The sequence below is a fragment of the Hibiscus syriacus genome, unplaced genomic scaffold (genome assembly GCF_006381635.1).
Source record: "Hibiscus syriacus cultivar Baekdansim isolate YM2019G1 unplaced genomic scaffold, ASM638163v2 tig00110570_pilon, whole genome shotgun sequence".
NCBI classification, from domain to species: domain Eukaryota; kingdom Viridiplantae; phylum Streptophyta; class Magnoliopsida; order Malvales; family Malvaceae; genus Hibiscus; species Hibiscus syriacus.
In genome coordinates, this window is record NW_024062785.1 from 366,861 (window position 1) to 438,949 (window position 72,089).

At 35.1% G+C, this 72,089-nt stretch overlaps 4 protein-coding genes and 1 pseudogene across 5 annotated transcripts; 4 read left to right on the forward strand and 1 right to left on the reverse strand.

Annotated features, from left to right (window-relative positions):
- Positions 1-7,825: 7,825 nt before the first annotated feature.
- On the forward strand, positions 7,826-8,846 carry LOC120132829 (GATA transcription factor 4-like). Its single transcript, XM_039149516.1, has 2 exons — positions 7,826-8,040; positions 8,150-8,846. Exons 1-2 carry the CDS (start codon positions 7,861-7,863, stop codon positions 8,663-8,665), a joined length of 696 nt encoding a protein of 231 aa, XP_039005447.1. The 5' UTR covers positions 7,826-7,860; the 3' UTR covers positions 8,666-8,846.
- Positions 8,847-14,663: 5,817 nt separating this feature from the next.
- Positions 14,664-31,692, forward strand: LOC120132992 (CCR4-NOT transcription complex subunit 1-like). Its single transcript, XM_039149664.1, has 51 exons — positions 14,664-14,927; positions 15,613-15,907; positions 16,030-16,258; positions 16,400-16,739; positions 16,852-16,965; positions 17,046-17,174; positions 17,253-17,444; positions 17,542-17,736; positions 17,950-18,087; positions 18,179-18,301; positions 18,395-18,648; positions 18,938-19,041; positions 19,660-19,754; positions 19,878-20,093; positions 20,599-20,787; positions 20,866-20,947; positions 21,051-21,118; positions 21,894-22,039; positions 22,188-22,296; positions 22,381-22,527; positions 22,669-22,716; positions 22,797-22,925; positions 23,049-23,285; positions 23,378-23,518; positions 23,598-23,683; positions 23,771-23,876; positions 24,280-24,375; positions 24,461-24,613; positions 25,048-25,221; positions 25,318-25,532; positions 25,614-25,749; positions 25,831-25,956; positions 26,298-26,342; positions 26,458-26,535; positions 26,627-26,743; positions 27,078-27,204; positions 27,283-27,383; positions 27,473-27,610; positions 27,713-27,796; positions 28,198-28,344; positions 28,446-28,577; positions 28,680-28,727; positions 28,806-28,952; positions 29,025-29,086; positions 29,478-29,631; positions 29,726-29,917; positions 29,997-30,101; positions 30,686-30,823; positions 30,956-31,192; positions 31,275-31,376; positions 31,463-31,692. Exons 1-51 carry the CDS (start codon positions 14,829-14,831, stop codon positions 31,610-31,612), a joined length of 7,215 nt encoding a protein of 2,404 aa, XP_039005595.1. The 5' UTR covers positions 14,664-14,828; the 3' UTR covers positions 31,613-31,692.
- On the reverse strand, positions 27,945-38,098 carry LOC120132993 (protein transport protein Sec61 subunit beta-like). Of its 2 annotated transcripts, none has more exons than XM_039149666.1 (3): positions 38,094-38,098; positions 33,221-33,480; positions 27,945-27,955 (listed from the first exon to the last, which is right to left on the reverse strand). In XM_039149666.1, exon 2 carries the CDS (start codon positions 33,476-33,478, stop codon positions 33,233-33,235), a length of 246 nt encoding a protein of 81 aa, XP_039005597.1. In that variant the 5' UTR covers positions 33,479-33,480; positions 38,094-38,098; the 3' UTR covers positions 27,945-27,955; positions 33,221-33,232. The 2 variants fall into 2 exon arrangements, with proteins under 2 accessions (XP_039005597.1, XP_039005596.1); XM_039149665.1 differs by lacking the exon at positions 38,094-38,098 and adding an exon at positions 34,272-34,343.
- A 20,332-nt stretch (positions 38,099-58,430) lies between these two features.
- LOC120132815 (transcription factor UNE10-like) lies at positions 58,431-61,706 on the forward strand. The gene is made up of 6 exons (XM_039149502.1): positions 58,431-58,754; positions 58,833-59,487; positions 59,577-59,672; positions 59,746-59,811; positions 60,937-61,311; positions 61,402-61,706. Exons 1-6 carry the CDS (start codon positions 58,654-58,656, stop codon positions 61,483-61,485), a joined length of 1,377 nt encoding a protein of 458 aa, XP_039005433.1. The 5' UTR covers positions 58,431-58,653; the 3' UTR covers positions 61,486-61,706.
- A 2,841-nt stretch (positions 61,707-64,547) lies between these two features.
- On the forward strand, positions 64,548-65,939 carry LOC120132952 (annotated as a pseudogene).
- Positions 65,940-72,089: the final 6,150 nt, after the last annotated feature.

Below are 72,089 nucleotides of genomic sequence, written 5' to 3' on the forward strand. Positions count from 1 at the left end.
AGCACATGAATCTCGAATTAAAACATCAGTAGGATACCTAACATCACTAGAAGTATGCAAAGAATCAACATAACTTAGTAAGCATAATACTATTAGAGTCATCAACAACACAACCAGAAGCAATCTCACCATCCCTAGAACCAACAAGCTTATCTACACAACCAGCAGAGGACAACTCATACAAGCCCTAACTTTTCAAACCGTGAAGCATGACCTGTCGAGTTTCCAAATCCTTCAATTTTGAAACAGACAGTAAATTCTTTTTAATAGTAGAAACATGTAATAGATTATTTAAAACCAACGATCTAGACTGAGAATTCAAACTTCTTTCCCAATATTGGAGATGGGAACAACCATACCATTAGCCACAGAAACCTTACCTGCCCCAAGATAAGGAATAAAGCAAAGAAAGTTACCAGCATCAGGAGTAAGATGGGTAGTCGCTCTAGAATCTGGATGCTAGGTAGTATCCCCATAACCAAAGACACGAAAAACTCCATCTGCAATTGTCACAACGTTAACATCATGATAATCGGAGTTCGCACCAGGAACAAACTCATCATAGTGAGATTCATCATTAAACTCATCAGCAACATAAAAAAATTCAAAGAAGTATTTGACCCAGCAAAACCCTCAAACGGTTGATCAAATTAAAAATAACTCTGGCTCGCAAGATAACCAATCTTGTCGCAAATCTAACATTGGACCCGAGGTCGACTATAACCACGGCCTCCACGTCCACGAAAGACAACCCAACTACCTTGAAACGCTCATTGTTGCCTAAAACCATACCCCTAAAGCCTTTGATGATCCTGAAAAGGTTTCTGAGAGAACGTCGGATTTTCACCAGACAAAACCCCATAAACACTACCACCGTGACCTCCAAGAACATCATATGCGTCGTTTGACATTGCGGAAGCAAAATCAGCACCGTTTGACATCGCAGAAGCATAGTTAGGGTAACCCCCTTAAAAATATCAACCCACTACGAGCTGAATTCTGAACCAAATTAGCCGAAGCACTTTGGCTCAAAAACTTGAGATGTCTCGCCTCAGTATCAAGGAGCACATTATAAACACCATCAATCTTGTATGGTTGTTGGCTTGAGGTGATAACAGCCACCACCTATTCATATTCCGGTGACAAACCAGAAAGTATAACAGAAATATTCATGGTCTCTGTTAAAGGATTACCAAAAGCAGCAAGACTATCACAAATAGATTGAATTTGAGCAAGATATTCCTTTCATACTCTGATCCCTCTTGCGAAGTGTCTTCAAAGAACAATAAAGATGCATGATCTTAGTAGTAGAATAAAACAGGGTATCAAATAGCATTCACGGTCATGTTTTCGATCGCGTCGCGTTATCGCGATTGCGGACATAACGGATGCCATTGCGTTTAATGTTGGTGTCGCGGTCGTGAATTTTTTTAAATTTTGCACAACTTACCTTAAAGCATAATAAAAATAATTATAATTATGAGAAATCAATTTTAATGAATTTTAAAATATTTTCTAAGCGAAATTGACATATATATAATATAGTTTAACCAAATAGAAAACTTTAAAAATCCAATGATAAACCAGCATTAAAGAATGATAAATCAAATACAAGAGCTAGCTGTTGGAAACTTGGAATGTCTGGACAACTGGATCATTTAGAGGGGAATGTTAAATTATCTCTCAGCCAGGCTAAACCAACATTAAAGAATGATAAATACAAAATGAGTGTAATAAGATTACAAGGCCCACCCTACACTTACTTGGTCACTCCATCATATGTTTATTTTGCTGAAATGGGTATGAACAATTGCATTATTTAATAAGGTTGTTAGATTATCTTATTTTTTTAACATTAACTGACATAATTGCATGAAGTCTTTTAAAATCGTCATATAAAAAAGAGAGATAAAAACAAATGACAAATAATTGATTTCATAGTGCTAAAATTGTTTTTGTGACAATAATAAAATGCCACTTTTAGTGTCTTATAAAATACGACAAATTAAATTGTCTCGAATAAAATTTATTAATGACAAATGTGCAACGCCGCTAATTCAAATTCAAGCATCACTAATACCTATTTTTCTTTAGAGATGATTTTATAACGTCATTATTTTATCTAAATGTCATTAAAAGGTTTCCCACCAAAGAATTTGGTGTGAAGATTTCGGCGCCAAACTTATAGTGACAAAAATCAATGACCATTTTTAAAGTTGTCATAAAAGATATAACATTAATCAATAAATATGACGAAAATAAAATAAAAAACGTTACATTATAGTATGTTTTGTGACAATATATGTAACGTCATATAGAAATTTTGTCATAAATTGACAAATTTGTTGTAGTGGTCGCATCAAGACTTTTTGCATCTTATTCAAATAGGGTATTGTAGCTTTAGTGGACATGTATATTCATAGAACCTTATGTATTTGAGTTGAAAACTTTAAGCTCTAAATTGGTCTTCCAACTTGAATTAGTGAATATTTGAAAGGAAAATTATTTCTTCAATTTGAAGTGATGAAAGATAACTTGCTCAATTGTTGATAGTTTTATCATGCCTAAAAGTATCTAATAGTATGTCTCAAAATCCTATAAATAATTTAATGAAGTTATTATCATGCTTAAAAGATTTACTGATGACTCGAACATTTTACGGATGACCCAAAATACTTATTATCATGTTAGAATGATGGCTTTAAGATCTTGAAATTACGTAAAATATTCTTATAAACTATTCAAAGAATTTAACATCGTACTTGAAATTCTTAGCAATGACACAAAAGACTTAAAACCTATTTACAAGGATTAATATAAGAGGACTTTACCATGGGCTTTAACTCGCTGCTTTGACATATTATTAGACTTTTGAGTTGTTTCGATGCTATAATTAGCATTTAGAGCTCAACGTTGTTTTTCATTTGTTTAAATAATCATTGGAAGAAATCCAAGTATGAAAAATACAACTTCCCTTATTTCGAAATTTTAAGTGATTTACTTCGTTATCTACTATTTAATTAATTTGAATTGTTGAATTTTAGGCATATTGATTATAAATTTATAATAATACAAACATTGGATATACTTTTTTGTTATATAATTCAATACCATAAGTTCGTTCATCGTCATGTATGGATAAGAAATTAAAAATATTATTGTATAACGCATTGTTTATAGGCAAGGCACATGCCTAAGCACGTGGCATGCTGTTATATAGGGATCACCGCACTTTATCATGTCACGTGATTCCATTCCCGCATCTCTGCCACCGATGCCGAAGCTGAAACCTTAGCCCACTGCCTTAATTTAAAAATAACTACATAAAAATATACCTAAAGTATTATTTGGTTAAAACAAATATTTAAAGTTATTATCCGTAAACAATACATAAACAGCATGCCACGTGCAAGAAGGTAAATGATCCAAATCCCTGAATTTCAGATTAATGCAGAGAAAACAAAATGACGAATGGGCTGCCACGGTCAATTTTGTCAAAATATTGGTAATTTTTTTTAATCTTCTAGTTTAGAAAGAAAAGAAGAGGTGCAATGTACGGGAGCGTACTTGTTTTTCTCATTTGGAAAATTAAATATTTTTGTCAGCATCACCACCCAACTCCTTTTCCTTCCATAATTGCATGCATTTTTCCTTCTAAAAGACTAAAAAGCGAATCAAAGACAGAGATGGGAGACTGCCAGTTGTGAGTAGTTGTCGGTTATGGTGAGACTAAATTCAAATCTATTTTATTAATAAAATAGAAACAATATCTCGCAGCAGGACTCGATGTTCAATAATGGTCACTGGACTTTTGGTGTACCAGAGACGATTGCGTAGAATTGTATCCATTGACATGCTCTTAAATTGTGAATTATGTACATAGATGAACATTTTAACTTACATTATGATGTTTGGTGTACAAATTATTGCATGCCGATTGTGATATGTCACATTTTAGTGACGTTTTAATGCTTGTTGGTCTCACCGGCTACAGTGGGTGGTGGCTATATAGCAGTTTGATTTTTATTTCATTTTAGAATTTCAAATCAAGAATACGACCTATAGTGGTAGTAGTTAAAATGAATTATAATTTTGTGGTTATTTTGAGAATTTTAAAAGTTTTATGGTTAAAATATAAATACCTTAAAGTTTAATAACTATTTTTTTATAGTTTACTTTAATAATAATAAACTAATAATTAAAAAAGCTCATTTGACTGTAATCGTAAATTTTGGTTGGGGTAAATACTATAGTAGAAAGTCATTTTCTATTGGTTTCTTTAAACTTAAATAATAGGCCGCTAAAGTAGGAGGAAATGGCAGAACAATTCTGACAGGCCAATGTGATATGAAGTAAATGTTCCCCGAGCGGTTTGTATTGTATGTAAAAGGTAAAATTGGTAATTTATTATTATGATTATTCACTACCGACACTATTTTACTGTGTGAAGATGAACAATTAATGCTAGGTAAAGAGTAAAGATCATTTATCGTGAAGGAGTGCGCAGTTGGGATCAGTTGGAGAAAATACCTATTTCCCTTCCAGCTTTAGCTTCTCCGGAATTATCTCATTCACCAAATAATAAGATTTTTTTAATAAATTTATTATATATTATGATTTTAAATGAAGAATAATATTATTGTATAATATATTGTCACAGTTGATTGAATAAATAAAACGTTAAAAATAAAAAATAATGTTATGAACAAATTGCGATCTAAAAAGTAAATTTCTATTTAGAAGTGTAATTGTTGTCTTGAATATCGGCTATCAAAATTAACACAAATTTGTAAAAGTAGTATACCTAAATTTCAAAGTATAAGACAATCAATATTGTTCTTTTCATAAAAGAAAAAAATTTACTAAGAAATTTCAATATTGTTGTCTTGAATATCGGCTATCAATACTGTTGTGTCGGGTCAAGTTTAGACAAAGGGTGAAAAAATTTCGATCTGATCCGACCCGAAGATAATAATGTAATTTTCTTTAAAAAAATCATTATTTTAATTAAATCCTTATTTTATATTGGGTCGAGTCAGGTCGGATGTAGGATAAAAAGTATTTGGGTTGGGTTGTGTTGATCAAAAACCCGACCCTAATCCAACTCGTTGCTATCCCTAAGTATAGAACTCATGATCTAAAGAAATAAGAGAGAACAAAGATGAATAATTTGACCAAACAACCAAATGTACTTGCTCAACTATCCAAATAATATAAAAAAACTAACGATCTTTTTTGAATAATGGTAACTCAATTTCATTAATAATCGAATGAATCAAAATTACAACGTAACAAAATATAGAGAAAATTTTGGAGACAATAATCACCAAAATACTCATACAAAAGTAAAATATTAAACCTAAAGATACGAAGAAAATAAAACATTCTATTGAGAATGACGACCAAATTAAAAACAATAACCTTCATAAAAACTCTTTGTCTCTGTCGAATGAGACGTTTTACGAAATGACAAAAAGTGGAGAGCGAACCAAACAATCTAGTAGGTTGTTTCGCTACACAATTTTGATTACATCGACAAACAATCTTTTACCCAAAGAGGGATCTGAGTATACATGACAATCGACAAACCAATCAGAAAATAAATGTCGTGATGTTTTTGTGCAGGAACCAAAACAACCGGAAATGTATGCAAAAAAACGTACAAAAAATCATAAAGATCATGTCACAATAGCAGAAAAACGTGTCACAAGAATATATATTTTTATTTAAAATTAAAAAGACTTAAGGAAAAAAAATTAAAGATATAATATAAAAAAATAAGAGAACTAATAATCCCGACAGTCGACAGTCAATATTAAGATTAGTACCGTCGCCGGCTAAACAAAAAAAGAAGACGTAACAAAAATATTGAGATAAAATTAAGATAAAAAAGAGAGACGACTAGGGTTTTCGTGTGATTAAGGGGTAAATTAGCAAACTTTTTTAATTACGTGCCTAAACCCAAAAACTCCGAGTAAATAGTAAAGAAGTAAATTTAAAAAATATAAAGAAGAAATAATAATTTTTCTAAAAGAAAAAGCTATATGCCAAAAGACACGTTAATATAATAAAAAATTAAAGAGAGTAACAATGTGCGTATATATAAAGTCTTAACCCTACTATTCAATTAGGAAAAGAATAAAGATTCTATATAAACTTGTTTAGGGGACTTTTTTTGGTGAAATTTTATACAGCCTTTGTATGATCAAAATCGATCATTCGTTCAATCAATTCAAGTTATACATAACGATACCTAATATTCTTTCTGATGATTTTTTAAATTTTAAATATTTAGAATACGAGCTTGAGATTGAAACAAATTATAAGACAGTCTGAGAGTTTTGTTTGCTACATGCCTACATCCCCACTGAATCCAAAGTGTTTGCTTTCTCGGTTACCGATATTCATGGTTTTCATAATCGGACCGGTTAGCGAACCGGTCATGTTATTGGTTCACTGGTCGAATCGGTTCGATCGGTCGGAATAACCGAACGACATCATAATTATTTAAAAAATTAAATAAAAATACTAAAAATATATAATAAAAAATAATTTTTTATATCACAATTCATATTCAAAGCAAGTCATAACATATATATAAGTTAAAAACCATAAAATCAAGTGAAACAAAATGATTCAAATTAACTACAACTAAAAAAATTATAACAAAATGATATTGTTTGGTTTAATTTTTTTTTTTAAAAACAATCTTACATGGCTAAGAAACATAGAAGATCATCTCAACTAATTTCTATAAATAATAGAGGTAATTTGACATTTAAAATCATGGAGCCTTTTGGTAAGCATTGAGTGAACTATTCTTTCACTTCAATCAAGCTCGAATTTTAGGCTTCAATCGAGCTTCTAATTTTTTTTGAGTTCAAGCCTTTTCGAGTTCAAGTTTCAATATTATATTTCGAGTTCGAGTTAAACTTCATAATTTTTAGCTCGTGAGTTTGAATCGAGTTGAGCTTACTTTTAAATTTTTCAAGTTCGAGTCGAGCTCAGCAATACTTGAGTTTGACTTGGTTCGTTTAACAAACGACGTCGTTTGGTTTAATTTTTTTTTTTTAAAAAAAAAACAAAATTGGCGGTTTTTTTCGATTTTTTCCGATTTTCAGCCGGTTCGATTTGAACGGTTCAGTGGTTCTGGCCAGTTCACTAGTAACGGTTCAACCGGTCTATATTGAATCGGACTAGACAACGATTCTCAGTTGAACCGACTGATCCGGTCTGATTTTCAAAACAATGCCGATAATCCTTTACATGATCATCAACAAATGCACGGATTTCGAAGTTTTCAAACCTTGGAAGGTTTCTTTTAAGTATTGTTCATATGACATTACATTGTTGTTTTACTTAAGTTAAAAATTAAAAATGCAATAAAATCCATACATATTGTTATAACCAAACATCAGGTCAACAATACCTATAAACACCATTTAAAAATAATAGTAATAAGATAGGGGTTGAAAGTGAAAATAAGAAGGGTAAACCAAATTTTAATTACAAGGGCAAGTGAAAGAGGGTGGGGGAAAGAAGCAGGTATCGAATTATATATGCCAAAAAGAGCCCATAACAATAGCCAATAAGTACAGCATGTGGTGGAGCCACCCATTTTTATGCTCCATCCATCCATCCATGCATGCAGAACCGTTGTTTTTTTTTTCCTTACTGTAAACAGTGTATGATTATGGAAGCATTTATCAATTTTACTCCAAGTCTAGTAACTTCCCTTATAAAAAAAAGCCACTGCTCACTCCTTGCACGTTCCTCTGTCCCCCTTTCCCCCCATATATCATTCCTCCCTTCGTCCCTGATCTTCCCCTCCTATCTCTTTCTCTCTCTCTTTCTCTGGGTATGGAAGTGTTTCATATTGATGATCTTTTGGATTTGTCCAACGAAGAGCTTTTTTCATCCGCTTCTACTTCCACCAACAACGATACTCTCCCAAACACTGAAACCCCTTTCATTTACTCCTCCGCCGCCTTTCATCCCTCTTTCTCCAACAACGACTTCACCCATGACCTTTGTCTTCCTGTAATGACTGATGACTTTACTCCCCATTAGTTAGATTGATTTTTATGTTCTTTCTTCTTTTGTTTTTCTTTGCATGATTAAGCTTAAATAGTTGCCTGTTCATTTGTAGAGTGATGACGTGGCCGAGCTGGAATGGTTGTCGCGGTTCGTAGATGATTCTTTCAGCGACTTCCCATCGAACTCGCTCGCCGAAGCTCTTAACCCTAGAAATGACCACTCGTCGTATTCGAACAAAGCTTGGAGCAATCGTTCCAGAGCGCCGCCATCGAAGGCGAAAAGGGAATCCCAACGTCAAGCATCTCCGGCGGCGGAAGGAGGGTTTCGGCGGTGCACGCACTGCGGGTCGGAGAAGACGCCGCAGTGGAGGACGGGGCCATTAGGACCGAAGACGTTGTGCAACGCTTGTGGGGTTCGGTATAAGTCGGGGCGTCTCGTGCCTGAGTACCGGCCTGCGGCGAGTCCAACATTCGTGCTAACACAGCACTCGAACTCACACCGGAAGGTGTTGGAGCTTCGGAGGCAGAAAGAGCTGTCGAGACAGCAGCAAGAAGAAGAATACCGTCACCACCACAACCAGCAGCAGCGGCAACAACACCGCCAACAGCATGACTTTGAGGTTTGCTGACGTGCTAAAGTCTTAGTGTTATTGTTGTAATCACGTTCAATGAGACAGTACTATTTTGGACCCTTCGGCAATGTTCAGCATCACCATCAAACGTGTCGTTTCTTTGTTTTTCCATCATCGCCTCTTTTATTTATTTATTTTCCATTTTTCTATAATTTTGTAAAGAGAAAAAAAGGTCATTGAATATTTGCTTGGGTCGAGGAACTAAAGTTTTCAAAATTTCAACTACCCCTTAGCTGTTTACATTAACGATGGTTGAAAGTTAAGAGAGAGAATGGGTGATGCTCAAGTGTGATACTGATACTGGAGTGACCTTCCACGTGATGCACCGCCGCGTATGCGACGGGCCGAATATTCTCTCTCCTCCTAAAAAGGGTTTTGTTTTCACATGGAACTCGAAAGATAAATATAGAAGAAGCTTAGAGTGAACTCAACAAACATAAAACATAGACAATTGAAATATATAAGTAGCGTACATACTTTACGGTTAATTTTAAAAATTTTAAAAATATTTATTATATATTGGAGATAACTTTTGAAAATCATAAGCTCTTTATATGTGAGAGTTTCTAAACAAACTCTTTATCCATTTAAATTGTTACGGCTTTATCATTCAGAAATGGGAATGTTATTAACTTTTAGGGTGTTCACCAGTGGAAATATAATATTACCAAGAAATAAGATTACTGTGAATGTTATATTTTGTGTTTGGTTGGCATAGCAGGAATGTAAGATTACCATGTTTGGTTAAATGAATAAAGTATTATTAGAATGTATATTTGACCAAATTATCCTTATTATATATTTGTTTTTTTAACAAGTTGGAAAATATTTATATATTTTCTTTAAAAAATTTAAATTCATAAAATTTATATAATTTTTTTTACAAAATTGAAAATATAAAAAGATTTAATGAAATGGTACAATTTTATTTTAACCCTTGAACTCTATATAAAAATTTAATTATAGACTTTTTTTTGTAAATCTAAAATAGTTTAAGGATAAATTTGTAATTTAAACTTCGTATAATTTTTATTATTTAATGACAAAATAATGATATTTTTGAAAGAAAAAAAAATTAAGAGCATTTTAGTCCAAAACGCCGATAATCCAACACTACCTAAGGAAATGGAGGTCATGACATTCCCGGTAATATATCTAAAAAAATCTACTATTGGTAATCTTACATTACCGGGAATGAGATTCCCGGACTAACCAAACGGGAGAATGTGGATTTCATTCCCATGGGAATCCCGCATTCCCCCATCCAAACACCCCTTAAATAAATTACAAAATTTATGATAGATTTACATGATTCATTGTGATAAAATTTAAAATTTAGTTATCATATTTGTCTATAATGTTGAGGGATCAAATTTCTCACGACCATAATTTTTTATCCCCTCTCATTAATTCAAAAATATCGGTCAATGACTGTCCTTACGTCATTTGTGATTATCCACCTAAATCAAAAAGAATAAATCATCAACGATCGACGAATTAAACTTATTTTATTAATAATATTAAACTCAAATTCAATAAAGATAACTTATTATTATTATTATTAAAGTTGTCAATATAATTTATTGGTTGTAATTTCAAAACAAAAATATAATAAATAATCTTTAATTGGTCACTAGTGAAAGTAACCTTACTAAATTTTGGTGATTAGATGATGAGGGGCGATAAATGCATGTGCATCAGCACGCTGGCCGATATATTTTCCCAGTAGTGGCCACCATTCAGATTTCAAGCACGTTGAGCTATGTACTCCTTAGTTCCCAATCAAAAGCTCTCTTTTTCACCCCCCAGCGAATTGCTCAACTCAACTGGACATACCATGCTGACATTTTCAGAAAGCCGGGAATCGTTTTGATCTAAGCGTCGACATACACAGGGGCTTAGCTTTTAGGAAAATGAAAAGCCAGTATTATTATTAATTTTTGGGATAATAAAGCCAACCATCCATTATTCTGATCCCAACCCATAGTTTTTTTTTTATCGTTTTAGTATATGGTGTTAACGAATTTCTCAACACGGTAATGATTGATTCCAACTTGGTAAAAGCATCAGCCAATCAAAACATCACGTGGTTTAATCTTAGCAGGTGGCGTTTTCTGTGTTTTACCCCTCCCGAAGAGAGGTTGAAATACGAGCCAATGTTGACGTTACCCTGATTATAGAGGTGGGTATACGGGTTATCCGTCCGTTTAGTCTGCGGGTTTTGATGGTGTGGGCTTAAATGGTACGGGTTAAAAAGCCCGCATTCATAAACGGTTTTGAATTTTATGGCCCGTGGCCCGTTCATTTAACCCGCGGGCTAAACGGGCTTACCCACGGCCCGTTTAATAAAAATAATTTTAAATGTTTTAAATACAATAAAAAATAATATTTTAACTTACTACACCTTTAAAAATGATCGAACAACTTGAAAAGGAAGGTAGCACTGTCAAAATAATAAATAATATTTAAATTTTATTTTAAATAGCCGAAAATGATTATAAAATAATTTTTTTTTTAATTTTTAATCATTAATATATATATATATATATATATATATATATATATATATATATATATAATGATATAATTACTTAAACTCAAATTAAAAAAATAATATTCACTTATATCACCAAATTGAAAAACAAATAAAACAATAACCACATTATACTTTTATAAAACACAATTATTCAAGGCTATAATATGAATACACAGAAGTGTCTGAAAGTAGAAATTCAAACTTAAAAATTTAACAAAGTCAAACATTATACAAATCTAACAAGAAAGTTGTCAAGTGTTTCTAATAATTGTATTTTATGGATACTTTAGAGAAATACTAAAACATAATATGAAAATATAAAATAAAATACTTACAGTATAAGAGTAAATTTGAAAGATACAATTATACTAAAATTGATAAAATATAAGTATTAATTTGTTAAAATATATTTATTTTGTAAAAGTCTTTAAAAGTTGAAAAGTATAGTTTCAATTTTTTATTTTACTTTTCTTTCTTATTTTTAATCCAAATATTACGTGTCACGTGATATATTATTAGAATATCACGTGACTTTTTATAATTAAAGAACAAAATGGATAACATACTTCATGAAAAAAAATAAAGGTCATAATTAAATAAAAAAACTTTAAATACCAAAATGATAATGATGTATATTTAAATGAAAAAAATATCAAGCAATGGTAAAATTATGACAAACACCCTAATAAATTTAAGAACTACAATAGTTATAAGTAACATCATATTTATAAGTAATTTATTTTATTTTTCTATAAAATTCTTTAAGTTTATTTTTTCTAAAATTTTATAAATTTTAAATTAAGCGGGCTTTAGCGGGTTTAACGGGTAGCCCACGGTTATACCCATTAAACCCGCGGGTTTAACAGTCCGGGCTAAAAAACCCGCAATTTAAACGGTCTTCAATTTTTGAGGCCCGAAGCCCGCACAGATCGTGGGTTAAACGGGTAGCCCGCGGGCCTGAGCCCATATACACAGCTCTACCTGATTATAACAAAGCTATGCATAAAGCAGTTTTACCTTTTAAATTTTGTTAAATAAACAACGAGCAAAGGTGTATCTTAGTTTCAATCAAGTAAAAATTATATATTCGAATCTTAACCTTACAAATAAAATAGAATAAAATAAAATAAATTAAAAGATTCATTTTTATGATAAACTTCAATAATAATAAATTTTAATTAGTCGATCAATAGATTATATATTATATTGATATTTAAATGAAATTTAGGAAAGTTATTAAAATAAAATTTTACTTAACATTATTTTTTTAAAGTCACTCGGTAGACACATATATTGTGTTTAATATATAGGGTTAGATATAGCTTACTTAGTGATTTTTTTAATAAAAGCCGTTAGTTTTATTAAAATAAAAATTCTTAGAATTACAATAAACGTTTATAATTGTAGTCGTAAACTAAACACATAATTGAGATATTTCATTAATACAATAAATAACTAGTTAAGATCATACGATGATCATATAATGAAAAGGTTAAAAACATAATCAAAATACTTGAACAAATATATATATAAATAGATCTGACTGCATCTCCAACAAATGAAACACAAAAGGGGATGAAAACTATTGAAAGACTACCGACAAACCGTATTTCAAAGTCAAGCGGCGTGAGAAAACTATCCACAAATACAACCACGTATCCCAATCCAATCCGAGACTCCAAAGCATGAAATATTATAACAGTAACAAATAAGTATAATCTTGATCAGTCGAGGTGTCATCAAATCCAACCTGAGAAAAATAATAAAAATGAAAATAACGATCAAAAGACCAAAAACGTGTAAAAAACAGAAAAAAGAAAACGTATCACAAATGAAAAAAAATATCATAAAAACATACTTATTAAAAACTAAAAGTAAAAAAAAATATAATATAAAACATAAACGAAAAACAAGAAGTAATGACGGTCGATAACTAACACTAAAATTACCGTCGGGATTAGCCAAATAAAAGTAGAGGGAGCCGCATAGAAAAAAAACCCTTTACATTTACCGCATTGAAAGTAATATCATTTCCTGTCAATAAAATATAAAAATTAAAATCATTAATAATATTATAAAACCCCAAAATCAATTTACATACATTAGGGGAAATCATGTAATTTAACAATTAATGTGCATTTTGATAATTTTAAAGAATAATCTTATGAGCTTTGATTGACCTAAAATATACTCAAAAAGGTATTTAGGGTCACTTAAGCCCAAAACAACTTAAAAAAATTATAAACAACCAGTTGGTTACGTGGGATGAGGCACTAGGTCCCTTAAGTAAGGTCAGAGGTTCGAATCCTGATGTTTGCGAATGGAGCAAACTGGGTTGAGAGGGTCGCTATCGTCTCTGCAGTATCCGATCTAGATTAATCGGTCGATAGATTAATTCAACTCTAAGTCCAAAACTCAAGACTTGAGTTTGCAAATGTCCCTAGGCACACCAAACACGAATTGAGATTGGAAATCCCTCAACTTTGATAGCAAAAGCACTCAAATGGACAGAAAACCCAACTAAATAAAAGTCTAATCCTTAGTCCAATAAAATAATAACTCATAGAGATTGGGTTGACTAGAGCCCGACTCATTTTCTCGTTACGATTCTAAAAATTCACATCGTTATAATATTATTATAATTTATTAAAACAAATTAATATATTTCAGGGAAAAGTACACAAATAGTCCATTGACTATAGTGTATTGTTTTATTCAATCCCTCAACTATTAATAGTTACAAAATGATATTCTAACTATAGATTTTTTTAAGTCATTTGACTATTAAAAGTTACAAAATGATCACCTCACTATTCATTATGTTCCAAACTCATTATTTTCTATTAAAAATTGGTAGTTGTTTAATCTGGACGTTAACATGATGACTGAGATATGATAGTTGTTTGAGATTTTGAGATTATATTTTGTCATATATCTATCGAAAAGTTAACGTTCATATTAAAATATTGTCTATTTTTAACGAAAAAGGATGATTTTGGAACATAATAAATAGTTAGGTGATCATTTGTAACTTTTAATAGTCGAATGACTCAACAAAGTTAACACTCTATAGTTGAAAGATTATTTTGTAATTTTTAATAATCATGAGACTTAATAAAACAGTACCGTATAGTTAGGGGATCATTTTATAACTTATAATAATTATGAGACTTAATAAAATAGTACCTTATAGTTGTGAGCTATTTGTATACTTTACCCTATATTTTAATATAATGAGAATTAAGTTAAGATATATATTTTTTTAAACTTACTCGACATAGGATAAAGGTAAAGTTTATTAATATTTTAGAAAAATTTTCAATTAAAAAAAATATCTTAGATAAATTTGATCTAGCTCAGGCTGGGCCCATTACACACACTACCTGCTGCTGAGTGCCGTGATATACGCCACACTGAGGCGTGCCTCACCCGTATAGCAATTAGACACAGAAAACTTTAGTGCAAACTCTTAATATCCAAACAGCACTCGATCCTTTAATTTATTCTCAAACGGTTCTGTCTCCTCCGATTCGGGTGCCCTCCCACCGGAACACTCTCAATCCCTATCATTTCCCCCCACTGGCGACTTCCAGCGAAAACCCTAGTTATTCGTCTCCCCTAATCATGCTCAACCTTTCCTCCACGCTCTCAACTCACGTTTGGTTTCTGCTCCAGTCGTTGACCGAAGCCAACGCCGAATCAGTTTCTCGAGAGCTCCGCCAGGTTTTTATTTATTTATCATTTTTATCATTTTTTGGTAGTCAGATGTGCCGATCGTCATCTCCTTTTGTTGCAATTCTAATGATTTGTCCTGTCACTCCAAAAGCCCTAAAAATTTTGCAGAAGTCATCGTTCGATTTAATATGTGCTTTTGCAATTGTATTGAGTTTGGATCTCGTTTTAACTCATTTATTGATCACTTTTTAGTTCGATTAGTTCGATTGGTTCTGTCTTATCCATAGGAATATATGTACACGGATGTAAAGGGAGACTAAGATCTAAGATACTGGAAGCTCGATAACAATCTTACTTGAACACGAGAATTTCTACTTTTTTTTCCTTTAAAAAACTCTTTAACGTTGCAAACTAAATTTATCGCTTATAATTTTATTATCAATATTGGTATCTCATATTTTTTTGCTTCCCAAATAAATTTTGATTTGAAAGTTCACGAGTTAGGGAAAATTATTATTGATCTTTTGAAGCCAAGCAAGCCAATTTCCAGTTGTGTTAATTTTGCTGCATATCTAACAATGAAAAGTGAAGTTATTTAGATTTGTGTCCTTTTTCCAGTGTCAAAAGAGATATCTAGCAGGCTGGGATGGGGGATTTTGTTTTATTATTTTCAAATTTATGCAAGTTTCTGGATAACATGCCGACTGATATGACCTGGTTTTTTTCTTGGCAGTTCATTGATTATGGCATTGAGGGAAGCATTCTGGTGCTGCAGACTTGCTTGGACTGCTTGAACTCTCACAAGACAGATTCAAGGAACTTGCAATTTGAGCAAGTTGTAGCATCAACTTTTAGACACGCAATGGAGAAGCCAAATTTTTGTACTGTCTTCTGTCAGTCGCTAAGTATGGATATCAGTGAGGATTTTTTGGATAATTTCTCGAAATCCATGCAATTTTCCATGTCTGAAAAAATTGGCGTTGGTCTTGCTTTATCTGATTCTGAAAACCCTGATACAAGAATCTGTGGTAAGTTGCATTGTTTGAATGTGCTTTGGTTTGTTAAATGGATTTACTCTTGATCAGGTTAAGTTATGCTCTTACACACTGCTGATCAGAGTGCTGAAAGTGAAGCTTTTACATTTTTCTAGGGAAGAAATTCTGTATGGCTCAGGTTGAGGAATTGCACTCCAATCCTGCCTCTTTTGATTCTACTGAGCAAATTCAGAATATAGTTATGTTCCTCCAATGCTCTGGTGCCTTTTCCAAGCATGTAGATTCCTTTATGCAGATGTTATCTCTAGTTCAAGCCAATAACGCCGCACAGTTTGTTTTAACTCCTATACTTTCAGATGAATTACGCGAGGATAATTTCTTAAGGTGCTGATTTTTGCATCAGGCTCCTTCATCTTCTCCTCTAAACCTGCAGTTACTCATGCAAGCTTCAGTGTCACGTTGTCTGTTAACATTTTTAATCATCCTTTGATAATTCATGTTTTGGCCCATTTTTTTACTCTTCAGGAATATGGATTTCTTCAATGAATCTGGAGAAAATGATTTTGACACTCTTTTGGAAGAAATGGAGAAGGAAGTGAGTATGGCAGATATCATCAAGGAACTGGGTTATGGATGCACTGTTGACGCTGCACACTGCAAAGAGATTTTATCTCTTTGTTTACCTCTGACAGAGATGACCATATCTAGAATACTTGGCACAATTGTCTTCACCTATGCTGGGCTTGAGGACAACCAAACAACGTTTTCAACATTTAGCCTGGTCCTTGGTTGCCACACAACATATGATTTGCCTTCATTGAGCTCTTGGAATATTGATGTTCTTATAAAAACTATAAAGCAACTTGTGAGTAATACATTTTTTTGCTTTCTGGGGTTCTTGTTGCTATTTGATTTACTAGTATCCCTTTCTTTAAGAAACACATTTTCTTTATTTTTGTAATGCATGCTGAATACAGGCTCCTGATACCAACTGGATACGAGTTATTGAAAACCTGGATCATGATGGGTTCTACATTCCTACTGAGGCAGCGTTCATTTTTTTCATGTCCGTATATCGACATGCATGCCAGGTATTGTTGATTGTGTTTTAGTACACGTGAAGTTGTATGCTTCTTGTATTGCTTTAATTCTTTGATTATTCATTGTGCAGGACCCCTTTCCACTCCATGCCATTTGTGGATCTGTGTGGAAGAATATTGAAGGTCAGCTATCTTTTCTAAGATATGCTGTATCAGCAGTGTCAGAAGTATTTACCTTTCCCCATTCTTCGAGGAAACTGGTAAGAGTTATACAAGTGTACTCTTTTCTTTTCTTCTTGTCCCTATATTTCCAGCAGGAATAATGTTCAGACTTGCAGGCCTATACGGATGCAGTGCATGGCCATAAGCTTCCCCTTGGAAATGACAATCATGCCTGGCTGTGTCTTGACCTCTTAGATGTGCTATGTCAACTAGCTGAAAGGGGTCACACAAGTTTTGTTCGATCAATGCTTGACTATCCCTTAAAACACTGCCCTGAAGTTCTGCTTCTTGGGATGGCACATGTTAATGTAAATGTCCATAATATCAATATGAGATAATGCTGTCCGATGTTTGTTCTTTTCATGTTCAACTTTTGGTTTATAATTTTTGCATTTATGCTTGCAGACCGCATATAATCTCCTCCAGCATGATGTCACTTCTGCAGTTTTTCCAATAATAATTAAAAATTCTCTCGGTGCTGGTTTGATACTTCAACTTTGGAATGTGAACTCTAATCTTGTTTTGCGGGGATTTGTAGAAGTACAGAATACTGAGCCAGACAGCATGATTAGAATTTTGGAAGTTTGTCAAGAGTCAAAGGTAATTTGGATTTTCATTGATGTTTCTTCCCTTATGTGTCACATTGGATTTTCTGCACCAGACTGCTGATAATGTCGCATTGTTCCTCCTTTCTCTCTCTTTTTGCATTCTTCAATAGTGTTTTGATATTCTGTTTAGAAAATACTTCAGGATTTTTGTTTATATGTTATATTTATGTTTGTAATTTCTCTTGTTTCTTATTTATTTTTGCAGATTTTATCATCAGTGCTGGAGATGATGCCTTTTCCTTCTGGCATTAGATTAGCAGTCCTTGCTTCCAGGAAAGAGGTCATAGATTTTGAGAAGTGGTTGAGTGGTAACCTGGATATATATAAAGATGATTTTTTGGAGGTAATATCGGGTCCTTCTGCAACCTATCTAATTACAAAAGCTAATTTGGTCCTAAGAATGTTTTGCCTGACATGCTTTGTGCAACTTTCAGGAGTGCATAAGATTCTTGAAGGAGATACAATTTGGTGGGTCACAAGAGTTTTCTGCCAAACCTTTCCGTCATGCAACTGCTGTTTCAAGTCTTTATTTGGAAGCTTGTTCTACCATTATCAAGGTTCTGCTTCTATTAGTTGATTGTTCTTGTGATTCATGACTTGTGTGTTTTTATTTGAACACTAACTGCATTTCATTTTTTTACCCTGTGCAGATCCTTAAAGCTAATACTGGGGTGATAGCCTCTACTCTGCTTCTCGAGGAAATTGAAAGGTTGCATGTGGCAATTATGGATTCTACTCCAAAGTTGCAAAATGGTGGGACCACAGAGTCTTCAACCTCTGACGGATATGGAGATGAGATTGAGGCAGAAGCCAACTCTTACTTCCATCAAATGTTTTCTGAACAGTTGACCACTGATGCTATGGTTCAAATGCTAGCACGATTCAAGGAATCTTCTGTGAGAAGGTATGCTGTTGTTTCTGTACCTTACCTAGGTTTTGCTTTCATTGCTCGAGAAGTTTTCTCAGCTTTGTTTGTATACAATTTTGCCTATGGGTATTCCTAATAGGTTATGTGATTGTCCCAGTTTCCATGCATCTGGTTGATTTTTGTTATCTTTTTGTGTCAATGGAGCAAATTTTCTCTTTATTTCACATTCTATATCTGCTATTCTGCTTTAACATTGTTTTATGGATTTACAAGAAAATTTCATATTTAAAACATGAAGGTTTTATGGGTTGCTTATTATTAACAGGGAACAAGTGATATTTGAGTGCATGATTGCGAATCTTTTTGAAGAATACCGATTTTTCCCCAAGTATCCCGAAAGACAGCTCAAAATTGCTGCAGTTCTCTTTGGTGAGCTACTATACAAGATAATCCTAATATACCGATTTTTATCCATGCATTTTAGTCTGCAAATTTAGATATTTATTGCGTGTGGAAGGTTTTCACCATTTGTAGTGAAGTCCTGACGCATGTAATCATGATCAATGTGGATAATGTGTACAAAAGTACGTACACACCATATGGGTGCTCAGGAACGGAGCCTGGATTGAAGGGTCTTAAAGAGTAATTGAACTAGAAAAATTGGAAGTCAAGATATAATTTCGTTTTAAAACTGAAAGGGTCCTAAAACATAATTAAACCAGCAAATTTTTTGGAGGTGCAAGGACTTAATTATAATGATTTCAAAATTATTAGTGACCTAAAGACAATTTGATTGTCATGTTTGTTTTTTATTTTAAACACTAGTTTAGTGTTTTGAGCTAAACAACGTAGGTTTGTCCCTGTGGGTGCTAATAATTTGATTGTCATGTTTGCTTTATGCTAAACACTAGTTATTTAGTCTACAGTGTCCACATCCTTTTATTTAGTTCAATTTGCTAAGCCATGGTTGTGGATAAATTTTAGGTTCATTCATCAAGCTCCCACTTTTTAATTTTCTAACTTATTTCATGCTTTTGGAATTTTCAGGCTCTGTCATCAAGCAGCAACTTGTAACTCACCTAACGCTTGGAATTGCCTTGCGTGGTGTTCTAGATGCATTGCGTAAACCTACAGATTCAAAAGTTAGTTATTTCTTAGCATTAGTCTTCTATTCTCTTTCATCTTTGGTTTCTTGCCTATGAAGGTGTTGAGGAATTATTTAATTGGTTGTATTAGAATTGTTGATGGTCTATCTGCATATACAGATGTTTTTGTTTGGAACCAAGGCCTTGGAGCAGTTTGTGGATCGTTTGATTGAGTGGCCACAATATTGTAACCATATTTTACAGATATCTCCCCTGCGTGCAACTCATCCAGAAATTGTTGCGTCCATTGAACGAGCTCTTGTCAGGATTTCATCAGGACACTTGGAGTCGGATGGGAGCAACAATCCTTCTATTCATCACCAGGTTTCCTCTCAGGTGACCCCAGGAAATGTGGAGGAAAATTGTATTTGTTTTTGTTGCATATAGTTCAATTTAAATTGACGAATAGTTGTGTTGATAAATGTAAACTTGACTATAATAAATAAATATTACCATTTTTGCTGCCTATGAATGATATCAATATTTGGTTTCCATCTAAGAGATCACCAGGATATGATACAGTGATTCAACAATTTAGCTGTTCAATTAGTTGATTCTTTTCCCATTGTAGCATGTATTGAAGATCATTTTTTACTAGATCCATGAATTTAAATGTCAAAAATTTTAAAAAAATAGATGGTTTTGATTGGGTGCTGCCAAATTAAAGAGGAAAAGGAGTAAAACATATTTGGCTGGTGAAGTTTAAAATGATAAATATTCTAACATGCAAATGATCTGTTTGCCATTGTGTTAGAATTTTCTAGTTAGAGAGTTATCCTTTGTTTCTGTTATCTGAGTTATTGCCGAGTTTTTTTTCTAATATTTGGAGTCACCATTTCAGTTAAATAGCTCTAGCATTGCTCAGCCCGGGCCACAACTTTCTTCTCCACTTCAGCTTACAAGACATGATAGTTCTCATGATGACCGTCATAAAGCCCCTGCCGCATCATCTAATGATGTGAAGCCACTGCTATCTTCTGTAGGGCAGCCTCCAGTTGCTTCCTTGACTGATGCTTCTAGCATTCAGAAAGTATGCCTCTTGATTGTATTGTATTGTGATGTATGTGGAATTTCTTTCCTACAACTAATAGTATTCCCAAAATTGCAGCCGCAAGGTGCAGTCGGTGGTTCGTCTATGCTGTCTGCTTCTCTGGGTTTTGTTCGTTCTTCTCGCAGCGTTACTTCTACTAGTAATATTTTTCCATAGATTCATTGAGTTGTTTTATTTACATTCTTCCATAGAACATGGGCATCTTTACAAGCTTGTGCAACAATCTTTTGCTTTTAATACAGGATTTGGCTCTGCTTTGAACATTGAAACACTAATTGCTGCTGCTGAGAGGAGAGAGAAGCCCATAGAGGTATTTAATGACTATTGTTGACTCCCATTCAATTTGTTTCTGGAAAATTGTTTTTACTCTTTTTAATCAACATGCATATCATTGTTTTATGTTTCCTGCTCCTGCAATGAATGCCACCGAAATTATTAAAATTCATATTTCATCATAGATGATGTTATCTATCTAATCATATGTAGTTTTGTCTTGGGCTGGTTGATTTGAAAGAAACGGATCTAGAATATGCTATGATGAAAGTGTCGGACATTTAAGTTAGTAATTAATTCCAATCTGGTATGGTTATAAGAATTTTTGAATTTTGGACCATTGATATGCTTCCCTAACTGGCTCAGGCTTCCATAGTCTGAAGGTAAAGATGGAATGAGCAACTGGGCAGAATTAGGAGATTGTACATTCCTATTTCCTTGTTCTGGAGAGGACAAGGTTGAGCAAGTAGTGAGTTAATGTGATGTTATCATTTTACCATGGGTTAAACTGTTGTTAAAATAAAATTGGAGAAAAGCAGACAGTGTAAAGCTTTAAAGAGGAATATTTTGACTCTCAAATGATCCCAAATGGAGGGTGTCAAAGACGTGATTGGATGAAGGGATTTAGTTCACCTCCACACGCTTTCCCTCCCTTCAAAAACTCCCAAACAAGCTAAACTCTTTGTTCCAGTTCCCTTCCATTAAAACAGACTATTAATCCACCCAATGATGATGATGGAATGTTGAAGTTTGGTTCATTAAAATGTTCCTTTGGTTCATAATCCTGCTATTTCTTTCTGTTATATTTGCAGGCTCCTGCATCTGAGATTCAGGACAAGATATCATTTATAATCAATAATATTTCAGTTACAAATCTTGAAGCAAAGGGGAAAGAGTTCACCGAAATATTGAAAGAACAGTACTATCCTTGGTTTGCCCAGTACATGGTTATGAAAAGGTCAAACTTGATACCTTCTAGAACATAAATGTTCATGCCTCTTTCTGTGTGGCATGCAGTTGATTGTTCAACTGAACTGTGTTTTCATTATATTTCCTGCTTATCTTTTTCGTACTCTTAATTAACTTTCCATTTATTTTTATTTCAGAGCAAGCATTGAGCCAAATTTTCATGATTTGTATTTGAAGTTCCTTGACAAAGTTAATTCGAAGGCTTTGACCAAAGAGATCATCCAGGCTACATATGAGAACTGCAAGGTTTCTATTGTTCATTTCATTTATCCATGTTGAATAGTTTGAGCAAGTAACAGAAAAAACATTCATTATTTCATATGTTTTTAGGTTTTATTGGGGTCAGAGCTTATTAAATCAAGCTCAGAAGAGCGTTCATTGCTAAAAAATCTGGGTAGTTGGCTTGGGAAGTTAACAATTGGCCGGAATCAAGTTCTGAGAGCTCGTGAAATAGATCCCAAATCTCTGATTATAGAGGTACTTGTTCCCAAAGTTTAAACTTCTATTTGAGTATACAAACTGGTTTCAGTTTTTTATATGTCCATTAAGCACTATCTGGTCTAGTAATGATCCATCAGCTATTTTGAACTTATCCTTTTATATTTGCTTTTTTTTCAGGCGTATGAAAAGGGGTTAATGATTGCAGTTATCCCATTTACTTCAAAGGTATGATTTTTTATGAAATTAATGTGTTTTCTTGTGCTGAACTTAAGTTGGTATTCTCATAAATTTGTTTCATTTTGCAGATTCTTGAGCCATGTCAAAACAGTCTGGCATACCAACCCCCAAATCCCTGGACCATGGGCATTCTGGCGTTGCTAGCTGAGATTTACTCAATGCCAAACTTAAAAATGAATCTCAAATTTGACATAGAGGTATTGTCATATATTTTAACCATGCATATGAATACGAGGTCTTGTTTTCTTCAATATTGAGGCCTCCCTCACAGAAGTTTGATAATCTTTTAACTTCCTGCCTTTTTCTCTTTGGTATTGTAGGTTTTATTCAAGAACCTTAGTGTGGATATGAAGGACATTGCACCAACTTGTCTTCTCAAGGATCGTAAAAGAGAACTTGAGGGCAACCCGGATTTCTCTAATAAAGATGTTGGGGCATCCCAAGCCTCAATGGTTGCAGAAAAATCTGGAATAGTTTCTCCTCTTAATCATGCTGATTTATCTCTCGAGGGTGCTAGTCCACCTAATTCTGGCGGGCCTACACAATTGCCATCTCAGGTCTTTGGTTTTGTAGTAGTTGCTGTTTTTTTGTGGCTATTGCTTTTAGCAGTTTACATGTGTTAATATTTTATTTCTTGGAGTTGTTTTAGTATGCTGGCCCCTTGCGTCTTTCTTCTGGTGCATTAACGGAGGATGAGAAACTCGCAGCTTTAGGCTTGTCTGACCAGCTTCCTTCTGCACAAGGGCTATTTCAAGCCACTCCATTGCCGTCACCCTTTTCTGTTAGTCAGGCATGGTCGCTTTTTGTTTTCATTCTTTGATGTTAAGAATTATAATGTTTTAGATTGTTGATCCTTTTCTTCTTTGCAGCTGTCAGCTTCAATTCCTAACATTGGGACTCACATTATTATCAATCAGAAGCTCAGTTCTCTAGGATTGCACTTGCCTTTCCAGAGGTTTTGTGCTGTCACCATATTGCTTCCTGCTTGTTGTATCCATTGTTTGGTGCCTTGGTGATGAACTCTACATATAATGTGCTGCAGGGTAGTTCCAATGTCAATGGACAGAGCTATCAAAGAGATTGTAGCTGGTATTGTTCAGCGCAGTGTTTCTATAGCAACTCAAACAACAAAGGAGCTTGTTTTAAAGGTATGAAGGGTCAAGACAATAAAACTTCAAGTCCAAACACATTTAACTCGATTCAATACATTTCATTCTTCATAATAGCTCCACTGCTTTTAGCTTATTTTTAATAAATATGTCCTTGCAATGAAACTTTTCTTTATTTTCTAGTGTTTGTTCTTATTAGAGTTCAATTTGTTTCTCTTTTTTATCCATATAAAGCTATTGTTTCTTTTCGCGATCATTGGATATCGTTTCTTTCAAGTTTCTATGTTCATATGATTTAGAATCGTCTTCTTTTAGTTATAGGGAAATCCATGCATCTTTCTGAAATGCTTGGGAATCATCTTTGAATGCTTAAAACTATCTTTTTGAGCAAGACATTCAATAACTATTCTGTCTTAAAACAATTCAATCATATTCAATTTAGGATTATGCTATGGAATCGGATGAGACAAGGATCTATAATGCAGCACACTTGATGGTTGCAAGTTTGGCTGGAAGTCTAGCACATGTCACATGCAAGGTTTTATCTTACATCTTGTATTTTTTTTATTCTATACCTTGTCAACTATATCATATGATTTTCATCTCTTGTTTTGGTATTCTAGGAACCTTTACGTGGCTCTATATCAAGTCATCTGAGGAGTTCACTTCAGGGATTGAGTATTGGCAGTGATCTTCTAGAACAAGCTGTTCAGCTTGTTACCAATGATAACCTTGATCTTGGCTGTGCGGTGATTGAGCAGGCTGCTACAGATAAGGTTAGATTGTTTCCTTTGGTAAATAGTACTTTGTGTACACATGTTTCATTGAGCTAAATGCTAAGTATCACTAATGGGCTTGGTCTATTGATTGGCTCCTAACTTGGTTCGTAAGTTAATTTTTTTTGAATCTCTTGGATTCGATTCTTGAGTAGGGTGCTTAGTGACTAAATGCTCCTATAAAAACAAGGTTTTTCATGCAGGACTTAAGTTTCCATGGACCTTCTGTGATGCACTGTTTATTCAGATTTTGGTTTCTAGGCTTCTCCATAGTAATTCATGATTCATGTTGTAGTTTTGTCTGCGTGGATGAAGTTTTGTTCTGCATAAAGGGGGGCTTTTATAAAATTGGCATATAGTGAATGCATTTTGACTAATCTTGTATTTTTCTTTGTTCTAACTCTATACTTTTCCTTCTTGGCTTTAATATATAGGCAATACAAACTATTGATGGAGAGATAGCTACCCAACTTGCTTTAAGAAGAAAGCATAGGGATCCCACATTTTTCGATCCAAGCATGTATGGGCAAGGTTCTGTGGGTGTTGTGCCCGAGGCTCTTCGACCTAAACCAGGTCACTTGTCTCTCTCTCAGCAGCGAGTTTATGAGGTAGTTTTGATTAACCATTTGAACAAAGATTGCTTTGATTTTGAGAAGGTGCTGAGAGTTGCTCCTTCATGCTTGTTTGTCCTCTTTATCTTTTAGGACTTTGTTCGGCTTCCTTTGCAAAATCAATCTGGCCAGAGTTCGCATGCTATATCTGCCAGTCCTTCAAGCTTATCTGGCGAAGCTAGTCTTACTGCCACATTTGGTTCAACATCAGGGCAAGGTACTCCTGGTTACACATCCGGCCCAGGGAACTTGGGACAATTGGATGTTGCGTCAGAGGCAATTGAAACTACATCAGCTGCTCTTTTGAGGTGTTTAAAATGAAACTTTGGTCCCTTTGATTCCTTTTATTTTCTTTCTGGTTTCCTTGCTAATAATTTTTTTTATTTCAGTGCTTCCTCAATCCATATTGGCACAGGAGCTGCTCTTACCCAGCAGACTACTGAAAATGATCCCCTCAATGTTTCATTCCCTTCCACAACTATTGACCCTGAATTACAATCAGTGGATACCACGGATGCTGTAAAAGTAAGGGACTTCATATGGATGGATTTTTGTACTGTTAGAGTCGAGCATTTTTGTTGACACATGCTCCCAATTTGTTGCTAGGAATTGGGACTTACACAACAGCCGGTACCTTCATCTGCTGTCACTGAGCGTCTTGGAAATAGCATCTCGGAGGCTTCACTGAGCACAAGGGATGCATTGGATAAGTATCAGATAGTTGCTCTGAAGGTTGAATGAAACTCTATTATTTTTCTTTCTTGCGCTATTTGTTCTGTTATCTTTTGGGACCTGGGAAAATTTGTTATGTATTTTCACTATCCGGTTGTTGTGGTTGATGTACACTATCATCTACATTCTAGAAATATCTTAATTGTTTTAGAACTGTTGGATCTCCTCTCAAGGAAGACTGGCATGAAACGGGGAACATGGTTTCTCACAATAGATATGAGAGGATGCCTCTTAGACTATTGTTTCAATTCATCTTATTCTTCTGCTCTTACTACTTGGGACTTTTCTTTATTAAAAAGTAACGTCTTGTCAAAATATGTCTCTTTGTCAAATAATTTCAGTTGGAAAGTTTGGGGGCAACTGATGGTAGAGAAGCTGACATCCAGGTATTTTTAACTTTAGTCTACTAATTTATTTTTGTTATATGTTGATGATTAAATTTCTTTTTTGTTTGGTTATATCATTTGAGCAATGTTTTAACCCTTGACATTTTTGTTTTAGGGACTGATCTCTGAGGTACCTGAAATCATACTCAGATGTGTAAGTAGGGACGAGGCTGCACTGGCTGTGGCTCAAAAGGTGTTCTACCAATTTTTGGGTTAACTTTTATCTTTTGCTTGTCTCTTTATATTGTGAATTTTACTGATTCTGTTTCTGGATGCATATGCAGGTTTTCAAAGGCATATATGAGAATGCATCCAATAGTCTTCATGTCAGTGCCCATCTTGCTATTCTGGCTGCTGTCCGTGATGTTTGCAAGCTTGCTGTTAAAGAGCTTACTAGTTGGGTATGCTCTGTTCCGCATTTGGAATGAGGCTTTTTTTTACTTGGTGTATAAAACAGCCAAGTTGCATTGTTTGCCTGTTAATATTGGTTATGGGATCCCATTAACTTCATTGCTATGGATTCTGAACATGTTTTATTTGTAAAGAGAATTCAAGAACTGCTATAAAAGTTGTCTTTCTCGTTATTCTCTTGCTTTTGTTAGCACTTTATTTAAATAGATTAAGTGATGAATACTTGCTAATTATTGCTATGGTATTCTGCATGGGTCCATTGCTGCCTTATATGTTTGGAATCATCTCTTAATCTGTGTTGGTTGTTCAATTTTTCTCTTACAGGTGATATATTCAGACGAGGAGCGAAAATTCAACAAAGAAATCACTGTTGGTCTTATTCGAAGTGAATTGCTGAACCTTGCGGAGTACAACGTACACATGGCAAAACTTATTGACGGGGGAAGGAATAGTATGTATATAAATAATTTCATCTTCACTGAATTTATTTCTGCAAGACAAAAGTCATCTAATCAAGTTAAATATGCAGAAGCTGCCATGGAATTTGCAATATCGCTTCTTCAAACTTTGGTTACTGATGAACCCAGAGTTATCTCAGAACTCCACAATCTTGTTGATGTGTTGGCAAAGGTTGGTCTCATCGTTCTCCCTTTTGTATTCTCCCCCCACCCGCTTTTTTTTATTGTTTTGGTATGAACGTACTTGTTATGGACATGCAGGTTGCTTCAAAATCTGGATCTCCTGAATCATTGCAGCATTTGATTGAGATGATCAGAAATCCTTCTTCAAGCATGGCTGTTTTATCCACTGTCTCTGTTGGAAAGGAGGATAAGGTTAGGCAGTCTAGAGACAAGAAGGTGCCATATTTTCCCATTTAATTCTCAAGTATGCCATGTTTTCCCATTTAATTCTCAAGTATACTAAGGTTATGTCTAACTCAAATATTCTTGTTCAAGCAGGCACCTGGTCTTGTCCCAGCTAACAGGGAAGATAATAGTAATATAGAGGCACTAGAACCAGACCCTGCCGGCTTCAAGGAGCAGGTGACTATTTATTTCAAGATCTAAAAAGGAATTGCTAGTGTGCTTTGTGCATATTATAGATTTCGCTACTAATCTCTATGCAAAAATATCGTAGTGTTGGAGCGATAATTCTAGGATGATTTTAAGGGTATTTAAAAAAATGGTGTCATAAATACAAACCTACCTGTATTAATTAACAAAAATGCCCGTTAAAAGCTCATATAGTTGTATGTGACCGATGTATGAAAGTGCCTATGCAAGTAAACCTCCTGCAAGTCTTCACTATCCCTATTGGCGTGCTTAAGTCATCTCTCTCTCTAATGGCACTCTACCACATGTTATCTTGTGTACTCCTGCATGGAAGGAAAAGTGGCATATCCCTTAGTTCTTTGGTGTTAACTTCCTTTCTAAATATTTTGTAGGTTTCCATGTTGTTTGCAGAATGGTGCCAGATATATGAGCATCTTGGAGCAAATGATGGGCCTTGTAATCATTTCATTGTACAATTGCATCAAAATGGACTGCTTAAAGGGGATGATATGACAGAGCGCTTTTTCCGTAATATCACGGTGAATTCCCCCTTGCCTATCCTTTTCCTCCTTTTTACATCTAAATTCACCAAAGAACACTGGAGACTGAAATCAATCTTTTGTTTTTCTTTCATTGCTAGGAACTCTCTGTTGCATATTGCCTATCTACTGAAGGAATGAGTTCTGGCACATTGCAGTCACCTCAGCAAGTGCAAACTCTCTCTTTCCTTGCCATTGATATTTATGCAAAACTTGTGCTGTCAATCCTTAAGGTCTTACTATATCATTTTTTCATCATATCAATATAATCTCTTTTCATTATGTACCTATCCTTTCAAATGTTTTAACTTGGACATTTTTTGTGATTTCTTTAGTATTGCCCAGTGGAACAGGGATTAAGTAAACTCTTTCTTTTGTCCAAGGTAAATATTATTTGCCTTTCGTTTGTATGCATGTTGTTTTGCTAGGATTTTAATGACAATATTCATGGTGCCGAACAGATTTTAACTGTGACTCTGAAAGTTATTCAAAAAGAGGCAGAGGATAAGAAAGCTTCTTTTAATCCAAGACCATATTTCAGATTATTTATTAACTGGCTGTTAGATCTTGGTTCCTTGGACCCTGTCCCTGATGGTGCGAATTTTCAGGTATGATTAGTTTGCATATTCCTTGTCATGATTGTTTTCCATTGAATAGCATAATTCTCGTGTTTGTTGCAGATTTTGACAGCCTTTGCCAATGCTTTTCATGCTCTGCATCCCCTTAAAGTTCCTGCCTTCAGGTGAGAGTTGTGAATTAAATATTTTCCTTGTGAAGGATGGGTTTAGTTATGGTCATATTCTTACTATCTTGGATAAGTTTTGCTGAAGTGCTTAGAGTGAGTTGGCTTCTGTTACTCTTATATTTATCACATATCATTCAGTGTATCGGAACTAACTATGCAAAATATGGTTACTCGGATGTGTTTATACACTTTCCTATTCGCATAAACCTTGCTTTTTATTAATGTTTTAAGGTTCATTTGAATGAAGATTATCCTGAGAATTGCATCTAGTAGATTGAAGTTGGAAAAGCAATAACTTAGAGTATCAATATTTGGCATTAATTTTACAATCTGGCAGATGCTATTTGTCAGTCTTATTGCTTATGTTTGTTCCGCACTGCTGTTATAGCTTTGCATGGTTGGAGCTTGTCAGTCACTGGAGTTTCATGCCAAAATTGCTTACTGGGCATGCTCAGAAGGGCTGGCCCTATATCCAACGGTTGCTGGTAGACTTGCTCCAGTTCCTGGAGCCTTTCTTGAGGAATGCTGAGCTCGGTGGACCGGTTTGCCTTTTTCTAAATACTGATTTCATTATTTGTGTCCATTATAAGTTAATTATGCTGATCCTACTCATTCTGTTGCAATATATCTATTTAGGTTCATTTTCTCTATAAAGGCACACTAAGGGTCCTGCTGGTTCTGCTTCACGACTTTCCTGAGTTCCTGTGTGATTGTCATTTTACCTTTTGTGATGTGATTCCTCCGAGCTGCATACAGATGCGGAACATTATCCTTAGTGCTTTTCCACGCAATATGAGGTTACCAGATCCATCTACTCCCAACTTAAAGGTATCAATTTTTCGTGCTCGATCTTTCCCACCTCCAGATTGTTTAATCAATGAAATTAATTCTGTAATCATTTGTGCAGATTGATTTACTTCCAGAAATCAGAGAACCCCCTCGCATCCTCTCTGAGGTTGATGCTGCTCTTAAAGCAAAACAGATGAAGGCTGAAGTAGATGAGTATCTCAAGGTAATTGATGCACTTCAATTGTATGCTGAGTGTTGCAGGGGATCGGTTGAGTGTTGCAGGCTTATTGTTGTACGGTTTTGTGTTTTTCCTTTGGGTTTTGTATTGGCTCAATCCTTGTAATAGTTTTGGTAGTGTGGTAAACAGGACTCATCCTCTGATCTAGGGTGCTGCTTTGTCGGTTTAGATTAAGTTACTGTATTTGTTTTTGGATTGTTGTGGTTATGGGTGTTGTAGGTTTCTCTGTGTTAGATGGGGGTGTTGTCCTGGTTGTTTCTTATGTATTTTATGTTGTTGAATAAATTCCTAAGGCACTCTTTTCCTCCTTCCTATGATTAAGGAGCTTTCCCCAAGCTCCATTAATTACGAAGGGGGTTTTTAACGAGGCCTTCAATTCTTATAAAAAAAAATGTATGCTGAGCTTTATTAGCCTCTGTCTCACCCATCCCTAAACATTTTGGTTTCTTCATTGTTTACTTTGGCCAACGTTTCTCATCTTACATTTTCAGATTCGGGAACCATTGTTCTCTTCTTGAAGTGACCCTTCTAGATAATTTGCTAAAAATCTTCTGAAAAATTCTCTTCAGATGAGGCCCCAAGGAGGATCTACATTTCTAACTGAACTGAAACAAAGACTACTCCTTTCACCTAGCGAGGCAGCATCAGCTGGTACCCGTTATAATGTACCATTGATCAATTCACTAGTGCTTTATGTTGGTATTCAGGTATGCTACAGTTTCTTCCGCTTCACTATGGAAGCCTTCTATAGGGAACCGGGTAGAATATTGAACGACTTGTTTCTACTGAAAATATTTCCATCTGGCATTTAATGATCACTTGTTGAAAACTGCTTTTAGGCCATTCAGCAACTGCAGTCAAGAGTAGCTCATGCACAGTCAACAGCAAGCATTGCTCCAATGAGTGTGTTTTTGGTTAGTGCTGCCTTGGATATATTCCAGACTCTAATAGCGGACCTTGATACTGAGGGGCGTTATCTGTTTCTCAATGCAATTGCCAACCAATTGCGATATCCAAACAACCACACACATTACTTCTCCTTCATCTTACTATACTTGTTTGCCGAAGCGAATGAGGTGGGAATTTATGTTTCATAATATTACGTTATTATTGCATTTCATTTCAAATGGACAGAGGATAAACTATTGCCTTCAACAGGAAATTATACAGGAGCAAATTACGAGAGTTTTGTTGGAACGGCTGATTGTTAATAAGCCTCATCCTTGGGGTCTTCTAATTACCTTCATTGAGCTCATAAAGGTAGAAAAAAATTATCCTGGATGTGATTTTAATTTTTAGTTCTCCGTATGAAATATGCATTGAAAATGTTGATGTTTATATTTCAGAACCCAAGATACAACTTCTGGAATCGGTCGTTCATCAGGTGTGCGCCTGAGATTGAAAAACTCTTTGAATCCGTTGCAAGGTCATGTGGGGGACTGAAACCTGTGGACGAGGGTATGGTTTCTGGTTGGGTTTCTGACAGCGCACACTGAATTTAGTTGTTCCTTTTTTAATGCATAATATAATGGAACTGTAGTTTTTAGAATATCAGGCCTTCTTTTTAGTTTCCCCGTAAGGAACTAGTTATTCCAAAAAGCACTGCAGTGGTAGTTATTGTACAGTTTCGTGTATAGAATTTGTCAATTGTGCATCTCGCAACTCAAGCCATTGAAGTTAAAGTCTGTTGTCGCTTATTCTTCATTTGTCCTGCATCTCGGACAACTTGGTGGATATTCAAGTCATTAGATCTGTCTACATAGGTGACCCATCCTAGAATGGGTTCAGGTAAGAGTGTTTTTACATCGGGCTTGTCTAGCCCAAATTAAATATAAATAATAAAAAATGATTTTAAATTTATTTTATAAATATTAATATAAAATGTATTTTATAATTTTATTAATATTTTAGTAAAACAAGTCAGTTTAGAGGTTGTAGCGGATTAGATATGGTTTATGTAAAATTCAAAACTAATTATTTTAAATTTTGAAATCCGTTTAATATTTATGGCTTATTATCGGAGTCCAGAAGCAATGGGTTATTCGAATTCTTTGATATCTGGGTCAAGTGAAAGTGTCTTTCAATTAATTTTATTAAAATCTAATCATATTTTTATTTTCAAATATGTAAAAACAAAACGTATATTAATATTTGATGTCAATTTTTTTAATTTAATGAATTATTTGAATGCAATATACATTTTTTTTATAAAAAAAATCAGGTATGTACAAAAGCCCATAAGATATTTATCCGTCTATCAAATGTGAAGTAAAGAGGTCATACGACGAAATGCCTTGTTTTATATGAAATATTTGTATATTTTTTTGGTTAAGGCTACAATTGCATTTAATTGAATGGTTTTAAAATTTAAAAATAGTAAGAAAATAATTGAAATATTTTCTATTATAAAAACAAGGAAAAAGTATATTAACCACTAAACTTGATTAAAGACGCATGCTAAACATCATTTCCATTTTCAAAGATACAAGTAAAAATACCACTATGTGGAGAATATATATTTACCTTTAACTTTATTTTATAGGCGATCGAAGAAGAAAATAGGATTCCGTTCAAGGAAAGAGTAGAAAATATAATTGCGCTGCTCACGAGAGAATCTGAATGCATTGATAATTCGAACTCAGCTCAAACGTAAATAATCCATTTCAAAGTCGGTTCATAATTTCCTAGATAGACTTGAGTAGCTACGGACTCTACCAGGTGTTATTTTTTCAATTTATATTTTTTATTAATCGATAGTGCCTATTCAAAAATAATTTTCAACAAATTAAAGATTAAACACTCATATTTTTAATATATTATATTCGAACTCAAAAATCTCAAGGATTAATAATAATTAGTCTACCCTTGAAGTTGATTGGTTCATGCTTTTTAACTAATATCGGATAAACTGAGCATGAACTCCAATCAGCACAAGCATAAATAATTCAAGTTGAAATTGAGTATGAGAAGCTAATATCTATCATCCTGCGATATAAATTGCATTTTGGGGACTTTCTATTTTCCATAAGAGAAGTCAGGGTTAATCAAATCCAGAAATAAGCGAAACTGAAAACCAGAACAAAGTAAATTGTTTCGCCACGCACTTGGAAGACTTCCTAATCCTTACGAACAAAATATAACTTTCCCATAACATGGAGAATGGCAACAAAAGCAATGAAACCGATGCTCATGACAAGCACCACATTTGGAGAGATCTTCAGTCCCGGAGCATCATCTGTGTAAAACTGAAGCATAGTCCCAGCAGCACCTCCTGAGGCACTCCCACCGCTTGTTGTTCTCCTCCTGCGCAGACTTGCCGCCGCTGCCGCACTTCCTCTTGGTGGAGCTGTTCCAGTTGCCATTTCTGCAAACAACCAACAAACTTCACAACTTCCGGTTTTAGACAACATTACACATAACACTTAGTATTACACACTTCTTGATAAGAGCATTGGTGAAGAACGGCTGCCAATGCCAAGCATTAGAGGGACAGACTCAAAACTTTATATTAGTAGGTGAAAATAGATTATCAATGCCAAAACATATTATCAATAGAAAATACAACCAAAATAACGAAAAATATCTAAACTTTATGAGATTTTTACAGGACGTCTCGCCCCATCCCTTCCCAGAAGTATTGAGTTTTACTACACGATTTACAAGGTAAAACACATGCATTTCTACTAATAACTACAAATAATCACAGCAAAATAAGCCAGAAGGAAACAAGTTTTAGAAAGATGGCTAAAATACACAGTTCACAAAGCTCCCCAGTGATTTATTCTAACCTACATATAAAGAAAGATGTAAATAAAATAGTTGATTGGAACCAAAGAAATTTGCAGAAGCTTTATGCTCCAAGCCAAATCGAAATATTCAATCGAACAACAAGATTCCCAGCCACAGAATTTTAAGATTTGATCAAATTTTAATGTAATTCAATTCAAAGGGTTCATGCATGCCCTAAATCCTACTTAACTATCAAGAGCAAAGATTTCAGTAAGCGATAGATCAAATCGAAGTAAAAGAATCAAATCCGAGAAAGCAGATCTAAATTCAAGTAATCCAGAAGATGGATCTATCCGAGTAAAAGATGAAGACATCACTTAAACAAACGTATCTACTAAAAGATCTGATAGAAGAAGCAGGACTCACCTGTGTCGACTCGGAATTCAGATCGTGATTTGGAAGCAAGGTTTAGGAGACGCCTGCCTGTGCTCTGTCCAATTTCTTCTTTGCTTCGACTGTACTTCCGTTTTAATACCAACTGATGGGCCTTCCACGCAGCATTCACCAATCAGTCTTAGCCACGTCATCATTTTCGAGTCCCAAACAAAGTAACTATCAAACTTGCCTGTCTACTCGTCAACTATTTGGGTTTACCTTGGCCCAGTTCAAGAGCCTGAAAAGTTGTTAACAGTGAACAAAATTGGCCCAATAGGCCAGGTGGGTAAAAAAACCACTAGGCCACGTAGCACCAGAAAATTGGGTTAAATTGAATTGTCGAGAAATTTCGGTGCATGAACATAAGTTCTCAAGTGTGCGAGGACTTGTTCTGCAGCTTACCCAATCATATTAGGGTATTTGGTTACCCACGTATTTTTCCCCTTTTTATTTTTCAATTTTGAAAAGAATTCTCGCCATTAACACACTCTCTCTCTCCTTGTTTTTGGGTTTTCTTTGATTCTACGCCAATCGTGAGGTGGTGTTCTATACCTCTAGTATCATTGCATTCGTCTTGTGACCCCGTTCGTTTGATGTTCTGGGATTGTCGTTCTTCATTATAATTTGTAACTATTGAAGGTTCGAATACGCAGGTTTTGTTAAAACTCAATCTCCGTCGATCTTTTTAGAAAACTGACGTTTGTAAGTTACTCCCAATTCCTTAAAATAGTTTTAAAATTTTCCGTGATTTTTCGGCCGCAAGAGAAGACTCCAACGAGCCCCACACGCCGTCGTGCGTGAATGAGAATGTTTATGCCGATTCAATCAGTTAACTGATTTGACCTTGATCTGCTTTGACTAAACCGACCTAATCAAACTGGTTGAATCGTTGACCTAATCGATATACTTTGACCCGACCTATTTACCTGACCCGTTAAATTTGAACGTTAACTGTTGGCTTTTTATGTTGACCAATACATTAATGTTTTTAGACATCCTAAGTTCGTTTTGTAAAATTATGACCAAAAAGCCTTGTTTTGCGTCATTTATCGCTTAAAGTCTTGATTGTATTAAGTAAATTGTGGGATTTTGAACTTATTTTTTGGTGTTATTTTCTAAAGGTGATCACATACCTCTGTATCGCTCTCTGATAGATCCCAACTGCCTTCGTTCAACTCAATTCGATTTGGTCTGTTTGTCTCGAGATATGCGTAAGTATAATTTAATGATTTAATAGTTTATTTCTGATTAGTTATATGGTTATGTATTCTTAAAGTGATATTACCTTTAAGGTTCTCGTTCGTAGTACCTAGTGCTACCAATCGTGGGGCTTAATCAACATCGATTAGCTATTATAAGTATGTTCCCTTGATCCGTTTGACACCTTTAATATTATATGATGTTATGATTTATAATTTTATCTGTACACACATATGTATTCTGGTTACGTTTATCTGGGTTATGACCAATTTCTAATTAATGTTGCATCAATTTTAATCTGTATATTGATGCATTTATGATTCTACATGAGATTATATTCTGGTCCTGATTCTGGATGGGATTATATCTCTGCCCTGATTCTGCATGAGATTATATCCTTGTCCTATTTATGTATGTGATCATATCCCTGTTTTGTTTCTGTTTAGGATCTTCTTTGGAGGGCTATATCCCAATTTTAATTTTTGCTTCTGTTGGGCTCCTCTACAGATACAACATCCCCATCCTATTTCTAACTGGGATCCTCTATGGAGGGATAAACCCTCATTCTAATTTTTGTATTCAGTTTTGGATATCTCTTTGTAATTTAATGATCATATCCTCTTAATACGAAAGGAAAGGTAAGATTGTGAATTTCTGTTGTGGTATTCCGCTGGTAAAATAACTAAATTTTAATATTGTTTAATTATTATTTTGTTTATTACTTTATGCTTGAATGTTATGCGTTTTGATATTATCTAATTAAATCTGGAGGACACATTGAGCTTTATAGCTCACTTTATTTCTGTATTTCCTTTATAGATTATTTTGTTATAGGGCTGATTTGGCTATTGGAGGTGTAGTCTCGATTGATTATTGTATGAGGTTTAATATATATTTCAATCCCATTTAAATGTGCCATGCGTCTATTTCTGACAATATATTTGTTAATTTTTTTTTAAAACGATTTATTAAACTAATTTCGTTCGTAGACCATTTTTGTGATCTACATGGTCACCTTGATTTTATTGCAACTCCTAGGCTATGTCTAAGGGGTTACATTTAATCTTATTATAGCACATGTTTAAATTCTCAGATTGTGTAGCCCGATATAATTTTGACAAATTGTTTAAAATAAATTTGTAAAATTATTTTCATGAAAAAAAGATTTTTTTATTAATAAACATGCCACAAGATTTTGGAATATTTTCTGAAATTATCGAAACATCGATGCTATTCTGGATAATTACTACTTTTTCGTAATCATAGTTCAATACTTGATATATAGTCATAAGTTTGGATATCTGATGTCGTTTAGACACCTTTATTGATTACTTTGGTTGTAAGATCTGAACTCTAGCAACTAATCATTAATTAATTAACCATCGTCATTCAGTGTTATGGAATTTTTCTAAAGTCGATTTAGTTACAATTAAACAATAATTAATTTATTTTAGGCTGATTTGATTTGATGATGTTTTAGGTCAACTATCCTGCTTAGGAAGTAATTTCTTGTTTTTAAAGAAATTTTGTTCATGTTTGGTTTTCAGTATTATATTCATTTTTACCTTTAAAAAAATTCTAACTGAATCTTTGGATCTGTTATGATATCTTTTCTGAGAAGTAACTCGTATGGATCATATATGCCATATAATAAAATGTTCTTCCAATTTTTTCTGTAATTACGAGTTTTAATAAAATTTTGGTTTTGTACGACAATTTGAATTTATGAACGAATTCTTGTAATAACACTAGATTCGACTTTGTTTAAATTCTCACTCAAACACCACGTGATTCACTCTAAAAAGAATGATTTTGGACAACACTATATTTGTAATCCTAGGACAACTAAAGATTTATGTAATGATTTACATTTTGCCTGTCTACTCGTCAATCTCTTTGGGCTTACGTTGGCCCAGTTCAAGGCCTGAAAAGTTGTTAACAGTGGACAAAATTGGCCCACTAGGCCACGTAGCACCACAAAATTGGGTTAAATTAAATTGTCGAGAAATTTCGGTGCATGAACATAAGTTCTCAAGTGTGCGAGGACTTGTTCTGCAGCTTACCCAATCAGAATAGGGTATTTGGTTACCCACGTATTTTCCCCTTCTTAATTTTCAATTTTGAAAAGAATTCTCGCCATTAACACACATCTCTCTCCTTGTTTTTGGTTTTTCATCGATTCTACGCCAATCGTGAGGTGGTGTTCGATACCTCTAGTATCATTGCATTCGTCTTGTGACCCCGTTCGTTTGATGTTCTGGGATTTTCGTTCTTCATTATCATTTGCAACTATTGAAGGTTCGAATACTCGGGTTTCGTTAAAACTCAATCTCCGTCGATCTTTTCAGAAAACTAATGTTTGTAAGTTACTCCCAGTTCCTTAAAATGGTTTTAAAATTTTTTCCGTGATTTTTCGGCCGCAGGAGAAGACTCTAACGTGCCCCACACGCCGCCGTGCGTGAATGAGAATGTTTCTATCGGTTCAATTAGTTAACTGATTTGACATTGATCTGCTTTGACTAAACCAACCTAATCAAACTGGTTGAACCGTTGACCTAATCGATATACTTTGACCCGACCTATTTACCTGACCCGTTGACTTTGAACGTTAACTGTTGACTTTTTATGTTGACCTATACATTAATGTTTTTAGACATCCTAAGTTCGTTTTCGCAGTTCGTTTTGTAAAATTATTACCAGAAAGCCCTGTTTTGCGTCATTTATCGCTTGAAGTCTTGATTGTATTAAGTAAATTGTGGGATTTTGGACTTATTTTTTGGTGTTATTTTCTAAAGGTGATCACATACCTCTGTATCGCTCTCTGATAGATCCCAACCGCCTTCGTTCAACTCAATTCGATTCGGTCTGTTTGTCTCGAGATATGTGTAAGTGTTATTTAGTGATTTAATAGTTTATTTCTGATTAGTTATATGGTTACATATTCTTAGAGTGATATTATCTTTAAGGTTCTCGTTCGTAGTACCTAGTGCTATCAATTGTGGGAAGCGTAAGGCTTAGTCGACATCGATTAGCTAATATAGGTATGTTCCCTTGATCTGTTTGATACCTTTAATATTATATGATGTTATGATTTATAATTTTATCTGTACACACATGTATTCTGGTTACATTTATCTGGGTTATGACCAATTTCTAATTAATGTTGCATCAATTTTAATCTGTATATTGATGCATTTATGATTCTACATGAGATTATATTCTGGTCATGATTCTGCATGGGATTATATCTCTGCCCTGATTCTGTATGAGATTATATCATTGTCCTATTTATGTATGTTATCATATCCCTGTTTTGTTTCTGTTTGGGATCTTCTTTAGAGGGCTATATCCCAATTTTAATTTTTGCTTATGTTGGGCTCCTCTACAGAGGACAACATCCCTATCCTGTTTCTAACTGAGATCCTCTACGAAGGGCTAAATCCTCATTCTGATTTCTGTATTCAGTTTTGGATATCTCTTTGTAATTTAATGTTCATATCCTCTTAATCCGAAAGGAAATGTAAGATTGTGAATTTCTGCTATGGTATTTCGTTGGTAAAATAACTAAATTTTAATATTGTTTAATTATTATTTTGTTTATTACTTTATGCTTGAATGTTATGCGTTTTGATATTATCTAATTAAATCTAGATGACACATTGAGCTTTGTAGCTCACTTTATTTCTGTATTTCCTTTCTAGATTATTTTGTTATAGGGCCGATTTGGCTATTGGAGGTGTAGTCTCGATTGATTATTGTTTGAGGTTTAATATATATTTCAATCCCATTTAAATGTGCCATGCGTCTATTTCTGACAATATATTTTTTAATATTTTTTAAAACGATTTATTAAACTAATTTCGTTCGTAGGCCATTTTTGTGATCTACATGGTCACCTTGATTCTATTGTAACTCCTAGGCTATGTCTAAGGGGTTACATTTAATGGTATTAGAGCACATATTTAAATTCTCAGATTGTAGCCCAATATAATTTTGTCAATTTGTTTAAAATAAATTTGTAAAATTATTTTCATGAAAAAAATGATTTTTTATTAAAAAACATACCACAAGATTTTGAAATATTTTCTGAAATTATCGAAACATCGATACTATTCTGGATAGTTACTACTTTTTCGTAATCATAGTTCAATACTTGATATATAGTCATAAGTTTGGATATATGATGTCGTTTAGACACCTTTATTGATTACTTTGGTTGTAAGATATGAACTTTAGCAACTAATCATTTGTTAATTAACAATCGTCATTCAATGTTATGGAATTTTTCTAAAGTCGATTTAGTTACAATTAAACAATAATTAATTTATTTTTGACTGATTTGATTTGATGATGTTTTAGGTTAACTATCCTGCTTAAGAAGTAATTTCTTGTTTTCAAAGAAAATTTGTTCATGTTTGGTTTTCAGTATTATATTCAGTTTTACCTTTAAAAAAATTCTAACTGAATCTTTGAATATGTTATGATATATTTCCTGAGAAGTAACTCGTATGGATCATATACGCCATATAATTAAATGTTCTTTCAAGTTTTTCTGTAATTACGAGTTCTAATAAAATTTTGGATTTGTACGACAATTTGAATTTATAAACGAATTCTTGTAACAACACTAGATTCGACTTTGTTTAAATTCTCACTCAAACACCACGTGATTCACTCTAAAAAGAATGATTTTGGACAACACTATATTTGCAATCCTAGGACAACTAAAGATTTATGTAATGATTTACATTTTGGAGTGAAATATTTGAAGATACTAATTTTTTTATCCATATTATTAATATTATTAATATTATTATTATTATTATTATTATTATTATTACTATTATTATTATTATTATTATCATTATTATTATTATTAAATATATATTAAATATATATAAATAATAATTACAGACCAATTACAACTGGACCGGCCCAGTTACAAACAAACCAGAACCGGTCCAGATCAAACCAGAAACCCTAAACATTTAGGGGTTTCAGTTAGGGTTTCCTAACCCTAATCTAACCAACCGCCTCAGCTTGCTGCCGTTGGATCTGGCAAGATCCAACGGTCCAGATGGAAACCCTAGGGTCTGATACCCTAGGGCCACGCGGCTGCCGACACTCTTTCGCCGCCTCCGCCGCTGCCACGTCCCAACCGAAGACTCCAGAAGCTAGAACACCAGCCGTCCACGCCATAGCTACGGGGTGAGTCACCACTGGCAGTCCGGTGACTCACCGAGACCCCCTCTTCGGACCGGTCCGATGGCCACACCCCACCCGAACCTGAAAAAAAAAAAAAACAGAGAGACAGAGACTACACAGGAAACCGAGAGAGATACAAAGAAACTAGATACTAAAAACTACCAACGATCTCAACAATCAGTAGCAAAGAAACAGAAAAGAAAGAAAAAGGAAGAGAAAGACTTACCGAAGAAGCCAAACGCCGGATCTCATCAAAACCTTCGAAAAACCGAAGGTATTCTTTTTAGATTTGCTCCGATTGGGAGCCGTTTAACGGAAAAGAGCATCGGAACCGTCATTAGGACGGTCCGATCTATGTTTAGATGTAAAAAAAAAATTTCCGGCCATTCGGTGGCCGGCGGCGGTGGTTGACAGCGGACGAACGCCGACTGACGGCTGCCGGCCGACTGGCTTCTCTCTGTTCTAGAGAGAAGCGAGAGAAATTTTTTTTCTCTCAAAGAAGAGAGAGAGAGGAGAAGTAGAAATGAAGACTGGCCCTTCGGGCCAGCCGGTTTGGACCTTTTATAGTCCTTCCCGAACGACGTCGTTTCGGGAAGGACTATGCGTGTAATTAGACAATAGTTAAACCCCGTCCGCCGTCCTCCTAATTTGTAAACATTACATTTTAGTCACTAAATCGATTTTATAATATTTTTAATTCAGTCTTCGAATTTCAATTTTATTCATTTTAGTCCTTTTTATTAAAATAATATATTTAGGATAAATAACAGAATTAATCCCTTAATTTTAATAAATAATATTTTAATCCCTAGTTTATATTTTTAATTTATTTTATTATAATATCCGAATTTTAGATGATTTTATTTTAGTCACTAAATTATTAAATAAGAAAATAACATATTTAATCCCTATAATTTTGATTAATTATGAATTAGATTTTAAATTTTATTTTTACTGTAATTTAGTCAGTTATTTTATATGTTTTCATTTATTTTATTGTTTTTAAATATATTGTTTTAGTAGTATTTTTATTTTTATTTTATTATATGAATAAATATTTTTATATTCATAAATATATATATAAATAGTAATTTTTAAATATTTATTTTAATATCGAAGAAAAGGACAGTCTTAATACAACTGGATGTCCTATTCTGATATTTTAAAATTAAAAAGTAAACAATATTATTTAAATTAATATTTATCAATATCAAAGAAAAGAGCTGTCTTAAGGCACCTATAAGTTCTTTTCTGATATTTTTAAATAAATAAATATTTTTTTTATATAATTTTGAAATAATAGAATTATAAATTAAATATATTTTTGAATTTTTAAAATTTTAATAATAGAGACAATTTATAATTAAAAAGTACCAATTTTGGGCGTTGTAGGGGTGCTAATCCTTCCCTAAACGTAACCGACCACGAATCCCTTTTTATTATTAAAAAGAACGAATTTTTGGTTAAAACGCAGATCAATTTATCTTTTAATTGATGTTTTCTTAAAAACTCTTTTAAAAGATATTTTTTAGGTATTCGACCTACCTGACCCAAAAGGCCGATGGCGACTCCCAAATTATTTTCAAAACCATTTATTTACATCAATTTCCCCGCCAAAATAAATATTTCGTGCCCGGACGAAAACCGGTTACGACAGCTTGGCGACTCTGCTGGGGACCTAGTCAAACTTTAAAATCAATTGTAAATTGTCTCTATCAGTTAGAAATTAAAAATTCATATATTTAATTTTTAATTCTTTTCTTTCAAATTTTTTATTACTTATTATTTTTTTATATATTATTATTTTTTATTTTATTTATTTATTATATTCAAGAATTAATTATTTTATTTGTTTGTTAGAGGTTTTAACATTTCTCCTCACACACAACACTTGCATAACATAAAGCTCTATAATTGAGTTTGTCCCTTTTAAGTGGGAGTGAAAGCGACGTCTTCGTGAGAATTTATTCTCCGTGTCAGACCTAGCAAGTAACTTTTGGGGTTCATATGCTCTATGTCTTCGTGAGAATTTATTCTCCGTGTTAGTCATAGAGAAATGTATCCCCTCGAATTGAACTCGATCCGTTTAAGTCTGTAATGGACTAGGATTGACAGCCCAAGGGGGCATCAACAAGGACAGTTCGAGTACCTTTACTCCTAGAACTGAAAACCTGCATATAATAAACCCTAGAAACTCTCCCGATCTGAAACCATGCCGAAATTTTGTCAGTAGGTATATACAAAGGAGAAATAAACTCTAGCTTTTAATTTATTTCCTTTTCCTGAATAAATGCATGCGAACTAGAAATCATGCAGTTAGGTTAATTTTTCCAAACAAAGCATGAAACTAGAAAGCATGAGGTTAAGATTTATACATTGATAGATAGAATTTTTATTTCTATTAATTGGTACTAACCAATTTATTTTCCTTTCTCATTTTATTGTGCTCTAACTTGTTTACATGAATTTCTTTTGTTTGCATTGCATGATCATGCCATAATCAAAAGGTGTTTACTGGAAAGACTGTTCATCAAATTGGAAAGAAATCGTAAATGGACAAAAAGTTTTATAATCAAACAAAATATGATGCGGTCAAGGAAAGACATCTTGAAGAAACTCCGAGGATGGAAGAGAACAATGCACATAGAAAACCGGTTATATTAATACCAAAAGTATTACACAAAGATCCTACCAGATTGATACCAAAAGCAGTCTATGGTAAGAGCATCAGTCAGGGCATTCAGATTAGTGGAGGTTTTTATGAAGCTCAAGCATGTTATTTGAAGGACTTGAACGACCAAAACGAGAAATTGAGCATAGAAATGAAAACCATGCATGAAGATTTTCAGAAGATCAGTCAAACCTTTCAAAATGCTGGCCTAGGAAGTACCCCAGAAGAATGGATAACAGGGGTCACCAAGCTGAAAAAGAGCTGCAACATATATGAAGATCTTGTTCAAGAACTTCTTGGACAGAAAAGTTCTCTTACAAGGGAAAATGAGCATCTCCGAGAAGTGACACAGAAGATGAAGGAGAATGTCATGGAAGAAGTTACAGTCCAGACAAACAATATGTCCCTTAAGCTGATAAACTAATTTGGCTTTGGAGAAATTAGGAATAAAATATATCCCTATATGTAAAGTTTTGTTTGATGTACCGAAACTTTTTTGTTCAATGAAATCTGTTCTAAGATGATCACTCTTGAGTAACACCTTTTCATGCATACATTTGCATTTTACATCCTTGCATTTTTCATTTTGCATTTATACTGTTATGTTTGCTTTTGTATTGCACGATTTGTATTCTTATTATTACATTCACATATTTACATTTGCATTTGGCATCTTTGCATTTTTTTAATACATTAAAACATTCATTCATTAAAATAAGGATTTCAAACGAAGTGATCTTGGTTTTTCCTTGAAGCAAGAACGCTCAGCACGACACAAGAAAAATGTCTAAAGAAACTGAAGATAGGCTAGCCAAATTTGAGATAAAGCAGAAAGAAATACAAGAGGAATTGAGGAGCAAGTTGGCACAAATCAAAGCTAATTCTCAGATCGATCTACTGAACAATATGAAAGAAATGATTGATAAGCATTTGACTGCTGGAAAGAGTCTTGTTGAAAACCCCACAAATTCTTTGGGTGTTACACATGTTCATATTCCTGAGTTCACCTCTGTACCCCAGGAAATTCAATCACCGATTTACTTCGCTGTTAAGAACTCACCATATCAAGCTGGAGCATCGTTCCCCACTGATTGTCCTACTACTTCTGAGTTGAAGCCTGATGAATTTTGTATTAGTAATAAGGTCATTGACCTAAACAAATCGGTTGAGAAGGAAAAATTCACTCAACGACTGGAAAATATAGAATAGGTGATAAAATCTATAGAGACAGTTGAGTCATTTTATGAGTTTGATGCCAAAGAACTAAGTTTGGTCCCTGGCCTGGTTATTCCACCAAAGTTCAAGGTTCCAGATTTTAAGAAGTATAATGGGACCACATGCCCTTCATATCATATCACTATGTATTGTCGTCGTATGGCTGGCTATGTAGAGAATGAAAAGTTGTTGATACACTGTTTCCAAGACAGTTTATCTGGGTCTGCATCCAGATGGTATAATCAGCTAAAACGTACTCAAATACGTTCTTGGAGGGATTTAGCTCAAGTTTTTTTGGGTCATTACAAAACACATGACTGATATGGCCCCTGATCGAACAATGTTGCAAAACATGAATATGAAGTGCAATGAAAGCTTTCGACAATATTCACAACGATGGAAAGACGTTGCTTCTCAAGTACATCCACCATTGACTGAAAAAGAGTTCACTACTTTGTTCATCAGCACATTAAAATTTCCTTATGTTAATCACATGATAGGGGTTGCCCCTAATAATTTCTCTGACATCATCATAAGTGGAGAAATCATCGAAATGGCTATCAAGAATGGCAAGATAAGAGGCTCTGACAATACTAAAGTCAAGAAAGAAGCTGGGGTTAATACAATGAGGTCTTATTCAGTTAAACATGGTGCCAAACCTTATAGAGTGATCAAGAAGAAAAAGAATGTGCAGGGATTTCAATTTCCTCCCTTCCACTGTTCGAGTGAAAAATTACATCCAAAAATGCTCTCAGCCAGATCAATTACTCCACAACCGGATCAATCACAATGGCCTCCAAATGAGAATTGGACCTATAAGGAAGTTCCTTGGATAAATCAGACTAGAATTCCAAATTGTTCAGCTAAGGTTCCTGGTAACCTTAAGGGAAATTTCCAAGACCCTTTAGAGCAAGCAATTCAAAAATGCAAGATAAAAGAAGGGGTTAAGGTTCAATGTTCAGAAACCATTGTTGCAACAGAAACTAATATAACCAAATCCTACGAAGAATATCAGGCACAAGAAAATGGGAAAAGAAATCAAAAGGCTCCCATGGATGTAATTCGAGATTGGCCTATAGGTCTAAGAAAGAATGAGGCAGATATAACCCAGAAGACACCTCAGATACCTATATCAGATTTTCCGAAAACCAGTAAGGCAAAGGGGAAACTTAAGGAGTCTGGTTAATACTACCCCAGTTATAGATGAAATGAGCATTCAGAACCCCCTCAATAACATGAGAGCATTCATTCGTTCAGAACGATCAAAGAAAGTGATAGCCTCGCGAGCAAAAAAAAAAAACTCTAAAGGTGTTTCAAGAATCTATCTCAGACATGTACCCTTATTTTGTTAAAGGTCAATACATTACACCAAGATTGGTGAAGGTGTCACCAAGGCCTTATGCTCATTGCTATGATCAAAATAGCTTCTGTAATTTTCACTTGGGAGTATCTGGACATTCAACAGGGAATTGTTGGTCACTGTTAAAGGAAATAGAGACGCTCGTCGATAAGGGAGTCTTGACACAAGAAACGATCAAGAAATGGGGAGCAAATAAGGATAAAAATCCTGGGCCAAGTACATACCCAACAATAGAGGAGTGATGAGTCATGATAAATAAATAAGTGGAAGTGTTATCTACCACTATAGTACTTTTCTATTTTCAGCATCTTGTTTGAACTTGTTTGTTTTGTTTCTTTCTCCGCCATTTGTGCAAAAAAATAAATTGTGTTGCTTTTATGGTTATGAGCAAAGAATCAAGTTTTAATCTTGAGATTATTGAGTATCAAGTAGATTAAATATTCTTTTAAATTTGCAAGAGTTATAGATCTATTGGAAAGTGATAAAATTATATCTTCCATATCCCATCCAACACCAATTACTCGACCTTTACCAAAACCAAATCCTGACACTACATTTATCTGAGACTCTGAAGAAATGTCTCTACCTGTTTTTTAGACACAAACTCTAGATGTTTACCTTCTCGGGTAGAGTCGATTGATTGATGATACTACCTTCCACCATATACATGACTTTAAGAGTCACACATTTATCCTTCCAAACACAAAACCATCATAAACCAAAAGACCTCAAAAGAACCAAACTTTCAATTATCCGTGAATTTTACTGCAAGAAGAGACGAGATGACACATCATGGACCAACTCATTGATGATAATTTCGAGTGATTAGGGCATACTCAAAGAAGAAGGGGAAAGTGATTGATTGAAATAAATATATCATGCATTAATTACATTTTTCATGTAAGTAAAATTAATCTTGAATATTCATCCACCTGGAGATACCTCTTTTTACAAAGGTTTATGTGTATGAGATGACGAACGGCATTGTTTCATTTATCCTTTAATATATATATATATATCCTTTGTTGTCCCCACTTGAGCCTGAATGATTTTTCTTCTGATTCAACCCTAACCAAGGATCACCCTCCACATTAGGGGGCAAGGTGAAGGATATTTGCTCACAAGAATAAAGATTGTTAATACATTTTTATTACGAAGACAAGTTTCCATGAAGTCATGAAAGTTTTGAACTACAAAGTATGTCAAATAGAGAGTGCTTGAAGATCAATCCAATCAAGAATAATGGAAAACCTCCAAAATGCAAAAGGAAAAAGAGGTGCTCAAAGCAATTAAAGTATTATACTCATCCATCAAAGAAAAAAAAAAGAAGGAAAATTGAATCAAGATGGGTGATTTATTGAGCCTCAAGTTACAAGGTTGATCAAATACAAACAAGAAGAGCAAGAAATGCTGGAGATATGAGAAAATGGAAATGAATCCAAAATTTGGCAGTCTAGAGGGATCCAGTTGATGGAAAATTCCCCAGCAAGGCAGATCCAAGTCAAACAAAACAAGATTGATGGCATCAGAATGAATTGATCCTTGGTTTGATGACCCTTAAACACTTATTTGGGCCTTTTTATCCATTTCTTTCGTAACCATAAGCCATGGCCTACGTTACGTACCTGAAAAGTCCATTCTAATCATACATGGATTTCTAAGTAAAAGATGATATCTTTAGAATTCATTCCGCCTTCCAAGATTGATTTTTATTTGCAAAAATTAGTTTTTAAAATCTTTAATGCATGATATGAAAAATGATAAAGGTGGGTTCAAGATATAAATTTTTAAATAACATCTTGAAACCAAAGGAGGATTCGAGTTGAAAACCTGAAAAGGCGGCTCGAATATTGAATGGTGCAACAACTACATAAGAGACGATCTTAAGCTCTTAATGAAGCACCACACATCTAAAAAACGTTCCTGAGATTCTGGAAACGAGAAGCATCTCTACAAGATGAGCATAACAACCATTTCTTCAAGTTAGTGGAAGCCCGAAACGACATACTGAACCAACTTGAAAGAACCTACTTTACCAAAATCAACCTACACCTCAAATCAGTCAATAATTTTGACACTTGCCATAGAAATATGATTTTTGAACGATTTAAAAGTGTAGTTGATTTATTTGATATTCATTAAACTCATTGTTTATGATTCGATTATATTGTGAACCTGAAAGGGGTAATACTTTGCAAAATTCTTTCATTCTTCAATAAAGAAAGGAGAAAAAACATTTTCAAACAATACAGTCTCAAATGAGGAAGGTCCTTAAAGCAATTGTTGCTTATTATACCTCTGTTGTAGAAAAAGAATGAACGAAGCCAGAAGAATGAAGCGCTTCACATTTTTGAAGGCAAGTGGTCCAAGAAGCCAGAAAGTCTGGAGAATTGAACTTGTGACACTCTCCTATGACATTAGCAATTCATCAAGAAAGATTATCGTTTATCTCATGCTGAGGGAGATAAGCATCACCAGACAGATTATTTTCCCCAACCATCAATTCATGTTCTCTAGAAGATTACATCATAAAGCCATGAACAAGTTACTACCTGCACTCTGGTGTTAGCTCAAGTCTTGATACATCATTGCTACTTCTTCTACGCCGATCACTTTCTTTGTCAAAATGATATCCATTATGTCCTTCAGAAGATTGTTGAATTTGAATTTGAGGACTTATGGCACAGAATAAGACGTTGGAACAAATTCTACATTTGTATGCCGTACAGGATTCTAAAAGTTGAGATAACCAGTTTTACCATCAACTAAACCTTTCCATGGTTAGGGAAGAGTGGGATATGGCAGTGTGTATTTTGGAGCAGCAGAATAAACAGTCACTGTGGCAGTCATTGCAAGAAAATGCACTAACAAAAATCTTCTAGTTCATCATGATGATGTTTATTTCTTCCAGTAAGGTTGTTACGCTGGATGACACTGACAACAAGGTCGAATTCGCCAAAACTACTCATCAATTGCTCCAACCGATCATCATTCAGTTCTTACACATCTGTTTTCAAAGATATGCCAAGACAATAGAAGGCAATCTCTGCATCACTGATTCCAGCAAAAAGAAACAAGACATTGATATTACTGGGAAACATGTCTCTATACAGATCCTTGTGTATGGTTTTTAAGGAAACCTAGAAGCATTTCCACCTTATCAGGTTCAAGTGGAGCAACTTTATTCTTTCCAACTCATACTAGATTCCATTTTCAGCACTCATTAAGAACATACTTCTGAACACTTGAAGGTGGCTCATTGTCATAAGCTTCAAGAGCATTACAGATCCTTTCTGTCAATTTGGCACTTCCTGTACATGTTTATAAACAGTTCAACTTTATTCTTGGATCCCATGAAAGCCATCATTTCTTTGTCAATGGAAAAGTATCAGCACATGGAGGAAGCAGAATAAGAGAAAATCTGTTCTTAATTGGCAGAATTAAGAATATAGCCCTTTTTAGTGTAGCAGCATAGAAATGCTTCGAATCTACAAATTCTGGCTTTACATCGAATAAGTACTGTGATATCCTAGTCCAAACATTAACTGGAAGATGAATTTGCCAATAGCATCTTCTGGAAGTGTTCTTTGAGTTATCTGATCTGGTTGGACAGAATCAATCATTGAATTTGGAAGATGAATTTGCCAATAGCATCTTCTGGAAGTGTTCTTTGAGTTATCTGATCTGGTTGGACAAAATAAATCATTGAATTTGGAAGATGAATTTGCTAATAGCATCTTCTGGAAGTGTTCTTTGAGTTATCTGATCTGGTTGGACAGAACCAATCATTGAATTTGGAAGAATAAGGATACTCAATAGCATCTTCTGGAAGTGTTCTTTGAGTTATTTTATCTGGTTTGGTAAGAACTACAGAACCAATCATTGGAATTAAAAGATGAACTGCATGATCGTCTTCATTAAGAAGTTTCTTTTCAAGCTTCTTTTGCTTATTCCTCTCCCAAAAAATCATAGCCCAAGTTTCGCCTTTGCTTGTAATTGGGATCATTGCATAATGACTTCCTATTTTTTACCAGAAGAAGTGCATCAGCAGCCTTAGTCATTTGAGCAGCACATATAAAATTTGCCAATTCTGCAATTGATGAATCTGGACCACATTTCTCCAGGGCTATTGAAGTTTCAGCCCATGAGAATCCCACTTTTGTCAAGTATAACAGTTTATTCTCCTCATCAGAATCAGAATTCAAGATTTCTCGGAATTTCAAAGATTTTAGCAAAGATTCAAATCTATCATTTGAAAGATTAGCTTTTCCAGAGAAAGTTCATAATGAGAAGAACTCATCTGAAGAAGGAAGAAGAAGTTCATAATGAGAAGAATTTGTTCAACCTTTTACCTGAATCCATCATTTGATGGATCAGCTTTTCCAGAGAAAGTTCATAATGAGAAGAACTCATCTGAAGAAGGAAGAAGAAGTTCATAATGAGAAGAATTTGTTCAACCTTTTACCTGAATCCATCATTTGAGGGATCAGCTTTTCCAGAGAAAGTTCATAATGAGAAGAACTCATCTGAAGAAGGAAGAAGAAGTTCATAATGAGAAGAATTTATTCAACCTTTTACCTGAATCCATCATTTGAGGGATCAGCTTTTCCAGAGAAAGTTCATAATGAGAAGAACTCATCTGAAGAAGGAAGAAGAAGTTCATAATGAGAAGAATTTGTTCAACCTTTTACCTGAATTCATCAATTGATGGATTATCTTTTCCGGAGAAGTTCATAATGAGAAGAACTCATCTGAAGAAGAAAGAAGAAGTTCATAATAAGAAGAACTTGTTCAACTTTTTGCATAATTCTATCGCAGAAGGAGATAGATTAGCATCAGCCTTTCTAGAGAAAGTTCATAATGAGAAGAACTCATCAAGAGATTATTCAACCTTTTGAATGACTCTATCACAGAAAAAAGGAGGTCATCATCATCCCCAGCAGAAAGTTCATAATGAGAAGAACTCATCTGGAGAGAGAGAAGAATTTATTCAATATCTCCATTATGATCAAAGTGAAGCCAAATGGATAAAAAAATTATTATCTTTTCATCTTTGCCCTATTCTTGTTAACACAAGAATGAGCAAAGAGGGGCAGCTGAAGATACTAATTTTTTTATCCATATTATTAATATTATTATTATTATTATTATTATATTATTATTACTATTATTATTATTATTATTATTATTATTATCATTATTATTATTATTATTAAATATATATTAAATATATATAAATAATAATTACAGACCAATTACAACTGGACCGGCCCAGTTACAAACAAACCAGAACCGGTCCAGATCAAACCAGAAACCCTAAACATTTGGGGGTTTCAGTTAGGGTTTCCTAACCCTAATCTAACCAGCCGCCTCAGCTTGCTGCCGTTGGATCTGGCAAGATCCAACGGTCCAGATGGCTCCAGATGGAAACCCTAGGGTCTGATACCCTAGGGCCACGCGGCTGCCGACACTCTTTCGCCGCCTCCACCACTGCCACGTCCCAACCGAAGACTCCAGAAGCTAGAACACCAGCCGTCCACGCCATAGCTACGGGGTGAGTCACCACTGGCAGTCCGGTGACTCACCGAGACCCCCTCTTCGGACCGGTCCGATGGCCACACCGGTGGTGGCTATAAAAGCCACCACCCGAACCTGAAAAAAAAAAAACATAGAGACAGAGACTACACAGGAAACCGAGAGAGATACAAAGAAACTAGATACTAAAAACTACCAACGATCTCAACAATCAGTAGCAAAGAAACAGAAAAGAAAGAAAAAGGAAGAGAAAGACTTACCGAAGAAGCCAAACGCCGGATCTCATCAAAACCTTCGAAAAACCGAAGGTATTCTTTTTAGATTTGCTCCGATTGGGAGCCGTTTAACGGAAAAGAGCATCGGAACCGTCATTAGGACGGTCCGATCTATGTTTAGATGTAAAAAAAAAAATTTCCGGCCATTCGGTGGCCGGCGGCGGTGGTTGACAGCGGACGAACGCCGACTGACGGCTGCCGGCCGAGTGGCTTCTCTCTGTTCTAGAGAGAAGCGAGAGAAAATTTTTTTCTCTCAAAGAAGAGAGAGAGAGGAGAAGTAGAAATGAAGACTGGCCCTTCGGGCCAGCCGGTTTGGACCTTTTATAGTCCTTCCCGAACGACGTCGTTTCGGGAAGGATTATGCGCGTAATTAGACAATAGTTAAACCCCGTCCGCCGTCCTCCTAATTTGTAAACATTACATTTTAGTCACTAAATCGATTTTATAATATTTTTAATTCAGTCTTCGAATTTCAATTTTATTCATTTTAGTCCTTTTTATTAAAATAATATATTTAGGATAAATAACAAAATTAATCCCTTAATTTTAATAAATAATATTTAATCCCTAGTTTATATTTTTAATTTTTTATTATAATATCCGAATTTTAGATGATTTTATTTTAGTCACTAAATTATTAAATAAGAAAATAACATATTTAATCCCTATAATTTTGATTAATTATGAATTAGATTTTAAATTTTATTTTTACTGTAATTTAGTCAGTTATTTTATATGTTTTCATTTATTTTATTGTTTTTAAATATATTGTTTTAGTAGTATTTTTATTTTTATTTTATTATATGAATAAATATTTTTATATATTCATAAATATATATATAATAAATAGTAATTTTTAAATATTTATTTTAATATCGAAGAAAAGGACAGTCTTAATACAATTGGATGTCCTATTCTGATATTTTAAAATTAAAAAGTAAACAATATTATTTAAATTAATATTTATCAATATCAAAGAAAAGAGCTGTCTTAAGGCACCTAGAAGTTCTTTTCTGATATTTTTAAATAAATAAATATTTTTTTTATATAATTTTGAAATAATAGAATTATAAATTAAATATATTTTTGAATTTTTAAAATTTTAATAATAGAGACAATTTATAATTAAAAAGTACCAATTTTGGGCGTTGTAGGGGTGCTAATCCTTCCCTAAACGTAACCGACCACGAATCCCTTTTTATTATTAAAAAGAACGAATTTTTGGTTAAAACGCAGATCAATTTATCTTTTAATTGATGTTTTCTTAAAAACTCTTTTAAAAGATATTTTTTAGGTATTCGACCTACCTGACCCAAATGGCCGATGACGACTCCCAAATTATTTTCAAAACCATTTATTCACATCAATTTCCCCGCCAAAATAAATATTTCGTGCCCGGACAAAAACCGGTTACGACAATATTATTTTGGTCAAAATCATTTGGTTTCTTTCAAACTCTTTGTAAATCAATTTTGATATTTGTTTGTGGCTTCCTCATTCAGGTTAATGGATATATTCTAAAAATCAAAAGGATATAACATCTGTATCACTTTGATTCAAACAATTTTAATGGAAAAAAAAATTCAATTTTGAGTATTATTTTAGAAATCATACAAATTTTAAAGTGAGAATGGAAGTGAGTAACTGTAGATTTTTTTAGTGGATTACCTTTGACTATGTCCAAGTAAGATTAAGTCTGTGTTTTATCGATCATCTCAATAAGTAAGTCCATTTTATTCCAGTTTGAATTAATTATATTCCAGATAACTAACTTGATTATTTACTTCTGAGATTATTCGTCTTTGTGAGGTTCCCTCATCTATAACTTTTGATCGAGATATAAGATTTATGTCACGATTTCGAAAGATTTTTCTTGAGGCTTTGTATACGCTATTCAAACTTTAGTACATCTTACTATCTGCGGTCCGATGGTTTATTGGAGCAGATTATTCAGATTTTAAAAGATAAATTGAAAGGTTGCATTATAGAGTTTCGAGATAGTTGGGTGGATTGTTTACTGTTGGTTGAGTGTGCCTATAATTATATTCTCTGATAATATTTTATTCTCACTGGTAATCTTACATTCTATGAACCAAATGCACTATTTAGTTAAATAATTTCTATCTCTATTTATAGTAGGAGCAATAAGATAAGAAGTTGGGAGAACATCCCTTAGGCTAGCTAGTCGCACATCTTGAACTACTCTAACTAAGAACTCCCGCTAACCCACTCTCCTACTCGTGTAGGGTATGAAACCCGCTCGCCCAGCCCCTAAAGAGGAGAGAGGATATCCCAGCCAGAAAAAGCCGATTCATACTATTCCTCTGGCTGACTTAACTCATCAACTTTTAACTAAAGAACAACTCTAGCAACTGGTGCCCTCATGGTGGATATCTCAAATCCAAAGAGTAACTAAGAAACTATCTAGCTATAATAAGAGTTCGACCTTACCAAAGCCATAGCAAGACATCTAGCTTCACTTCAGGGAAATAAATCCTAAAGGTATGACTTCACTAAGCTTTCTATAACTCAAGAAAAAAAAAGATTATCTAGACAAAAACCTCCATAGATAGCTGCAATCCAAACCTCATCTCTCCCATGTTGGGAATTTTCTTCTGCTCGTGGATATCTAATGCTAGAATTTCGATCAAATAAGGAAGCTGCAGGCTTAGGTTCATCATTTTTGATGACTTTTTTGGGCTTAAATGACTTTTTCCTTCTACCGATCCCAGTTCGACTAACATGGGGGCAATGTATATTATTTTAAGTGGCACGAGCTTTTTCTTGTGATGATACTTTGGATCAAATCATTTAAACCGGGTCCAGGGATTTACCCTATGGCTGTTGCACTTTTTCTGACAACAACTAACTCATTGGCACGTTTAATGCCCTTGTGTCTGGTCTTTCAAAGCCTTGGGTTTGAGCAACGTTTGAACTCTGGGTTTTATAAAGGTGGGTGAACTCCATTCTTCCTTACCTCTCTTTGAAAATACTCTTAAATAAAGAGCGATTATGGCATCAACAACGAAATCGATTGCACTTGCCTTCTTTCAGCATTGAATAAGTAATTTCCATTCCCATCTCTCCTTTCTGCTGCTAAGCAGAATAGCTCTTCTTCTTCTAGGGTGACTGAAACTACCTTATGCTACCTCTTTTTCCCTCATTCTGGTATCTAGTGAAATAACAGCTGGATTCCTTAGTTCCAATGTTCTTTTTATTGCTAAACTCTACTTGAGGCTTTTCCTTTGAATCCCTTATATCATTCCCTCCTTACTAGACTATGTCTACAGAGAAAAGCCATCTCAATGCCATCATGAAGCCTAAGACATCTCATTGGAAGTGGAATGCCTCTAATGAGCTCTTTCCAATAGCAAGTCTCGGGTATTCTATCCTCCCATACGTTCTTTCGACAACACATTCAATGGCATAACATAAGTCTTCGCTACCTGACTTCTCAGTCATTCTCTAAGAAAACTAAAGAGTAATAACCATCGATTCTTCGTAATCCAAGACTAGCATCTCATATTCCTTATTAAACTTGGCTACACCATCAGTCATTTTCTTTGGAACTACCCATAACGTTCTATTGCTTGGTCCTTCGCAAGGTTTCAACCAAGCCGACATCTCTTAAAGAGCGGGCAAGGCCAGGAAAGAGGAAATTTGGATTAAGCCACAGAAGAGAAGACAAAGCTTAATGCCTTTGATTATGCTCAGGCTGAACACTAAGTCAATCTATAAATTCCCTCTCGTAACACTCGAGCTTTGCTTTGCCGCCCCAATAGATTCAATGGTCCTATGTACTCTTTCTGCTCGAAATATTCAAGCAAAGAAGTCCGCACTTTGAGATTGAGAGAAAACTAAATAGAAATAGTAGTTGCCCTTGCTGTTGATCTCGACCAATTCCCTGCTCGTCTTGCCTAGTCTCCGGGGGTAAGTTGTGTCTAGTCTCTGCCCCTAAGGGTAACATCATATTATTAGTACGAGTGCGTTGTGGGTTATCTGTATCTATCAAGCCCTCCTCTGAGTTAGTTGCCTACCTTAGGGTGTGAGTTGCAATTGGATTCTTTAAGGCAAAAGAGATATCTGAAGTTCTTGCAAGCAAGTAAAGCCTACGAGCCAGTGTCAGTCCTCCAGAGAGGCAATCAATAGCCCTAACAGGCATTTCAGTTAACTGATAGGGGTGCAAGCCACTTTAGACCGTTTGCATGATTTTATTGTTGTCACAATTCAAGCCAAGTGTGAAAGAATACCTTGTTACTATGCTTGAAGAAGCCTGTCAATCTAGATGCCAACAATTAATCCACAAAATTGGACAATGACATTCTTCCGATACTTTTTTTGACTCGTGCGGCACGGGTGTTCTATGAGACTATGAGGCGGGGCAATCGAGCTGGGCCAAACGTCAAGTCTCATCGGGGACCGGTCTCGCCCGATCTCATCCACTTGAAAATGAAAAAGAATAAATAAGGCATTGCATCAAGCAACTCTAGGTTGTATAGCCTTGTGATGTAAGGCTGTGTAAATAACTGGTCTTACCATCAGGCTCAAAGGATCTTATTCCCCGTTATCAAATTGGCTCGTGCTGGAAATAGGTTCCTCCCTTTCATTTCCTTCCAAGTTCACTTTAAACTTGGGGTGGATTAACCCATAATCAAGCATGGGGTCACGAGGATCTAATCCTCAAACAGGGCAATGATAGACATGCATCGCTAATCTCTTCCTAACCCTAGTATAGTACCGAAAGAATCGAACGAAATGACACTGGACATCTGTGATCCCTGGAGACGAACGCTTTAGCTATGGTAACACTCTCAGACTCTTTGCCTAGGCGGCGAAGACTTTCATCCTGTTATACTTTAGACCACTTACCGAATATTATGAGGGCAGACTAAGTATCCATTTAATGCATGCTCCTCTGCTATCCTGAAATTCTTTTGTTTTCATCTCAAACCAAACCACCATAAGCTTTCCGATCGGTAATGCTCGAGACTTTAAGACAAGACCTCGTACGATGATTGTTGAGATACAATATAACCCCAAACTCTATTCTTTCTCACGAGCTTTCCTCTGAGACTTTCAGGCCTCTAGCTTTCGCTTGACTACTTCATATCCTCAAACATCCTACGGCCTTGTAGCTACCCTTGAAACTGAGCACTCCCCTTATCAAGTAGAGCTTGAGCATCCGACTAAACCCATTGATAACAACACCACGTGAACCTCAAACTAAATGGAGTTATTTATCTTTTCTTTCACTTTAGCTCAGACTTCACACCAATAAAATAAGAGTGATTGCCTCAAATTGATTGATTGAATTTTTTCCCTGGCTTTATCATAGCAAATCGTTTAGATTCTGAGGAAAACTTTCCCTCTTGATCTGATCTGGGCCTCTGGAAAAGTGAACATTTAGATCCTCAACTGGCATAAAGGTGCTAAAATGCTGTAGTATAACAATTATTCCTCTTATGCTTTTAGGTGCGCTGACGGGTTGCATAAAGAAAGGAAGGAAATAGACTTAAGTATTCTAGTTATTTGCCCCGCGAATGTGTCTCAGGAATCTTGTAGTGAGGGTAGAGTAAACAAAATACTACATGTTAATGTGATGGATCCCACGTAGGCTAAAGTCCCGCTACGGGATCGTGTAGTTCGCGTGGAGAATAACATATTGAGTAAGAATGTTATCTGCCCCGCTATTTTTTCAAAATTTCTTTCTTTACCGTTCTTTTACCATGTCTCCCGAACAATTTCAGTTCATATGGCGCAAGACGATTCCACATATTCAGGTCGGAATGGGATCGGGTGTTTTCACGTCTTATCGTAGTGCCCGGTTTGTCTTTATTTCCAATTGATGAACAATAATGAAAATGGAACTCTTTTCTTTTTGACTCGCCCCCGGCTACATGTCCTTTGGACTGTTATCCCGCTCCACAACTCACTCCATTTTGTTTATATTTTTCTTTAATTTTCTTTGGTCAGAGTAAATGAGAGATACTGAACTATGTTAAAATATATATTTTGATCCTTATACTTTTGAAAGTTATAAAATAGTTATTAAATTTATTAAATATAAAATAACTATTAGATTTTATTGAAATATTATAAAATGATCATTGAAATTATAATTAATTATAGTATTGCAGTGAACATTTTATAATGATTTGATAAATTTCATGATCATTATATAACTTTATAAAAGTTTAGTGATCAAAATGGTTATTTGAATGTAGATCAACGACCTTCCATGTACTTTACCCATTTCTTTTGTAAGTCTCTATTTGGGCTCTTTTCCTGTGGCTGTCTCCGCCATCAGAATATATTAAGCCGGCTAGCTAGCTAGACTCAGGGGCGGATGTTTACTTCAGAATACTTAAGCGATGAATGAATGATTCAAAGGCTCAGTATGAATAATTTAGAGGTTCTGTATAAATAAACTCTGAATGTAACATGCTGTTTGATAATAGCTCTGAATTATTCAGAATGTACTTCTGTGCTGAATCATTCAACACTGTTTTGCTGAATCAGTCAGCACTGAATCATTCAGAGGTGAGAAACAAACACGCTGAATGTTGAACGGTTCAACATTCAACGCTGAATGATTTCATTCAGAACCAAACAAACAACCCCTCAGTCCAGTTACCCATCATCATCTCGTATTTATTTTGGTTATTTATTTCAAGCATCACTTCCCGTTTGCATTACATTTATATACATATATGGACCAGAATCATTCTCTCTCTATAATTGATTGTGATAATTCTTATCTCCTTTATGATAAAAGCTAGGGAACCCATTTTACTATCTTTCTTTACCACTGATGTTTATATGAGTACATACTTGTTCGAAACATGAATTTTGTTGCACGTCGAAACCAAACGCAGCAACGTCTAGTTCCAGAACAAGAATAGTTTCTTTAAAATGAGTCAGTGCGTTCCCAGTTGGGATCTGGAAGATAATCATGCCGCAACGCACCACTCGCTCCGCTCTAACTCCAACCTCTCTGCTCCCGAGGGTCACATGTAAGCGTCGCGATGATCTCAACTAAAGATTTGATGTTAAATTGTTCGGTTTATTAATGTTTGTGATTTACTTGGCAGGTCGGAGTATGAAGTGGCAGAATTGACATGGGAAAATGGCCAACTAGCCATGCGTAGTTTGGGTCCGACACGTGTACCGGCTAAGCCATTGATTTCCAACTCTCCTTCTAAGTACACTCCTTGGGATAAACCACGGGCTAATGGCACCTTGGAGTCCATAGTGAGCCAGGCCACTCGCGTGCCGTATCTTAAGGTTTCTCTTAACGGCGGTGGGAATGAAATTGTATCCTGTTTGGACAACCACCGTTCTGCGGCGGATGCTTTGGTCCCTTGCTCGAAAAGGTCGACGGAGGACCGGAACTCACAAGTCATGGAATCCATATCAGGACTCGTAGGATCTCGCTTGGTGGGATCCTGTAGAGTGCCGGCTGACACTCGACATGAACAAGTAATTGTTACCGGGAAACGGACACGGGAGGCGACGGATGTTCCCGTAACACCTGAGTGGAGCGGCAAGGAACAAAGTGCAAGCGCCAGTGCCACGTTCGGGCGAGATAGCCAATACGTTACTTTCGATACGTATGACAAAGATTTGGGCGTGGGTTTTACTTCTACTTCCCTCGGTTCCTGGGAAAACACGGGCTCGACGAGGCACTGTACCAAGGCCACCACGACGGTCGATGATCATGACTCTGTTTGTCACAGTAGAGCCCAAGTAAAGTTCTTCCATTTAACCGTTATTTCATGCTGGAACTACAAATATATATTTGTTTGTGATTTTTCTTTCGGTTAATATTGTTAAAGAGGGAGGAAATTGAAGAAGACAAGAAGGAAACTGGGAAATCTTCAGCTTCAAATAAAAGGAGCAGAGCTGCTGCTACCCATAGCCAGTCCGAACGTGTATGCTCTCTCCACCTTGAAGATTATAATTAAGTTTATAAGTACGTATTTAATTATTTGTGTGATTTTCCAGAAAAGAAGGGATAAGATCAACCAAAGGATGAAGACGTTACAGAAGCTGGTTCCAAATTCCAGCAAGGTACGAAACGTTTCTATCTCAGCTCCGTCAGTTGTTGTAACGTACGGAGGTAGTATTAATGGCTAAAAATCACTGCAAATTTCAGCAATGGTCAAAACAAGAAACAGTAAACAGTAGCTGTATCAATAATTCTTATGTGTCGTTTCCTCTCCGCAAATTTCCATATCGGAACTGATATCAACTTTACATACTTCTTAGTACTTACTACGGATTTATGTTATTATAGTTTTTATATTATTTTTATACCTAAAAAACAATTTTTTTTATAAAAAGGAAATCCAACTATTATAACTTTGTAAAAAGTTGAAGAGAAAAGGAGATTGAGGCTTATCTATATGGATTGCTAACAAACTTTAAAGGCGTAAAGGACCCACGTAAGAGTATACTACAGTGATAGAAAAACAAGAACAAAAAAACTGACGAATAAATTGCAGCAGTCTAGAGTCTTTCACTGTCAACTTAATGATTTTGTGGCGAAGGTTTCTCCATTTTTGGTCTTGGATGCCCTGTCCACTACTAGCTTTTTGGTGGGATTTCCATCGTTTTTTCGTTGAAAAAATCTAAAAGGTGCTTTTTTACTTTCTATCTGTTGCAATTTGAGAGTTACTTCTACCAAAAAAAAAATATTACCTTCTAATCATTTTAAACTAATAAATACGTATATAAACATAAGATTCTCTTTCATGCATCGTCGTTATTCTTAACTAGCTTTTTAGTATAGACTGTCTATTTTATTCTTAGTAAAAGAATAGCTGGCATGGCATATATGAGATTAGGCGTAAAGTTATGAAGATTCCTTCGATTTTGATCCTCGTCTTGGATGCTTGATATGCTCGGTATACACATTTTTAGTGAAGTGAATTGCGGTTGCGGCTACCATCGCGGTTGCGGATGTCACAACGTGATTTTTTCTTAAAACTAATTACGTTTATGTTGCGGTTGTGGTGTTGTGATAAATTTAAAAAACGTTACGATGAAGTCATTACACTGTGTTGCTATCGTAATTTAATACTATTAGGAGCCTTGGCGAGTTGGTCATGCATGCAATTCTAATATAGTGGGACATAAATTGAAGTCTAGTACTTGGTCGTGCAGACAGTTAATTTGATTTTTGTTCCATTACAGACGGACAAAGCTTCAATGTTAGACGAAGTGATTGACTACCTGAAACAACTGCAAGCACAAGTTCAAATGATGAACAGAATGAACATACCGCCAATGCTGTTGCCGATGGCAATGCAACAGCAACTCCAAATGTCGATGATGGCACCGGCGATGGGGATGGGGATGGGCATGGGCATGGGCATGGGCATGGGCATGGGTGTGATGGATATGAACACTATGGGGCGTCCCAACATCGCCGGCATCTCGCCCGTTATGCCTAATCCTTTCATGAACATGACTTCCTGGGACGGCTCAGGCGAACGGCTACAACGAGCGGCCTCTGCTGCAGTTGCAAAGTCGGACCCTCTTTCTGCATTCATGGCGTGCCAATCACAGGTACTATTGATGCGTCTTAAGGATAACATAACATACATATGATGCAGTCTATATTTAAATTATGAATATATCGTCTGTTTGATGCAGCAGCCGATGACCATGGATGCTTACAGCCGGCTGGCTGCTATGTATCAGCAAATGCAACAACCACCTGCTTCTGGTTCTAAGAGCTAAGCTTCAAGCCATTACTTTCAGCTACGTTTTTATATATCAAAACAAAACCTGGGTTTCAATTCTTACACTTGCACAGGGTTTTTGGATTGTAGTTCGGTTGCTTCAATTGTTCTCTTTGAATCTGTAATATCAATATCAGTACTCCTATGAGCCGAAAAAACTTGATCATTTGGTATTAAAAAAAAGAACCCTAAACTTGATCATTGGGTACTCTACCTGTACTGTAATTGAATGGTGGGTAATCAATCGACATCTGTATTTTTTGTCAAGATTCCCATGTCTTAGAGGAGGCATCTTAACGTGTGGTGTTCACAAAAAGATGAACATTTAAATGATTGGATACTCATTTGTCAAGTTGTATTTAGGAGTCACCACTCGTTTTTTCCCCAAGGGATCCCACGTACAAATATCTCCATTTACCATTTCTTCATCCACTCTGTCCTGTTGGATAATCTGAACCATATATATGATCTTAAGGTAAGTCGTCTTTATGAAGATTTTCTTTAACAGTTATCAAGGATGATTAATGATGGGACCGATTTTGATTAGTCGATTTTGTTCATCATTCGCACAAAAATTTAGAAAACTTTGGGCTACTTTTCAACCAAGGGACCCATAAGATTTTATATTTAGCTGCTGTAAACAACACTGACGTGAATGTGATAGGCAGCTTTATCATGTTATAAGAGTGTATGATTGGAGCCTCGAACGCTTGGACGATGAGATCACCACATGCTTCCTTTTCTTCTAATTTCTCTTTTTCCAAAAATCTATACCCTCTTTCCCACCTAAATTTCTCAGCATAAATGGACTATAGTCTATTTAATTAACGTATTCGAATAAATCACCCGTCGGTTAAGTTAATTTTATTGGTCTAATTCCGATCGATTATGAGTTATTGAAATTTTATTGGGCTACTGTTGGGTCAAATGATTTCAGCCCTGCTAGCAGTGAATTATATCGTTATCAGTCGTTTCACTCATTTTTTTCTAAAATAACTTTTCTCGTGAAATCACTCAAAATCGATGAAATTAAATAAAATGAAAAGTATATTTCAAGAACATAAACACATACCTCAAAATTAACCATATCGAACGACCATCAAATGAGATCAAAATATTAACACATCAACCTTTAAACACATTTTGTCGAATGTGAGTGGATTTTATGAAAATCAATCCAATGAAAAGAAAAAGAAGTGAAATATGAATATTTTGATACCAATTTTACCTCGACTAATGAATGGTGACGGGGACAATTGATTGCGAGCTATGACCCAAAAAGATTAGTGCCAACAAGTAATATATTTAATACTTTAAAAGCAAAATTGAAACACCCCTAAAATTTAGTGCTTAAAATGACTCACTTTCGATATCAATAGTTGTGCCAAAACAACATTATTTTGTCCATGTCATCATAATTATGGAAAGGTTTGTCCAAATCATCATGTTGTTAAAGTTTAACGACTTAATGATATAATTAAATTCAAATTTAAAATTTAATGTTGTAATTGAAGTAACTGAATGTTGAGTGATATAAAGGATACACTCACTAAAGCTAAGTGATTTTTAGTATAATATTTACCGTAAAACTTATTTTCAATTTATCGGATATTTAGGGAATGTTGATTAGTAAAGAACCAAGGAAAGAACTAATAGTTGTTAGAAGATAATGAAATAAATGTGGGTAATAATTTTTTTTATCAACAATTGATTTAAAATTTAATTTTTATATATAATTAATTAGGGTAAAATGCACCATACATTTCTAAACTTTAGATAGTGTATCATTATATCAATGAATTTTTAATTGCTACAATTATAGTATTAAACTTTGTTTTAACTTTAATTATACTACTAAGCCGTTAAATTTCAAACAAAATGATGACATGAACAAAACAAAATCATTTAGGGGTCTATAGCCATTAAACTTTTACACAATTCACTTTTTATTACACTTTTTTTGTTGCAGTGGACAGTAAATCACCTCTTAGCATTGGTTGCTTTTAGTGATAAAATCAATATCGAAATGTTCGTATTTTACTTCTCTTTTTTTCCTAGGATTTTTTTTCTATAAAATCCATCCAAACTTGATGAAATTAAACCAAAAATTCATAATTTTAAGTGGTTTGGGGGGTTTATAAGATTTGAGGGTTTCAAGGTGTTTCTTCAATTATTAGAAAGGCGAGTTTCGAGAAGATGAACAACATACCTTGAAACTAGCATCATCAGACGGTCATCGAATGAGATCATAGTATCAGCACATTGAATCTTTAGATGAATTTTTGTAGATTTTGATTGAGTTTCGCGGAAAACCAATTCGATGAGAAAAAAATGCATGGAATGTGAACATTTTAATATCAATTTTGCTGTGAATGGCGATCAGTGAAGGACAAAGATTGGTTGCCAGCAGTTGCTGAAGTTTAGTGCCAAAAAGTGAATTGTTTAAAAGTTTAGTGGCAAAATTGATACACTCATAAAGTTCAATGCTTAAAATGGCATCATTTTAAGCATCAATAGTCATATCAAAACGACGTCATTTTGTTCACATCATCACAGTGACAGAAAAATTGATACACTCAAAAATTTATTCATGTCGTTGCATCGTTAAAAGTTAACAACTTATTGGTATAATTAAATCAAACCCAAAGCCTAATGCTATAATTGGAGCAATTGAAGGTTTAAATATATAACGATACACACTTAAAAATTCAATAATATATGTGTAATTTAAAACGAGTTTAATATTTTTATCTTAATCCATTCTTTAAGCCTAGTATTTTTACCCAAGTCTCTGACCCTCTCATCCTGCCACTTGTCACCCCAGCACCTCAAACCCAAACTCTCCAATCCATTTAGCTCTCTCCTCTCTCTAGTCCATATATATTTTTCCTCCACAAAATCAAACCAATCCATTACTATTACTAAAAACTAGGACTATGTCTTGTCCCCTTAATTGTCACCATACAACCTTTCACTGTACAAGAACAAACAGCTTCACCCTTCTTTTCCCATTCTTCTTTCACTTCATTGAAATTCAATTCCCAGATTTTCTTTTCTAATATGGCTTTTATAGTGGATCAACAATCTGAGTTCAAATACTTCTGCAAAATTTGCAACAATCGATTGGGTGTGGGAGAGCCCTTGGTGGGCACATGAGGACGCATGGAATACGCAACGAGAGCCAGTACATTGACGACGACGACACCGTGAACGATTGGGAAGACAATTTAGGAGGGAACATTGTGCCACCGGACAACACGCCCATCTACGGATTAAGAACATACCCTAATCGATTAAAGAGCTGTAGGGTTTGTGAGAATTGTGGCAAGGAGTTCTTTTCATGGAATTCTTTTCTTGAGCATGGTAAATGTAGCTCTAGGGATGCTGAATCGCTTGGTTCCTCACGAGGGTCAGACGGTTACGACAATGGCGTGACAAGGAGAGGCTCGGTTTACTTGTCTAAGAGGAAAAGATTGTTAATCTCCGATTTTGCATCGAACGAAGAGTTAGAAGTTGCCAATTGCTTGATGATGCTATCTAATGCAACCGTTGTTGTTCCTTTTGTTACCGAGCCTGAGGAGTCTTGTACTTCGGCTAGCAAAGAGGAAGAGAGGAGAAACACAATGAGTTTCATTACTCCCATTGCATGTAGGCCAAGGGTACCTATGGAAAGGGAAATGGTGTAGCCAAAAGGTTGTTTGAGTGCAAAACATGCAAGAAAGTGTTCAATTCCCATCAAGCATTGGGTGGACATAGAGCTAGTCACAAGAAAGTTAAGGGATGTTCCGCAGCTCCGCTCGATGATCATATCGTAAAGACGATAGTATAGCCAATGATGATCATGACGCGTTTCCCCCCATCAAATCTACACCAACATTTCGAGTCGGTACATTAGCCTCTACATCCAAAAAGAAATCAAAAGTACACGAATGTTCAATATGCTGCCGGATATTTTCGTCGGGACAAGCACTAGGAGGGCATAAAAGATGTCACTGGATCACATCGAATCCACCCGCTGATCACACTTCCTCTTTCTTTAAGCTACATCGGTTTCAAGATAACGTAAACCAGATTCAGCAAACCCAAAAATCTAGGTTTGTTGGTGATTTTGAGCCGCTTGATCTCAATCTTCCTGCTTCAACTAACGAGCTCATAGGACCGAACCACATTGATCGATCGAGTTTTGATGTTTCACCGAGAGTCTATTTGCAACCCTGGATTGCCAAAGAAAAGGAAGATAATCAACAGCAATTGCAAGTTGACAACAACGATACGATCAAGAACAATATTTGCCATAGTTCTAAGCAAGATGAGGAAGCCAAAACTGGCAGTACGATGATGTTAGCAAAACTAAGTGAACTAAAGGACGTCAATATGAGTGGAAGTTCATTTCCATGGTTGCAAGTTGGGATCGTTTCAAGTTCAACTACTAATGTTGGTTCTGACCCTTAATTTTTTTATTCAATCACACAGATTGTACTTGAAGCAAGAGGGGGCCTTGGTCTCCATGAACTGATTACGAACCCTCGGTGTATAAACAATAATGTTTATATGTATTCATATGATAACTAAGATTAAATTGGATCATTATAAAAGATTTGTTTATTTGGTTCGATTTTGTTAACGTAATTTTTTTGTGTATTTCATGTTCAAATTTTAGATTCTAGTTCTGGTTTATGATTATCCTTCTCAACAATGATACTAGCATAAGTTCTCTTACCTTGATCACTTGTGTCGTGTGAGACTATATCAAACTAGTTTGCATTCTCGCATCATGCACGGATTTATACGTAATTATGTATACATTAATACTATTTATTAAATAATTTTAATATTCATGATTAAATTATAACTATTTTTTTAACAAATAAAAATATTAGAAAATTAAATTATAACTTATTAAATAACATGATTTATATATATAAATTTTATACAGATTAAAACGGCCTTGCTGATTTACATGGAAAATGTGTGGTATAGTAGTTTCTTGTTGATTATAGAATCGAATTCCCAAACGGTAAATTGGATTGATAATATCGATTTGAGGTTGTGGAGATGGTGAGAAACTTTTGAGGAGATTTACATGTTGTGGAATTCGGGTTAATTTCCACCAATTATAACAAATTCACATTGAAAACTATTATCTAAGTAATTAGTGTGAAAACGATTGTACTAAAATCACCCCAATATAGTTTCCAGGAAAGAGGAGGGGTCACAATGGTCCCTCTTAAAACCCACTTTCCTTAGACAGAACTACCAAGACAAGTAATTTTAATAGGACAATAATTAACAACAACTATACCCGACAATAGCTATTAAATAGACATAAAAGAGAACAACAAAATTTAACGAGGTTCGGCCAAAATATGCCTATGTCCTCGAACACTACTAAAATAATAATTCACTAATAGAGGAAATATTACAAAGAGAGAAAGAGTACAAATAGACTTTAATAGTGAAGAAGGCTTATATTTGTGGGATGCTTAACTAAGGAGGAGGAGTGCTCTATTTATAACAAAAGAATTTCCCCTCCTCCTTATACACAACCAATGTGGGACTTTGCCAAAAAAACCAACAAATCTCCACCTTGGCAATTCCACACACATCTCGAAAAAATTCAATCTTCAGTAGTGTCTGCAAATTCATCTTTCAATTTGTAACAATATTGACCAAGTCTAAACAATGTTTAAACTGACCGCAGTTACCACTTTTGTCAACTATCATCATGATTCTCAGTGGTCCGAATCTTCTGGATTATGACTCCACCTTCTTCTAGAATCTCTCGTGCAAAGTGATATCGAACATCGACGTGCTTCGTTTTTGCATGGTAAACATGGTAAACCTAGTTCTTTGTTAAATGAATAGCACTCTGACTGTCACAGTGCACTTTGATGTGCTTCTGTTCCATTCCAATTCACCAAGCAACCCTTGAAGCCAAATTGCCTCCTTCACAGCCTCTGTAACTGCCATATACTTGCCTCTGTAGTAGACAAAGCCACTGTTGACTGTAAGGTGGACTTCCAACTGACTGGCGCCTTTGCAAAAGTAAACACATAATCAATAGTTGATCGACGCTTGTCCAAATCACCTATATAGTCTGAATCACAATACCACTACACACTGACCATCTTGTTTGTCCTGCTGAAAGACCAAACCAACATCTACGGTGTTCAGAAATACCACAGAATCCATTCATAGCTTGCCAATGCTCCTTTCCAGGATCATGCATATACCTGCTCACAACCCCAAACTGCCTGTGAAATATCAGGTCTCGTACACACCATTGCATACATCAAGCTACCAACAACACTTGCATACGGAAACCTTTGACATGTTTCCCGTTCTGCATCATCTTTAGGTGACATGGATGCACCGAGCTTGAAATGAGGAGCAAGAGGCGTACTAACTGGTTTTGACTTCTCATTCATGCCAAAACGTTTTAGTACCTTCCTCAGATATTCTTTCTGAGACAAACAAAGCCTCCCAATTTCTTATCCCTTGATATCTCCATGCCTAGAATCTTCTTCGCTTCACCAAGATCCTTCATCTCAAACTCCCTGTTTAATTGAGTCTTTAGTTTCGCAATTTCTGTCTGACTCCTGGAAGCTATCAGTATATCATCAACATAAGAAGAAGATATATATAGGATCCATCTTGTAGCTTGCGTAAATACACACAATGATCATATTGCTTCTTGTGTACTTCTGCCCTATCATAAACTTGTCAAATCGCTTGTACCACTGCCTTGGAGATTGCTTCAAACTGTACAATGATTTCTAATTTGCACACCAATTTTCTTTTTCAGTAACTTTGAATTCGTCTGACTGAGTCATGTAGATTTCCTCATCCAAGTCTCCATATAAAAAATGCAGTTTTACATCCATCTGAACTAGTTCCAAATCCAACTACGCTACCAAAGCCAACAAAATTCTGATGGAGGAATGTTTTACAACTGGAGAAATACTTCTTTATAATCAACTCCCTCCGTTGAGCGTAGCCTTTAGCCACCAATCTTGCTTTGTAGCGGATGTTATGTTGTCAGGAAATCCATCTTTCTTTGCATATACCCACTTGCACCCAATTGTCTTCTTTCCCTTCAGAAGACTAGCTAGTTTCCATGTCTGATTATTTTGAAGGGGGCATTTCTTCATTCATGGCGATCCTTCACTTTTTATGTTCTGAACTTTGGACTGCTTCATTAAAAGTGGCAGGAACGTCATCAATTACAATTGGTGATGCAAAAGAGACCATATCGCATAACGAGCAGGTTGTCTAATGTTCCTCTTTCCTTTTTGAGTGCAATTGATTCATGTTGCGTGGAGGTCTTGGGTCTAAACCTCTTCTTCATCTGACTCTTCTTCTACCATAGGAGAGTCAACATTAGTTTCTTTACTGGTTGGGTCATTCTGCTTCCTTCAAAACTCCACCTGTTTGGGAATTCCATCTGTCTGCTCCAATTTTTCTGAAGTCACCTTTCTCATGGTGATTCATCAAAGGTAACATCCCTGCTGAAGATTATTTTCTTTGTTTCTGGACACCAAAGACGATAGCCTTTCACACCAGAGGTGATCCCATAAAGATCGCCTTTGTTCTTGGATCCAGATTTAACTCCTTAATGGTAGTATACAGTGGAACCAAAACATGTAAGGAATCATAATCTGTAGCAGGTACTCCAAACCATTTCTCTAATGGTGTTTTACCACCAATAGTAGTTGATGGTAAGCGGTTGACTAGGTGAAAAGCATACCAAAGCCTCAGCCCAAAATTCTTTTCCTAACCAGCATTAGACAACATACACCGAACCTTCTCCACTAATGTCCGGTTCATACGCTCTGCCACCCCATTCTGTTGTGGTGTATATCTGACAGTGAAGTGCCTGACAATACCTTCTTCTTACAGACTTTCAGAAATTGATCATTTTTGTACTCTCATTGTATGTATGGAGACGTTTGATTTTTCTGTATGTTTGAGTCTCTACCATCTTTTTCCATTTAAGGAAAAATCCTAGCACCTCATCATTTGTCTTCATTGTATACACTCAAACTCTCCGAGAAAAATCATCAAAAAATGTGACATAATAGTGTGTTCCTCCCAATGAATTGTCTTGGAAGGCCCCTACATCTGAATGAACATAATCCAAAATACCTTTAGTATCATGGATTGTTGTTCCAAATCTGGCCCTCGTCTCTTCCCTTTGATGCAATGCTCACAAAAAGCTAATTTGCAAGTCTGAGCACCCTTCAATAATCCTTGATCTATCAGCAATTTCAAGGATTTTTCACCAATATGCCCCAAGCACATATGCCCATAACCTGGTTGCTTCTGACTCCTGTTCATCAGTAGAAGCTGCCACTGCTGCTGTCCCAACAATTGTACTACCCATAAAGTAATACACATTGTTTTTTTTTCGGATTCCCTTCATTATCACCAGTGCACCAGAGATAATCCTCATAATCCCATCTTTTGCTCTCACTTCTAAACCTTTTGACTCTAAGGTTCCCATAGAGATGAGATTTCTCATTAAATCTGGTACATAATGGACACCTATTAAGGTTGATTGATCCATCCTGATTCCTTAAGCGAAGAACCAATCTAAAGTATGTCAAGAAGGGAATTATTTGCTGTAGATAATTCCACATTTTAGTTCTTTAAAATCAAAGAATCGTTCTCTGTTGGGGTCATATGGTGGCTACAAGTTGAATCTAACAGCCATGAACTGGAACAGCTGGTTTGATGGCGTAGCAGCGAAGAAATCTGAATCTGCATCATCATACTCGACCACATTTGATTCTGAGATAGCCTTTCCCCTTTCAGGTTTGCCTTTATTCTTTAGTCTGGGATATTCTTTCTTCCAATGCCCTTTTTCTCGACAAAAGGCACATTCATCTTCGCTCAATCTGGACTTTGACTTCGATCTCCCTCTCCTTTTATTCTGACTCTTCGAACGGCCTCTAACAACAAGAACTTTGCTTCGACTTGTGTTTTCTTGTTTGTCTTTCTTTCTCAATTCATAACTATACAAGGCAACAGTTACTTCACTGAGAGACACATCAACCTTCCATGAAGTAGAGTAGTTTCAAGATACTCAAACTCATCATGAAGTGATCCCATCAACATCAGAGCTAGATCTTTGTCTTCAAAAGTCACGTCCATATTCATCAGATCAGTCACTAGCTGATAAAGCTAGTAATGTGATCATTAGTGGTACCTGGTACATAGTTAAGCGGAACAATCTCTTTTTCATGTAGAGTTTGTTCTGACCGATTTTATTCAAAAATTTCTCCTCCAGTGCCTTCCACAATTTACTTGCAGAAGTTTTCTTAGAAAATATACTTCTGCTCTCTAGAAAGACACGATCGAATAGTACCACATGCCAATATATGATCTTCTTTCATTCTTTCTCCTCAACATCATCTGGTTTCTCTCCTTCAATAGCAATGTCTAGACCTTACTGAAATAAGGCATCTATAACCTCACTTTGCCACATGCCGAAATGACTGGTGCCATAAAAAATATCCACTGCAAATCTAACATTTGTCACAGCATTTATTGCGGATGTTTTTTGTCGTCTGTCATTTCTGCTACAAATCTATTTAATAGTTGTCAATGCAGAATGTCAATTATCCCAAGGAAATTTTCCTTATGTGGAAGATCACCTAAGCCGCAATCGCAGAGCATACTAAAATAAACCAAGAGCTCTGATACCAATTGTTGTGGAATTCGGGTTAATTTCCACAATAATAACAAATTCACCTTGAAAACTATTATCTATGTGACTAGTGTGAAAACTATTATACTAAAAATCACCCCAAGGTAGATTCCCAGGAAAGAGGAGGGGTCACAATGATCCATCTTAAACCCACTTTCCTTAGACATAACTACCAGACAAGTAATTTTAATGGGACATAATTACAACAACTATACCCGACAATAGTTATTAATACATAAAAGATAATACCAAATTTAAAGAGGTTCAACCAAAATGCCTATGTCCTCGAACACTACTAAAATAATATTTCACTAATAGAAGAAATATTATAAAGAGAAATAGTACAAATAGCCTTTAATAGTGAAGAATGCTTATATTTGTTTGGATGCTTAACTAAGGAGGATGAGAGTTCTATTTAACAAAGAATTTCTCCTCCTCCTCATACACAACCAATGTGGGACTTTACCAAAAACCAACATGACAAGCTCGTATTTAATTGTCGGGGTGAAGTTGGTGTACACCCCAGAGAGAAACATTTTGCGGATCAATTGGCTAAACAAATTTTGTTCTGTACTGAATTGTTTAAAGCACGATGGGATTAACAGTTCATTTGGTTGCATAGAAGATGTAGTTTGGTCGTTTATTTGGTAGGGGATGGTAATCTGAATCATTGAATTAAATGGCTTGAAGTGGTGTTTGTTTTGTTTTAATCGCGCAAGAGCCTTCTAGGTGTTATGGGGTCTTTTGTGAGTCTGTTTAATGCTGCTTGGTGGTGGAGACATGTGTGGGTACTGTATTTTACATTTTCTAAATTACAGGTAGGCTTTTACTCTTGCCCTTGATTGGATTGACCTGAGCGAGGTTGTGGGGCTAGGTGGTTTTGCGTCTCTTTG

Coding starts and splice junctions, on each gene's coding strand:
- LOC120132992 (XM_039149664.1), top strand. CDS start 14,829: ATGCTCAACCTTTCCTCCACGCTCTCAACTCACGTTTGGTTTCTGCTC. Junction 22,717..22,796: donor TTATCCCATTTACTTCAAAG/GTATGATTTTTT, acceptor TTCATTTTGCAG/ATTCTTGAGCCATGTCAAAA. Junction 29,918..29,996: donor CATCTACTCCCAACTTAAAG/GTATCAATTTTT, acceptor TCATTTGTGCAG/ATTGATTTACTTCCAGAAAT.
- LOC120132993 (XM_039149666.1), bottom strand. CDS start 33,478: ATGGCAACTGGAACAGCTCCACCAAGAGGAAGTGCGGCAGCGGCGGCA.
- LOC120132815 (XM_039149502.1), top strand. CDS start 58,654: ATGAGTCAGTGCGTTCCCAGTTGGGATCTGGAAGATAATCATGCCGCA. Junction 58,755..58,832: donor TCTGCTCCCGAGGGTCACAT/GTAAGCGTCGCG, acceptor TTTACTTGGCAG/GTCGGAGTATGAAGTGGCAG. Junction 59,673..59,745: donor CCCATAGCCAGTCCGAACGT/GTATGCTCTCTC, acceptor GTGATTTTCCAG/AAAAGAAGGGATAAGATCAA.
- LOC120132829 (XM_039149516.1), top strand. CDS start 7,861: ATGGAAGTGTTTCATATTGATGATCTTTTGGATTTGTCCAACGAAGAG. Junction 8,041..8,149: donor CCCATGACCTTTGTCTTCCT/GTAATGACTGAT, acceptor GTTCATTTGTAG/AGTGATGACGTGGCCGAGCT.